General features: G+C 38.0%; 3 protein-coding genes and 1 long non-coding RNA gene across 4 annotated transcripts; 1 reads left to right on the plus strand and 3 right to left on the minus strand.

Annotated features, from left to right (window-relative positions):
- The first annotated feature begins 12,608 nt into the window (after window positions 1–12,608).
- LOC136261167 (protein unc-93 homolog A-like) lies at window positions 12,609–46,454 on the plus strand. Its single transcript, XM_066055139.1, has 4 exons — window positions 12,609–13,244; window positions 17,513–17,780; window positions 23,519–23,739; window positions 46,304–46,454. The coding sequence occupies exons 1-4, from the start codon at window positions 12,609–12,611 to the stop codon at window positions 46,397–46,399; spliced, it is 1,221 nt and encodes a 406-aa protein (XP_065911211.1). The 3' UTR covers window positions 46,400–46,454.
- LOC136261538 (uncharacterized) lies at window positions 14,399–14,884 on the minus strand. The gene is made up of 2 exons (XR_010703940.1): window positions 14,818–14,884; window positions 14,399–14,688 (listed from the first exon to the last, which is right to left on the minus strand). It is a non-coding gene; the product is annotated as an uncharacterized lncRNA (long non-coding RNA).
- An 862-nt stretch (window positions 46,455–47,316) lies between the features above and the next one.
- On the minus strand, window positions 47,317–53,546 carry LOC136260258 (uncharacterized). The gene is made up of 2 exons (XM_066053934.1): window positions 48,647–53,546; window positions 47,317–48,596 (listed from the first exon to the last, which is right to left on the minus strand). Exon 1 carries the CDS (start codon window positions 53,179–53,181, stop codon window positions 49,225–49,227), a length of 3,957 nt encoding a protein of 1,318 aa, XP_065910006.1. The 5' UTR covers window positions 53,182–53,546; the 3' UTR covers window positions 47,317–48,596; window positions 48,647–49,224.
- On the minus strand, window positions 48,172–49,219 carry LOC136261168 (uncharacterized). Its single transcript, XM_066055140.1, has 2 exons — window positions 49,173–49,219; window positions 48,172–49,042 (listed from the first exon to the last, which is right to left on the minus strand). Exons 1-2 carry the CDS (start codon window positions 49,217–49,219, stop codon window positions 48,172–48,174), a joined length of 918 nt encoding a protein of 305 aa, XP_065911212.1.
- Window positions 53,547–72,089: the final 18,543 nt, after the last annotated feature.

A 72,089-nucleotide genomic window follows, 5' to 3' on the forward strand; every position in this document is an offset into this window, starting at 1 on the left:
TTTTAAAAATTGTTAATTTAAAAATGAAGTAGGGATCTATGCAATAAAAGTAGTGAAACAAGAGATGAATGATGGTATTACAGCATAGCTCAGTGGGAAAGTCCCTACTTTGGCACATTAACTATAACAATTATTTTGCTCAATGCCAAAGTAGGGACTTTCCCACTGAGCTATGCTGTAATACCATCATTCATCTCTTGTTTCACTACTTTTATTGCATAGATCCCTACTTCATTTTAAAATTAAAATACTAGTTTTTTTGCTGCTAGCTACAATGTAACTTGTGACTGTTCTAATAGAATGATACATGACTGTTGTATTAGAGTGACTGTTGTATTAGAGTATATCTCAAGTCAACCAAGAGGTGTACAGCTAGCTAGACCAATAAGGGGTGAGGTCATCTTGTTTACTGTTAAGTAAACAGCTAGATTGTTAAGAAGCGTGTTCCCCGTACTCTATTGCTATTAGTCCACCTAGATCTTTAATTGATGGGCGTGGTCACGAACCTATCACGAACAGGATCCCAATAGTGAAGCTTGCAGATATCTAGTTCGTATAGTGCCGGGACTGAAGCGCTTCTGAAATCCAACTCTAAAATAATTCTGTGGCATCTATATATGTTGCTGAAAGAAAGTGTTGATATGGAAAATTAATGCCTCGATATGGTTTCGTTGGATGAAGAAGAAGAGAAGTAGCCTGATTGAAGATAAAAGCGAAGACAAGGCGCAGAGGGCCTACACTCGTCGGAACCTCAAAAGGCACATCCCACTGGTGAGTTTGTTATTGCAGCATAAAATAGTGGCCATGTGCTGCTTTGTTTGGCCTCTAGCCTTGCGACTGTGGTCAGTGAGGCAGTGAGACTAAAATTCGAGTTTTGGCTATTTAAAAAAATTCTATATCTGGCCACCTGTAAGTGTTTTGTCATATTTATTGCTGTTTTATCATACAGTACAATAGTACTGTATAGTAGGGATGATGAAGGTTTGGGCGTGGTCCACGAAGAAAAATCTACCCAAAATCATCTTCAGAAATCCTTCACGGACATTTCACGGTATTGGTCAGGTATAAATAAGCCTAAATGTGTCTTCAGAACGACCCAAAACGTAGGTGCTACGAAGTTTAAAAAAAATATTATTGTAGCGAATTTTCTACTGCCTCACTGCCTACCTCGAGCTCACTGATGCGTTCAGTCAAACGTAGCGGAAAACTGGCTACAGCTACAGCCTTGCTTCTTTGGCGGAAACGCTTCGAATTTTGTGGAGAAAAAACCTTTCACAATATTAAATACCTACAATGTGTGTGCTACTGTCTTACTGTTTTATCTTTGATCCTTCTTTATCGTGGCCATCTCTCATGGGTACGGCTTCCATCAAAGCACGCACACCACAGCACCCCAACATATTGGAATAAACGTGTAGCATAATTGTAGCAAGCACGTGATTTTAATGTTGGTATACACCTCGGGATATGCTGCTGCCTGTTCAACATCGCCACTACACTTGTAAGGATTAGAGTGTTTGCTTTGGCTCGAAGGTGGTTTCTTTTCCGAGTTTAAAAACCAGTTGTATATGGCGCCTCTCTACAGACTCTATGGGTAGCTTCCCCAGAGCACTTTTCAGGCGTACTACAACTGAAAAACACCATAGTAGGCCTCATAGGCTCGCGTATCTCATCGTCTAGAAAGTGGGCGTGACCCGTACTTACGCGAATTAAAAGTAAGAGCAGCCCTTAGGCTCTGTTGAGAGAATTAGTGGAAAATAATACTGTAGACACACTATAAAACAGTTGAAAAGATACTTCTGTGGGTAATGTGTTGTTTAAAGCGGTTTATTAAAAATCTGCATCCTTAGGAACGTTTAGCTGTGTATTTCGAGAATTGCAGAGGGGGGAAATTACTAAATACGGTTATTCAATAAAAATTTACAAAAAAGTACACAAACAAGTGCAAGAAAAAATTAGGAATTTTCTATAGGGACTGCAGCAATAAAAAGCACTGAAACAAGCCGCTGAGACCAAACACAACTGAATGATTGCATTTTAATCCCTACTTTAGCCAGCTATGATGTATGGTTAAAGTATAGATTAAAATGCAATCATTCAGTTGTGTTTTGTCTCAGCGGCTTGTTTCAGTGCTTTTTATTGCTGCAGTCCCTACTCATATGGAAAATTCCTATTTTTTTCTTGCACTTGTTATATTACTATTTAACTTGCATGCCGTTGGTACATTTGTAGCAAGTGTAATACATATATATATATATGTACCACTTTCACACCTCAGATCAAAGGAAAACCAGTGCATATATATCACATATCACACTGACTCAAAATGTTAACAAGATATACGCACTGCTACCAGTATGTATATCTTGTTAAGGCAGTGCATGATGTATGGTTAAAGTAGGGATTAAAATGCAATCATTCAGTTGTGTTTGGTCTCAGCGGCTTATTTCAGTGCTTTTTATTGTTGCAGTTCCTACTCATATGGAAAATTCCTAATTTTTTCTTGCACTTATTATATTACTATTTAACTTGCATGCAGTTGGTACCTTTGTAGCAAGTGTAATACATAATTATATATATATGTACCACTTTCACACCTCAGATCAAAGGAAAACCAGTGCATACATGTATATATCACATATCGCACTGACTCAAAATGTTAACAAGATATACGCACTGCTACCAGTATGTATATCTTGTTAAGGCAGTGCGTATATGTCGTTACACACTGCCTTAACAAGATACACGCACTGCCACCAGTGCATATATCTCGTTAACTTGAGACATTGCACACCTAATAGGAATGCACACTATATCCAGAAATAATCAGATTTCTTTGATGTTATACTGTTATCCTCTTCTCTTATATAAGGAATCAAGCGAGCTGTGATTGTGGGATTGAATTCTGCCAAACAACCTGTGATTGTGGGATTGAATTTTAATACATCAACAATAGTTTGTTTTTACTTTTGTAAATGTAGTAATTAAAGAAACATAATTAACACTAGTCTCTTAAAATTGCTATATTAGCAAAAATAAAATCAAACTACTGTTTGATGTGTTAAAATTGAATCCCACAATCACAGTTTGTTTGGCAAAATCCAATCCCACAATCACAGTTTGTTTGGCAAAATCCAATCCCACAATCACAGTTTACTTGGTTCCCTATATAAGAGAAGGGTATAGCAACTAAAGATTTTGCCAATTAGGTGGGTCTACATGCTAAAGTAGAACATATTAGTTATACCACGGGCACTCGTGCTTTGCCTGTATATACGCACTCGCACTTGGGCCTGTGGCCGTTGTGCTTGTGCGTATATATCAGGCAAAGCACTCGTGCCCGTGGTATAACTATTACAATATATATATATATAATTTTTTTACGTTTAAGAAACCTCGTTATTAATTCAAGCACACAGCGACAATATACAATTACATCATAATAGTTCTCTGAATATCTTTCAAAACTGTCCTCCATCTCACACAATCGCCCTGCAATAAAAGATCAGCCGGAACTAAGTCTCACAAAGGCACAACTGCGGCCCGCCAACTACGGCGGAAATGATCCAGAGTTCGAAATTACATATGTTCATGAAACAGAGATGGCTAGCTGGGTCAAAAGAATGTAATCTGTTAGATAGTCGGGTTGGTGATTTCTTAAATGTTGGACAAAAACTTTGTAAATTGCCTCGTCCCTCACCATCTAAAAGGTGACAGGTAAAGCCCAAGATGGAGGCATTGCGTCGGTCAGTCAAAGAGGGAAATAAGAAATCACACATATATATATAGTGCTTATATTGTTTAGTGTGCCAATGTACCCACTGAGTTATGCTGTAGTAGGCCTGAGCCTAATGTGCTCAAAATTTTACCTATTATTCTTTCCAGCACTTCTCAAAAAAATTTATTTTATTCTCATATCCAACCTATTATTCCAATAAAGTTCATTCTGCTTTACCTATAGATATGCATGCATCTGTAGTAATTTTAATTCATGAAATTAGCTACTGTACAGCTTTCTCTTTAGTTAGTAGGTAAATATAGGGATGCTCTTTGCATCCCTATATGCTGTAGTAGACCATCTCAAGAAAAATCATGCTATTTAACATTTTAGCTGTTATATAGCTATGGATGTAGCTACACATATTTTAAAGGTATATACATTTCTCAGTGTGTTCAGAGACATGAAGAAGATTCTCAAGATGCTTAATGAAAGGTAATGGGCAGTTCAATCCCTACAATAAGCAGAAGACATTTCAAGCATGAAACGCCAACTGTTCTTTTAGAGTATTTGAGCATACTATTAGAGTATATCGATCTTTTTAGCAATTTTCAACTTACACTGCTAAAACCATAATAGATATCATTCTTATAGCTAATGAGAGGAGTTATGCCTCGTTCCACTAATTATTCTAGTTGATGTCCAATTATTCTAACATTATGCTTGTAAACATCCTATAATTCCAGAATTATTCTCACAAAATTGGAGACTTATAATTCTTAAAATTATGCCGACACATTAGGCGCAGGCCTATACTGTAGTACCATCATTCACCTATTGTTTCACTACTTTTTATCTTGTGTTTACTGTTAAGTAAATAGCTAGATTGTGAGGGGTGAGGTCATCTTGTTTACTGTTAAGCTAGATTGTTAAGATGTATGGTCTCTGCACTCTATCTCTATAAGTGTACCTATATCTTTATTTGATTGATATGGTCGTGAACCTGTCAGAACGGGATCCTAATCGTGAAGTTGCAGATATCTAGCTAGTATACCTTTTTTTATTAAATGCTATCCCACTAGGGACCTGTGAGAAGGCTAAAGCCTGTGAATACAGGGAATAAGAAAGATATAACTGAAACGTTGAAGAATGCAGAAAAAAATCCCAGATCCAGTCCAAGCAACATGCAGTCTAGGCATGCGCCAGAGGAGCCACAATACGTACCTCTTATAGTAGAGCCGGTACTGAAGTGCTTCTGAAATCTAGCTCTGAAATAATTTTGTGGTGTCTAAAAAAGAAAGTGTTGATATGGAAAATTAATGCCTCGGTATGGTTTTGTTGGATTAAGAAGAAGACAAGCAACCTGATTGAAGATAAAAGAAACGACAAGGCACAGAGGGCCTACACTCGTCAGAACCACAAAAGGCACATCCCACTATTGAGTTTGTTATTGTGGCATAAAATGGTGGCCGTGTGCTGCTTCATTTGGCCTCTAGCCTTGTGACTGTGGTCAGGCAGTGAGGCAGTGAGACTAAAATTCAAGTTTTGGAGATTTTTTTATACTTCTATATCTGGCTACCTGAATGTGTTTTGTTGTATATTATATATTATATGGACTAGTACTATTTCATAAAGGTGGGTAAGATGTCTCTAGGATGATTTTTAAAAGCGGAATTTTGGTTGGCGCACAAAGTTTTGGGGCGATCCCTACTTAACGGTACTAATCCCCTCTTTTGTTACATATGTTACTGTAATTGTTATGCTATTCATTTTATAAATAATCAAATCACATAAGATATTGTAAAATAAGTATACTGCCAACATACGTATATATAATATTATGTCGTCATTGATCATACATTGATTATGTTTGTACCATCTACATGTAACACTTTGTTGTATACAGATGTTATTCTTATAGTCCAGCTTTCTGGAAACCATTGATTATAATTTGAGGGTTACTTAATCAGACATTTGGCTTAACTGCACTCATACAAGTATCTACTGGCTTTATTGATGGCATACTTCCCCAGCATACCAAAAATGAAGCTGTTTACTGCTTTATCCATAGACACATCTAAGGGTTGTAAGTGATCTGTGCATGACACTGGAATTAGTAATGTGTCAATACTGTATGATTATCCCTCAATATCTTTAGTACATTGCTGGTACACTGGGTCTTAAAGTGGTCAAATACTATAAGTGCTGGATGATCACCAGGAAACTTTAGTTCCTCTCTTCTTTGGGTAACAACATTTTGTAAATATAATCTTTAATTGTTTTCTTGTTAGCTCAATGGTTTTCAGTACATGTAATGCGCCAGTAAAATCAACTGATGGCAGACATCTTTTAGTTTTTCCTTTATAAATCACTTGAATAGGTAAGAAACGTCCTGTTTTGGTCAGAAAAAACAGCAGTTATCTGCCGCTTTTCATGTATTCCAGTTATTTGTACTCACTTTTGCCCTTCCTTTTTCATTGTACAGGATCCTACTGGTATATACAGTACTTAGTACCAGTATATTAATCACAAGAAAATCAGGAATTCCACCATTACTTCAGCATCATAAACTTACATGCATCTCAATCTTTTGGTGGCACCTTTGCGGAAGTACTCACTCACCATTCTTTTCATATAACCTATTCTGTAGAGGAGTGATTTTGCCCAATCTTAACTGATTTTAATGTGACTGTCATCACTTGCAAGTAAGTAATTATCATGGTGTAATACTATTCCTCAGCACAACCCATTACAACTGCTGTATTGGCCACAACTCCATGACAACGCATATCTCATATATACAATTGGACGCGTCCATCCAGTACATTGCCAAATAGCAATGTCTGTCCTCTCTTCTTACTTGGAAGCTCTACAATTTCAAAGTCCTCTTTTCCTTCACATTTCTGTTTTTGTACTTCTTGCTGGTACTGCTCTTTTCAATCAAATACACTGCTTAAAGGCAGTATTCTTTTAGGATCTATATTTGTGTAATGCCTAATCATGGCACTAATCCCATAAACAGCTACTCTCTTCACAATTTCTGCTTTCTCCTTTCCTGTGTACACCTGATATTCACCATGTGGCTTGCCAGTTTTCTGCTTCCACTGGCGTATCTCCATTATTATTTGAATTGGCAGCAGCAATTGCGGAATTGGACATTTCTTTAGCCAACAGACTGTTAGCATCAGGTAAATAAAAAGATACTGGTATCATCACTCCGTTTAGACACCTTAAAGTATTTAAGGAGCACCATGATAACAAAGATGCAGACAGTACGGTTGTGACCTAAATATATGTATGAATAAATAATTTTGGAAAAATAATTTTTTTGGAAATTATTTAGTTATTTGAAATATCTAAAAATTATACCCTCCAGAAATTTCCTGCAATACGGTGGGTTGTACCCTTAGCATTATTAGATATCCAACCTTAGGATCATGGTCCCTTGCCTTCTTACTGTAATATTATCTCTTCTGTTGCTTCTAGTAAGCTTATAAGTTCTTCTTGGCAAGTGATTGAGCATACTTCAGTTTTGTCTCTAACACAGCACTGTAATGAGTCTCTACCACAGGAAACCTTTTCACAGGAACATGAAAATTCAGTGCTGTTGGAAGATTATGCTCTCTGCCATACATTAAATAAAAAAGTGTTTCACCTGTTGATTGATGTGGTGTAGCTTTACAATGGGATCTTAGGAGGATATATGAGTGGACCTTGACTTGGTTGCTACGACTAAATCCACTCAAGTGTGAAGCCTTGAACATTACCAACAAGTGCTGTCCTTTTTTTAATTACTATATTGGATCTCATTTGATAAGCTGGGTTCAGAAAGTGAAGTATTTTGGTGTTTTTGTAACTTCAAAATTGAACTGGTCCGACCATTGCAAATATTGCGTGCATAAGGCTACGGTTTGTCTCAATCATCTTTGTCGTATTATGTTTGGTCCTTCATTTTCAGCTAAGAACATTGCATACAAGTGCCTTGTGAGACCTCATCTTGAATATGCCTGTCCTGTTTGGTCTCCCTTTACTTCTTCTAACATTAAATTGATTGAAACAGTGCAGCGCAGAGCAGCACGCTGGATCTGTAGCACCTGGAATTCACAATCACATCAGTGGTCCAAATCATTGGATGACTGTATCAGTGAATTGCAATGGCCATCCCTGCAGTCTAGACGGCAATTCTTGTCACTGTCAATTTTGTGTTGATATTTGGAAGGGGCGTACTGGAATAAACTTTAGTGATTACTTTGAGTTCAATACACTGTGTACAAGGTTGCACTCGCTGACTTTATAAGTATTTTCTTCTACTATCAATGCTTTCCGTTATTGTTTTTTTGTATCCGTGGGATTCTTGTGGAACACTATTTCTGAGGACATTTTGGCCCGAAGCCAGGTTAAACATTTCAGATCTAGATTGAAACAGTTTATTTTTATGATTGTTTAATTCTGTACTTGTATTGTGTATGTTGTTCTGTTTTTGTAATTGTATTTTTGCAACTGTAAGGATTGTATGTAAGGGTATCACCTTGTACAGGCACATGTCTTTTGTGTATCCCTTTAAACAATTTGATAATTATACAACCAAGTAGTAAGAATAATACGACATGCAGTTAAAATTACGTCATTAATAATGAATGAATAATAAATAATGTTTGAGAAAACTACGAGGCCTAGAGACATGAACTAAGCGGGGATAGATTCGCCTGTGAATGAAGGCACAACCGTATAATAAGTACGCCTGTTCGTGCTGACGACTTTACCGTACGTGTAATTCTATATAACACCTGGCACCACGCCCTTGTTTAATTACAGATTGCTCGAAGGAGAAGATTAGTAAACTTCCGCGGAGAGGCCAGGCGCCACTTTACTGGTAAGCAACAACATTACAAGTATGTTTAAATGTTTGTAACTGTATCTTTTGTGTGCAGGATATGCGCTCCAGGCGTCATGCAGTGAACTACCAGCTGATTACCAGTTGGGATACCAGCTGATGCGCTTATAAACAACCAGCTGGAACAGCAAGGTAATGAGTAATGTAATACTTGTAGTTGTATTATAGGTCTACATCTTCATCCTTCATCTGGCTTGCTAGCGGCTGGAATTATTTTCATTATACCGCCACCTTCATCTGGCTTGCTGGCGGCTGGAATTATTTTCCACTTGGCTTAACTACTAGTCTACTGTGAGTCTGTAATAGCTAAACAAGAAGCCGATGCAGTGCTGCATATACAACAATGTGTAACTATCTCCTGTATGTTGTGCATGGCTGTATGCATAATATTATAGACTGTGATTACTGTGCCAATGCCACACCGCTGATATACAGGTACATCACCAGTGGCCTCTAGTTACAACAGAGTCTGTTGTGCCATATTGGCTTGATTGGGATCAATTGCTAATTGTGCCTTCACCATATCCCTTATTCTGCATAGCCTCACTTCACTGCTGAGTCATCTTCAGAGACACGTCACACCTACAATATATAGTTACTTTCAATATAGCTAACTTAACTTGGTTTTTGTGTAGGTTGTGTTTTAGTATTGTGGTTTTCTGATGCCAGTTAAACTTCCTTGCCTGTGTACGTATGCATATGTATCATTTCCACAGGTACATGCACACTGTTCTGAGTGTTTCCTATGGCACTGTTTATACTTGCCCAATGGGTAGGTTGCAACGTTGGTGTATGTACTTGGTTGTATGTGACGCGGTCCTAGTAATAATAATAATAATAATAAGCAAACAAGACACAGCTCCTAGAATTTGTCCCAATTTCTGCCTTTTGTGGTCGCTACCTTTGTTTTAAAATCCTATTCTTGTTAAAATGTTCCACAAGGCAGTTTGCTTGTGGATGACCACCTTAAGTATGTAACTGAGTAATACTCATTAGATGAGCTGTTTCCTGCAGTAAAATTTCTTGTGCCCTATCATGGATAATTGTACTGGGAACTTCATAATGCCAACTAAATCCACAAGACACTGATCCACAGTTTCTGCTTTATGATCAGACAGAGCATACACTAGTTAAATTTTCCTGGAAAACTAAACATAACTCTTTCCACTTTCACTCAAATCAAGCTCCACAAAATCCATATCTTGGCATTCAAATGGGCCTCCCACAGGAGCACTTATGAGAAGCGACTTACCCATAAAACTACAACCCTGAACAGAAGCACGACTCACACTTTTTCAGTACATCCTGGAACTACTAGTCCACGCTTATCAGGGAACTCTCCTCCTCATAGTATAGAATAGCATCAATCAAAATAAAACTCTTTTTAGCTTGACATATCATGTGTCTGGAAGCTTGTACATCATCAGGTAAGGATCTGTTCTTCAAATACTCCATTAGATGTGCCAATTCTTGATCTTGCCTTTGTTCTTGCTGAGCAGGTTGTAACAACGACTCCTCTCCTTTAGAAATCTCTAGTATTGTTCCCTCATCGGTTGGTATTGGAGTTCTAGAACTGCAATCTGCAACATTTGCTGATCCTGGCTTATATTAAACCCAGTGGCGTAGCCAGACTTTTCGCCATGCCTGGGCAATGGGTGGGCAAGCCATTTCCTATGTAACACACGTACACATGCCCATCTTCATATGGACATCAATATAACATTTTTAAAATGCATTATGTATCATCCTACACTACTGTATGCAAGATGACTAATATCAACCTAATAGAAGCGAACGCCTAGCTAGCTATTGGCCTTCTAACACATTACATACATCTAGCTACATGTGTCTTAATACCAGACTACTAAGATTCTTGAATTAAAGCACGAGGCGCTCTATCACGTGATGACTATGTTCTGCCACTACAGTTGTTAGCCTAGAAAAGTGGAAACAAAAAGAAAAGAATTGCTGACTGAACAAGTACTCCATACCGTTTGAACTGAGCAGTATCCACACGGATAGATAGGTGCTAATTTCACAAATACCTCTAGACTGCTTTGCCTCCCGAGTTTTGACCACACCAATAGCTACCGTGATTACTTAATCCAAATGTAAACCATCCTGCCCACTATAGTGAAACCAATCCTTTGTCCTTCACTCCTTGCCACAATGCTGTTCGGTATTTTGTAATCATGTGATCTTGCTTCTATTTATTGCCTCCTCTATTTGTGCACAATCAAGTTACTCGGAGGGAAAATCCCTTGGATAACCCCATCTCTGTTTAGCCAAAAAGAAGGAAACCATCGGCGAAAATGGCACGGTGAGTGTTGTATAAGTTGTGCTATACTTATTCTTGTACAGTGACTAGTTAAGTAACTTTAGCAAAATCTCGAGCTATCCAGCCCACGTCTTTATAATTACTCTAGAAGCTGATGGTGGGACAAAGAAGTCTGATGCCCGGGCAATGCCCTGGCTTGCCCGGGTTTGGCTACGCCACTGATTAAACCTGCTTCTTGTAAACACTGTAAAACTTTCCCAACATGACTGACTAACTTACTTACTACTTACTTACTTACTTACTTACTTACTTACTTACTCACTTACGTGTACTTACATATACTTACTTACTAATGCCTTCAGACAAGAGTTACACTGGCCTTCTGTCAATGTCATAAGTGACCCAATCTGGTTTCAATGCTGGTGTATATATATATATATATAAATTGATGTTGTGCTACTTCTAAAACCATGCGCCATGCAGCTAGCTAGCTAACTCACATCTGTGATTAATTAACTATATATTTGCTATGTTATTATTTTAGCTAATAGGTTTTTGGTTTTGCAATAATGCATCAATTAATTAAGTTATTGTAATTTCGGATTTTGTAATTCACATAATTCTTCAATTACGTTGTTATGCATTGCTAAGGAAGTGCTTGTTAAACAGACCGTTTTTAATAACATGTTATGCACAGAAGTATCTTCTAAACTGTTAAACTATCATGTTTTTTCTGGCGAATTCTCTTGACAAAGTCTCAAAGCTGCTCTTCATTTTCATTTGCGTATGTAGGATAACCCCCTTTCCAACTCCAAGGGATAGACTATTCCTGATACTCTACGAGGTGTGCATCATTGTTTTTCAATTGTTAAATGCCTGTAGAACCCGAAGGGAAGGTAATTTACAAAGCCTGAGAAGAGTCATCACACCTGTATTTCAGACTGCTGGAAAGAAACCACCTCAGAGCAAAGTTTACCTGTTTGGAAGTATAGTACAGACTTTATTTTCGCTTTTACATTTTACGTGCAAGCTGCTTTTACCATTAGCGATTTTGCTCATGTGGGTGCATACAGACAAACATAGATAGACGCATAGGTAGATAGGTACACACACACGTACACACGTACACACACACACACACTTTTACAAAAACAATTTTAGTAAACCAGGTGCACGCCCACAGCCAGCCATTGGCCAGCTGTGGACGCCCACCAACACCAAAGATCGCTTCTCAGCAATTGAATATAATAATACACCTTCTGTAACTTGATGAGTTGTTGAAATGAAAAAAAATGAAGCTTTCCTGGGAGAATACTACATTAAACATTCTTCACACTATATACCTGCACATTATGTACTTGTAAGCTATAATTCTAGTCTACATATCATTGTGTGCTTTCTTTACAGAAATGGAAGGAGATTATAATGTATTATCAACTGACGAAGCTGTTAAGAGTATGGATCATTTTGAAATAAACAAAGTTATGGATGAATATAGGAATCCAGTCACTCACAACAACAAATTCCGTTATTACTACAAGAACTTTGTTTTATTTGGTTTCTCAGTAACTTTCTCATTTGCAGCAGTGTATTCTTCCTCTAATCTGCTTACTACACTTGCTGGGAAGACTCTTGGTTTTGTGTCACTGGCTGTGTTTTCATTTGTTGGATTTACAACTACATGTATTGTACCAGCATTGGTTCGTTCATTTGGAATGATGAGGATCCTAGTTGTTGCCAACTTCTCTTATGTTCTTTTTGTTGCTGGTCAGTTCTACATGTCGTATTTCATACTTATTCCAGCTGCAGTTTTCTATGGTTTAGCAGCTTCAATGTATTGGATTAGCGGCATCACTTATTTGAATAAATTAGCTATCAACTATGCCAACGAGTACAATGTAAGTCCTGAGAAGATGATGAGTTTTGCCAATGGTATTGTAATGACTAGCTATGCTGGTGGCATACTATTAGGAAATGTAATGTCTTCATCAATACTACTACCATCTGGCTTGGATGAACAGTCTGTGGCTGTTGGGAATGAAAGTTGTAACTTAGAGCAAAGTACTGACTACATCGACCCTTACAATAAATATTTGATGATATTACGTGGGGTACTGCTACTCTGTGCTTTGATTGCATTTACTATTGTTACATTCTTTTTGGATCACATAAAAGGAGAGAATACAAAAGAACACCAATTAAACTCTGTCTGTATGAAAGTTTTGTTAGAGCTTCAAAACAGTGGCATGGAACTACTAAATATTGTTAGGAAGAGAGGATATATTTTGTTCTGCTTTCCACTTACCATAAGTAGTTCGATGGTTGAAGCTTTTACCATTGGAAGCTTTCCTAAGGTATGTATATATGTACATATGCATTCTGTCTAGTAAGTGCATTACCTATGCATGTAGTATGAACACAAGTACTATTACCCCACTAAAACAAGCTGGATTGGAGTAGTATGTAATGTCTAATTACTGTAAAACAGTAAGAAATGAATATCTCTGCTGCGCTATGGGAATCAGTAGGGATATTTGTTTCTTATTGTTTTACAGTAATTGGACATTACGTACTATTCCAATCCAGCTTGTCTCAGTACTTTCTATTGGGATACTATTGTCCCTACTCTAGTTTAAAATTCCCAATTTGTGACCGGATAATCGATCTGCAACAACCCGACATAATGATGCATTTTTCAAATTCTACATGTATAAACTACTTAGCCAAGTGTATGGTCTAGTAATGTTTCAGTCTCTTATGTCAATAAATTTTGGAGTCACAGCCCTATGAAAAACAACAGAAAGATTGAACTGTACAGCAAGTGTAGGGAAAATAAATTACAGGTGTTTATTACACCAGTTGTAACTTACAAATACTATATTGTACAGAGCTGAAACTTGCACCATCATGTGTGTCATGAATAGGAGAATCCATTGGTGGGTGCGTTTTTCTTTGTATCATGTTGGCCTCTATTTGAACTCATCTTGAGTAAGCAAATAAGATGATATCCAGTTTTTACTGATAGACTATTTTTTCACAAAGTTTAAGGGTGCTCGCGGCTATTTGAAGCCATACAACATGCAATTTTTGTATTGTTGCTTATATTCACATAATGTATAAAATGAATCCATATGCTACTTACGTTGGAAGTGCTTCTCTTTCTCTTCAACACAAACCAAACAGAATTCTTCTAGCCTATACCATTTTATAACTATGCGTAGTTCTTTATGAAGCGCTTAAATCGAAACTAGTCCTCCATTTTTCACAGTAGCGCACTGGAAATCACGTTGAACAAACTTCAGCTTATAACTCACAACTCTATGTTTAGTATTAGTACACAGTGTACATAGAACTTAAGTTAGTACTAAAAGTGTGCTACACCATTCAAAACCTCATGTTCTCGGTGCCGTAACTCATGAAGCCATAACGCTATGGACAAAATCTAAACATAGACCTCTGGAGAATTTATCAGCGAATCTTCCTACAAAATTTGAAGCCTTCACGGCTATCACTCAAAAACTAGTTTTATTTTTAGTAAACATGTGCAAAGATTGCGTGCGCCCAACATTATTGATACAATAACCACACAAATTCCTATTGACCGCAATCACCAACTTTTCAAAATAACATGTCATAAACGCTATTGTAAACACAAAAGCTCTGTTTTCTCTTCTTCACACACAGGAACAGCTTCTTGCTCCGCCTGGAGTCTCCAAGTCGCTCTTGGATAGGTTGCGCTAGGCACGCCATCATCAGCAGCTTGTAACGCCTTGTGATTCCAGCTGGTAACATTGTTCCCTACATAAACAGCTTACAATTACAATACTAACTACCAGCATACCCTGTCACTCGAGAAAACAAGGCACAAACGCATGTTGCCTACAAGTGAAAAGTGCGTTCACACTTGTTGCCTTAAATAACACTTACTTTTAGATTAATTCATGTTAGTGTAACTGTTGATCCATCAGACAATCATTTGCTAACACTTCAGTGATGTTCTCTGGCGCAAAACATGTCCGCTTAACACGGATACTACAAGTATGCGTAGTAATGCCAATTATGATGCAATAGCCGCATGTGGTTTCTGGGCTGGCACTTAAACGGCTTCAAATATCAGTGAGCACCCTTAAAGTTTAGAGTTTTATTCATTTTGGACACTTCAGCTTGATTACTTGTTTCGTGGACGAAAATCTCAAGAATATAGAGTTGGTAGGTCGGCTTACTAACACAGATATAAACAAAAAGGGGGTTCAAAAATAACAAAATACATGTAGGGGTGTGGTCTTGATGAGCATCAGGTCATTTGCAGCTGCAGTCAGTGTGCATGCTTTGAGCTAGAAGATATCTGTAGGTAATAACTAGTTGTGAGGTTTGTGCTTAAAATTCATTCATATGTCAACTTGATTGGTTGTTTCACAGGCCTGACCGGCCCACTTTTTCATAAATTGAAAAATTAAAATAAATTTTCATAGTGAAAAATCAAGCTAATGGTCTAATACACAAGTACTTTACCCATTGTAATCAGTGCTTTATACTGTAAAATTTAAACTTCTGCCATTCACATTTTGTTTGTGAACATTTTTTTGTAAATTCATAATCACTAATACCATTTTCAGATCTACATGCTTACATATCACAATCATGCAACAAAGTAAATGAACAGTTAGTATTAGTCACAGCAAAAAAAATGCAAAATGGATACATTTTTGCTGTGACTACTACTAACTGTTTATTTAATTTGTTGTATGATCATGATATGTATGCGATAGATCTGAAAATGGTATTAGTGATTATGAATTTACAAAAAATGTTCACAAACAAGCACCAGAAAAAATGTGAATGGCAGAAGCTTAACCCTCATCACCACAACCGCCATATGGCAGTTTCGATATATAACTGCCCGTAGCATCACATTCTAAATGCTCTGTAACTTCAGTCAAGCGTTTTAGTAGCCCCTGTGCTTATCCTGTAGCAGGCATGCCCTTAAGCGAACGGGAACAGGGATAACCAGTCTCTCGCGCACTATCACACGGTTAGATGATGCAATCGTGTACTTTCGGAATGTCGATAACAAGTGTACTTTCGGAATGTCGATAACAAGACAGTTCTTTGAAGTGATAATGGTACTACTAATGAAGAGAAACAGTAAGGAGAGGGATTACATAGGTTGGAGTGGTGTGTTGCTACTTTTGTTGCACCTCGAAACAATGATCTCGTGCCTGTATGCACATGCGCACTTGCTCAAATGCTGAAAAACCAGACTTAGAGATAATCGCTTCAACTGTAAACAGGTTAACGATGTTTATTGTATTATTATAAACAGTGCTAGCCTGTAAAGTTGTGAAAGTTTCACTTGGATCGATTTTTGCACTGTAAAGTTATATAATGACTTTGTGGTTACTCTTGTGCAAACAGCAACTCGATAATCGAATTCTTTGTTCTATAGCAAGTAATTTGATATATAGTTTTATGGGTGTGTAAGTTACAGCAGTTTAGAAGCAGTAGATTGGAGCCTCTACAAATTTGGCGGTGAGGGAGTTAAATTTTACAGTGGGTAAAATACTTGTGTATTAGGCCATGTCAACTTGATTGGTTGTTTCACACGCCTGACTGGCCCACTTTTTCATAAATTGAAAAATTAAAATAAATTTTTTCATAACTGAAAAATCAAGCAAATGAATCTTGAACACAAGCCTCACAACTAACTCTAGAAATGCAAACAGTCAACAAAATATTAACTTTACCGGTTAGCTAGCATTTAACACCACTGCAAACAAATTGCTAAAGTATAGTCACTAACACGTACTATGCCATGAGTTAGGTTGCCACATCCTAGTTGATGTGTACACTGATGGCAGGTGACATCTCCTCTGCAACAGATAACAACTTACTGAACTTCCAAAAAGCATGTATATTCTAAAATATTGGTGCAACAATATTGTGCAGCATGTGCGCCTGTAGATGGAAATCCTATCGTGCATGACTAAAGAAAATATGTACAATAAAACAACAACAAAAAGTGTGAGCATGTGAATCCTTGGGAAAAAATAGGACCACAAATGGAACCAATATGGGCATGACAAGGAAAGGAAAAATACAAAAATAAAATATATAAATATATAAATACTTAACCTAATTAGTGTTCTACTCTTTTCCAGAAAAAATTTTTCTAGAAGCCAATACACTGGCAGAGGCAGCATTGTCTAGACATTTCTTGATGGAAGACTTTGATGTACTCAACTCAGGATGAAAAAGCTTCCACAGAAGTAATTCGAATTCACAATAAGAAACCTTTGGCATATTGATAAACATACAATGCATACACTATTGTCTTACCTTTTGAAAGAGGGCTGTAGCTGTAGTTAGTTTAATATGCTATACTTAACTGAATGCATCAGTTAGGCAGGTGAGATGGGCAGGCAGGCAGGCAGGCGGGCGGGCGGGCGGGCGGGCGGGAAGGCAGGCAGGCAGGCAGAAATCAAGTTTTAGGGTTATATTTTATCATGGGTCATGCCCAAACCTTGCTCATCCCTACTACACAGTTCTACTGTACTGTATGATAGATATGTTAGATTCAAAGCATGATCTTTGAACTAATAAATTGTTTTTATTCTTACTTTAGGAGTATGCCTCTGCTTGCTTTGGTGTTCATATGGTTGGATATACCACAATGGTTTATGCTCTGTTTACTGCCATATCTTCCTTCCTCACTGGTAAAATCTACCTGGCATATTTTCCCAGGTATGTGGTGGCTATCTTCACCACACTGATCACGTTGTCATTGGCAATATTCTTGGTCATTTGGGAGAGACAACCCAGCTATGTGTTTGTGTTTACATTTATTGCTGTTTGGGGTATTGTTGCTGGCCAGTGGATTACCTTAGCACCAAGTAAGTTGATTAAACAATATTTGATAGATGCATGCTCAGTGTACTTTATGTTTGCATTTTACATTGTTATGTATATGGGAATTCCCATCTACATATCTAATTTATGTGGAATATGTGTTTTCTGCATGGGTCTAAAAATCATCAACATTTCATGCATGAGAGATTTTGTACTTGTACATTACAATGATTTTTAGAGCTAAAACTGTCTAAGTTTACCTTTTCATACTTGAATGATGAATATGCTATACAGTAGTTACTGGAAGCAAATGAAAAGTGGCTTAGAAAAACAATTACTGTTATGCTAATGACAAACTTTGAAATATATTTTCACAAGAAGTATTTAGGGTATGTGTATGTATTCTTTGCACTGATATATATATATATATATATATATATACAGTCAATTTATCAATTGGTATATATTATGATGTGCAAATGACTTGCACATGCAGAAGATAATAATTATCTTGATCTATGGTAGTGTATTGCTGTGCTAAATGTGACCAGATCTGCAAGAATCCCACGTGTTAGCACATTTTTTGAATCCAATTATGTTTTCTTTATCCAGCTAGTCTAAGAAAGGGTCTACCAAGTTTTGGCTCTAGAACTTTATAAGCTACAGCGCTACACTTGGTAACAACAGAATGATCAGTTTGTACAGTGACAGTATAGAAAATAAATTGCAGGTGTTGAATTGAACAGGTGTAATTACAGGTGTTGAATTACAGGTGTTCCTACAGGACTGCATTCATAACTTATGAATGCAGTCCTGTAGCAAGGTTCAATTTATATCGTCAGGTTCTCCATGAACAGATGAATCGATAGCTGGGCAAGGTTTTTTTTGCAGGTCCTTACTGCAACTGGGGAAAAGGTGAAAATGTGAGGGAAGAACTTCAGGTCCAATGTGAGGCAGACTAATGCTCATATCTTCCATCTCCTTGTGAACACTGACACAAAACAAAGATTTTCAAACCCCTCTTGCTTTGGGGAACATGATGCTTCCAATTTTTTGCTGTTAGCGTCTTCCTTCATCAAAGAGCTCAAAAATTTTACAGATTTTTTTTTTCTTTTTTCCATAAATATTTCACCCCTTGCATTTATTGTGTTCTGTAAAATTAGGCTTGCACTAACATATAGCATTTTTGTAGATCCAGATTCTAACTACCATATTTCCTTAAATTATTTATGCTGAAATAAATAAGATGCTAGCAAACTTCTCTCCATGCATAGATCTATAGCTATATAGCTACTTTCTTCATTTCAAAGCAGTTTCTCTTTCACACTCAGCACATTTTCTGCCCCTTTAGTGTAAACGTATGCACACCATGATACAAATTATTATCACTATTTTTCAACATACAATTTTACAACTTTAAATTTTCACACTGACAGTTACAGCTAACTTTAATGTAGAATGACCAAATGGTGGTTTTAGACAGGGAATAATATTATTTATCCATATGTGATCATACACTCTTATGGTGGTAATATAGTGAGGGACATCATAAACGTCTGCAAAATATCAACTCTATTTTTTTAAATTCATACCTTTACTCTAGAGAGCTAAAATTTGAAATCTGAGCCCTTTAATAAGTGTAAATTCTATCCATGTGATTTATCTAGATATAGTAACTGTATTTTTGAAGTGGAACTTTAAATTTGTGCATTTTTAGGGTTTTCAGTAAAATAGACATTTTGGACACACACTTCACTCAATTAGCCTATGCTTCTAAATTCAGCTAATTTGTTGTGTGGTGATAAGATCCTATTGAGCATATTTTTGATACCATGAGCTACGTATTTGCCATTGATCGCATTATTCATCATTTTTACATTGGGTGTTTAAAATAGACATTTTTGCTAAATAGAACAAGCAATTGTTTTGGTACATGGATAGGGAATTGAATACTCTAAAACTTGTATTGAACAGAATTTTACTATCTCGTCTACTTCAGAAGTTATTATGAAACAAGTGCCATGCTAGAGATTGAGTGGCAAGTCTGGTGTATGAAATTGGTTGCATTGTTGTGTACTATGGTTTCATTGGTCTTAAAACAGTTTTAAACATCTAAATAATATTTTATAAACACCCTGAAGCCAATGAAAACAGCATATTGAAGTATTTGTGTACTGGGTGTAAGTCGACATACGGACATTTATGATGTCCCACACTATATTCAAGGAATTATGGTAACTTTGTCATGTGTGCATGGCATGTGTATAATGTACTGTTACATTATGTATTTTAAGCTGGAAGCATTATCATTGTTCAGGTTTATGTAAATGCTGTGTACAAATTTTGTGAGGGATGCAATTATTTTAGATTTCATGGTGCCTATATCTTCCTTTAAGGTGGAGGTGAACTGATTACGTTCAGCCACTAAAACAAATTTGTTGCAACCAACATGCTTAATGAGCTATTTTAAGGTGGCACAAACCTTTGCTAGTGTAAAACTTAATCTACGCATAAAAAGCTGTTTTGATATCCTGTGATGCTTTAGTACAACATACAAAGTTTTGTGAATTAACATGCCTTCTATATAATTTTTAAAATAACTTGGCCAATGAACAACCTAGTGCTAAGCTACTTTGGTACACCTGTGGACTGCAGCATTGGCTAACAACCCCATCAAAGCCGATTCACAATATTTTGAAGCGTACTAGTACTATTGTAAAGTAATGCTTACCAATACCTATACCAAATTTTGATGGACTGTGGTACATACAGTAATTTTGAAGTCATTTAACGAGAAAGGAGACCATGTGGCATAACAGTAGTTACAAGATGGCAGCTGGTATAATTTACCAGTGAATTAACCCAAGTTGTGACAAGCTAATATATTTAAAGTATGTACTGTAGTTGTATATATCAACAACAGTAGCTTGACGGTCTGGTAGAGCTTGTTCTGTTAGTCCACTGAGATGCTTCATTATATTATCTATGGTTTTCTGCGTTTGTTCACGCATAACCACAAACATGCTGTTCAGTTAGCTTTGTGCCTTTAATCAGTTTAGCACCACCTTAAACATTTATTTCTATTAGTATGCTACATATTACTTTTGCATGTTATGATATGAGTGATCCTCAAATGCTGTTTGGTCTGAAAAATTATGTCTCTCAGAGTTTGTACTTACAGCATAGTGATTATCAGACATTACAAAGATAATTATAACTTTTACCTCACGCAGGGTAATTATTATATTATTTTAAGTACACTACTAATAATATCCAGAAGTGTACTAGCCCATATAATCTCTGTATATATGTGTGCTCAATATCCTTACCAATTATACACGTACATCAGTGGTGAATTTAGAGAAGGTTCTTTAAGTCTTTAAGTTCTTTTATTTTGTTGCTAATTCTATTAATAGACACCAAGTTTATAATTTTGTCTTTTAATACCAATTAAAAATTCTAATTCCTACCTTGTTTGAAACTTCTAAATCCACCACATCACATGTATATGCATGCATGTACGTAGCATTGGATGCTTGTTTATTTAGGACTGTCATAAGGTGACACTTTTCATCAACTCAGTATACATGGCATAGGAACAGCTATGCTGAGGCTTTGATCAGAAAATGCTGTAAAATGTGTAAACAGTTGTGGTTGTCAGCGGCAGAACGTATGACCATGCACAGCAGATGTTTGGTCTTCCAAACCTTTATCAATGCAATTGTTTAGTGAAAATAGTTTTGAAGTATGCAGGGTTAAAACAGTGAGAAAAGGTCAATTGTTTCAGTGCTGCACTAGTGTGCTAACCTGGTTTGGATAACCAAATATCTGCTGTGCATAAAATGTAGAATCTGTGCTAGACTGACCTGCAGGAATGGTCAGATATCAAGACATACATGCACTTACTGTACCAGCAGTGTATGGTTTGTGCGTATATGTATATGCACACTTAGTTATTGTTGTGCTAAGTGTGTGTTGTGACAAAATTTCACACGCATACAGCATTGCTTCTGTGAAGTTTACATCGTTTGAAGATGACAATAATCTTTGCCACTACTGTAGTAAATGAAAAGCTTTTGTTTTTTATGGGGTGTTAATAATCATATTTAAAATATTTGTGTGTTTCATTTCTAGGTGCTTAAAACTTTTTGCTTTCCTTTTTTATATCACAATTTTTACAGCAATCTATAAGAAATGTATTGTTAGATATCACATCACAAAGAGAGATGAATTCATCATGAAGAAGCTTGTTTGCTTTGTTTCAAAAACCAAGCGTGGAAAGTGTTTGTGCTATAAAACTCTAAACATTAGCTACGATATGTATGCAGTTGTGCTTTCCAATTGTTAATTAATGTACAGAAAGTTTTTAACTGTGCACTTCGACACATAGCTTTCATTATTTCATAGCTAACCACGAAGTAGTTCACTAGTTAATGAACTATTTTGCATTTTGAGAAGATTATGTAATTGTACGTATATGTATGCTGTTTACTTAATAGATCCTTGGTAATTATTTTAAAAAATTTTATGGACCCGTTTATTTAGAAACATCTCCATGTGCTTGTACTGCTAGCTGACATGAGAGAGTAGTTTAAGGCTATTTGCATAGGGCACTTGTACCACACACTAAGTAAAGTGTTGAAGTGGATTAATTAGAATATGTTATGAGCTCATGATTTAAAAAAAAAAACATGTTTATGAGTTGTGTCAATCATGTGGTTGGTGAAAATTTTTTAATGCTCAAATAAATACTTGGTGGTTACCAAAACTGATCTAGAGTTAGCCAAGGATCTATGAAGTATCATGAAGCTGTGCATCAGTAGAATATGTGTATTATAACTGTGTGTAGCTGTGTTTTTGAAAACAGCCAATGTGCACATACAGATGTGTTGTATAATATGCTTTTAAAATTAAATTTCCAACTCCCTGTGGTTCTAATTGTCAATGCTGCAGCACATGTGAACTCTTAGCAAACTTTTATTAAGTGATTTTATCCTGGGGGTCGTTCCAATAGTAGTTGTATTACCCCGTAGTTATGCCTAAGGAAACAGAGTGCTAATGTGAACCTTTCAAATTAATTTTGTACATGGTTTTAAAACTTAAATGTTTGGTTGCATACTTTATAGGCTCTCAATGCCGTGGAGCTATATCTACTAATATGCAAATCCTTCAATTCAGTAGTATGTACAAAGTGTTATGTTTTCAAAAATACATAATTATGGGTAGTGTGTATTTTAGAATTGTTTGTATATAATTATGTAGTCACTGTATATGTAATGTGTGACTGGGCACGACAAAATCTAGCTTCCACCCATGAATACATAGGCTATGCAGTTGCTGCAATACCTTCTATCCTTTTTGCTGTGTTCCTAATATTACTTATCAGGCACTGTTTAACATTAGCTTATTATTAAAATTTTTAAGTTAGGGAAGAATGATACTAGCTAGAATATAATACCACCATAAGGTACTTTTGTCTGCTGAGCTCAGCAGTTGCATTTATAGCTGGACGTTTACATTCCAATCCTTTTGCTGTGATTTATTAAACATATGTGTGGTAGCTAGGTTATGTAAAATCTTGTCACACAAACTATATGTACAAGTATGTACTTTCATCCATGGATAGTATACACACATAAGTGCATACTCAAGCACACATATGTAATGATTTACAAATATGAATACATAAAATATATTCATACATGCGTGGTATAGCTATGCTTAAGCTGTCATTATAGTAATTTTGCGTTCACAATGTTCAAGGTTTTTATCTTTCATTTAGGCTACATTGGACACATGCTACCTGATAATTTGGAAATTGCCTATATGCTCCACTCCATTTTATTTCTGATGGGATATTTTATCAATTTTGTATCAGGAATTATTCTAGATGTGCAAGGAATGCAATATCTGATTATAGTGTTTTTGGTTGTTTGCCTCCCTTTATACCTACTGGCTGAATGGATGCACAAGTCTTTCAAAGATGACAACATAGAATTAGAGGTACTGTTTATCGATTGTGTAATACTGCTACCAGAAGTCAATGCTGATTACTGTTTATTAAAGTAACATTGCAGTTGTAGTTTCTGGTTCACTGTTTGACCAAAAATTGCCATACTAGTGTGTCTTAGTCCACATAGATAATTTTTAGGCAGGAGCCCAGAAAAGGATTAGTGTATACATTTAGTAAGTAAAGAGAGAAGACTAATAATATTATAGTGTGGATTTTATAGTAAGATGTTAATTTTAGTGTTTGAAGTTATTCGCTAAATTTTAATTCACAAGGATTTTGGCACCATGGCAATAATGTTATCATGTGATTTTGCTAAGGTCACATGCTGTTGAAAGCTTCATCTCTAAGCACTCTGGAAAAATATGTTTCCCCAGTCAAAGCTGTGTCTGGTAATGTGAAAAGTGTGGTTAAGAAAATAGCTGGGTGTGCATGATTTGAACAAATATTCTATGCTCAAACCAAAAATGACAGCAAGCTTGCTAGCAAGAGTCCTGCTCTCTTTTAAAGCTCTCTCCAGCCCATACAGGTCATTTAAATGATGGATATAACTTGGGATACAAAAGACAGCAGACTAAAATGGTGCAATGGTTGATTGTACAATGCCATGCATGTAAATTCACTTTGTTCTTCCTTGCTGCAGGTGTTGCCATGTTTCAATTTTAAAGCAACATTCTAATTGTAGTGATGGCCTTCTATCACTAAATTTTCAACTACTGTTATCTTATTTTTTGTGAAATTCAGACACTATAATAACCCACTATACAGTATTACATCCAAGTATCCCATCTATTCCTCGTAGTGCACAACAAACTGGTTAATTAGTGCAAGTATCGTAATCTCATCTATTTTTTATAGGCTAGGTCACTGATTGCTAGGTTTTAGTATTTTGTTTCCAGAAAATGATACAGCTACATACTTTGCCTGTCAATAATTTTTATATGTGTGTCATGCAATTTACCTCAACATGTTAGGCTCCTGATGTGTAGTGTAAAGCATAAGACACCAATCATCGACACAATTTTTTGCTCAAGGGTGATTGCGTATGTTGTAAGAGCTATGAACTTCCAGTCCTCATCTGTTTGTGCCATAGAAGTTCAAGTTGTCCTGCAAATAAGTCAAGTTCATACCTTGAATATTTTATCAGTTATAAGCATTTGAAGCAGGCATTGTCGATTGCCATTTATTGTCAGCACATACATAATGTTTGCCACTCCATACATTCTCCATGTCCTTCTTTTGAAGGCATTCATGGCTAATGTCCTGTTGATGTATTTTTATTGGCCCATTACTGCTGTGTCCAGTGGTTACAATTACACCATTCAGGTTTAATTGTGTCTAGATTGTAGTAGGAACGGTGAACATCAAAGAGTAGGAGTATTGGTCAACTTGAGCTAACATGACAGAAAAATTTCTTCAATAGCCATTCCTTGAAGAGTCCCATGTACATGTACATGTTCATCCATCCACTGTCACTCAACAAACCCATACGTTGTTCCTGACACCTCATTCTCAGTCCACTGTAAATTAAGATTTTCATATCAAAGACGATAAAGGAGGAATTGTTTGCCCTAAAGCATTAACACACCTAACCACAGTTTCTTGTGCTTTATTCCCTGATGAACACTATCTTACATTGTTTTGACCTTTTTGTTAAAGCATACAGGGACCGATGATCAAGTGGTATTCCAGATTCATCCACATACAGATTTGACTGCATCAAATCATTCTCTTCTATAGAATGCCCTTTTGTTGACTGAAATAGTTTTCCAGTGCTTCTGTATCTTTCATTCCATCTAGCAGTACAATCACCTTTTCAGAGATGAAGCTGAGGTTGTCACTCCAAAAATCTCCTAAACCAGCCATCAATTGAAATTAATTTTCTTTATAGGCCTGAGCCTAATATGCTCAAAATTTTACCTATTATTCTTTCCAGAATTTCCCAAAATATTCTCCTATTATTCTTTTTTTATTCTTTCATTTAGCCTATTATTCCATGATAATGCTCACTTTAGTTTCTGTAGCTATAGTCACTTAATTCTCAAAATGCTAATATAAGTAGTTTTGTCAGAATTAATTAATTAATTAATAGCTAGCCATAAATGAAACATTCCACCTTACACATAATGGTTATAGCCATTACAAAAGACGCAAAATAGTTAGCTATCAGGAGTATATATAACAAAACAGTTTTCAATTATCAGTGTATTAAAGCTGTAGCTATAATTACATGCTTAATTTAGTGGATAATGATATCAATATGATTGTTGAAAGACTTAGTGAAGATACACTGGTATAAGATGTACAAGTTTCAGAATTGCAGATAATCATGCAGTTAAATCCCTGATGCTGTCTGTAGATTGTTAACAAGAAACGATCTGACTGCTCTATTAGAGTATTTGAACATTCTATTAGAGTATATCGATCTTTTTCAACCCCTTTCAGCCAGCACTCGTATAATAATGCCAGCTATCTATCATTCTTAGTAGTTTAGTACTTTCTTCTAGCTAATCAAGAATAGGCACGCCTCTTAATTCCACTGATTATTCCCGTGGACATCCGATAATTCTAAAATTATGCCTGTAACCATCCTATTATTCCGGAATTATTTTCACGAAATTGCTGACCTATTATTCTCACAATTATGCCGGCATATTAGGCGCAGGCCTATTTCTTTACTGGGTTTTCCATTGCTAATATCAGGAACTACCCTGATTCTTCTTTTGTGGTGATGGGTCATGCTCAGTTTTCAGGGGTGGATCCAGATTTATGGAAAAGGGGGTTAAGGCACTACATTGTCTGGTTTGGTAAGGTGAGACCAAAAAAAAAAAGGTCACAGCCAGCTGACAATAACTGCCCACCTTACCAACTACATGTTTATCAATGATAAAGCACATAAAAATCCTTTCATAGCTTGCTACACACTGCTAATATTGTGACTGCTTTACTTTGGTCTAGAGCCCCCCATTGACCCCCCCCCCCCCCCCCCCCTGTATCTAACCCTGGTTATGTAAACACTCTCCCCATAATTCTATCTTACAGTGTTGTTCTGGGTATTTTGTTTTTCTCATCTGCCCTTCCACACTGCATCCATTTCTAACAGCACCCATAGCTTGTTTCATATGCTCATTGGACCATTTGAGCCATTTTGGGAATTCTAAACTTGGTAGAGCTGAGTTGCTTCCATGTGGCATACAGTAACCCCAGTGTTGTAGTATTTACATTGCATATGCAGCTAAATATTCATAAACTAATTGACAACACTTTACATTGACCATTTATAACTTCAAACAACCGATATGGATGATTTACAGCAACAAAACAGCACACAAAATATACAAAAAAGCAAACATGAGACAATTTACTTTGTATTTGTCCGTAAAACACCAGATTTTATTACTGCAATTAATTGTAACAGAGATTGACAATAATACATCCATGCATGCCGATAATTGGTACTTACCCTAGTAATTCACTAGTGGACAAATATGTGTAAGGAGTGATAAAAATTTTTATAAGCTAGCAGGGATAAAAAGTACTAAAACAAATGAATTGTGTATAGCCAGGAGATAGAAAGTTCAGTAGGAGGAAAGTATAGTGAGTTATCTAATGCAGTTCTGATTAAAAAAATTGTCAAACTTTTGTTTATGTTATCAAAATCTTTTATCTGACAATAGGCCAGTTTCACGTAAGCAAAAGTATTTTGATTAAATTTTAATTGCATATTGCGCAACCGCTGGATGCTGTGGATGCTCGTAAAAATATACTAGCGCTATAGGAAAAAATGAGATGCGCGAAAATCAAAACTCCATAATTAGAGAACTATACGGTAGAGTCTATTTTTTAGAAAGGATTCAAATTCTCCATTGTTTTCTGTGTCAATTGCTCTTTATCCGAGAGGAATCGAACAAAGCACTCGTGAGTTTCGAAGCGATGAATTCTACCGATATTGCTAGTACATCTGATTATGAAACAGTGCAGCTTACTGCTCAAGATGTACCTGGTGCCCAGCTTGATGAGCCGTTTGACAAGCATACAATGGCTAAACTTCGTCACTGGCTGTTGTGTCGTGGAATTAAAGCCCCTACTGCTTGGAAGAAGAGCCGCCTTGTAGCAAGGTAAGTAATAAACCATGCCCTGATCAGTATTTCGTGACAGCCTAAGCCCTTACCAGGTTTTAAGCATTAGCTGCGTCTTAACTGAGGCTCTATAATGAAACAGAACAGAAACATACAGTATACAGCCGACTTAAAATACTGTATGTTATGCTACTTGTGTAGAGTACAGCAAGCCACGAGAGAGGACACACCAATTGTTGATATTGATGGATCTTGTGCCTACAAGAAATACAGGATTTTAATCAGAGATGGGAAACATGTTGCAGCACCGTCTTGTCCTTCACCCCCATTGTCTGGGTGGAGAGCTGTCAACAAGGACAGCTATCAACGTATTGGCCCTATGATTCCTACTGTTACTTCAGGTAGGCATGTTTCTTTTAAAAGAACTTGACTAGTAGTGTATTTTGAATGGCACTACTGTGTAGCTGTTGTTGTATTCGATAGTTATTTACATATTTTGTCAGAGAATGTATAACTACGGAGCTTCTATGTGTTTAAGGTTTGTTGTACGATCACCTGGCTGAAAATGTGGGAAGAAGTGGTGAGGAAGGGGCTTTCAGAGCACTGTCACGTGGATATACTCACTGGGCAAGTGGTCGCTTAGAACAGATGGAGGTTAACATTCAACACCCAGAAGTTTGTCATGTTCGGTGCTACATGAGGGCTTCCATGAAGGCTGACATTTACAAAGTTTACATCCTACTCGGACGATGTGGAGATTTTGCTACAGTCTTGACGGCAACATGTGAATGTGCTGCAGGGTACGTGTTAAATGTTGTGTGTAAATGCCTTTGGTGTGTGCCTTAGGTCTGTTAACTACAATTACGTATTTTTCTAAATGTATGTTGTGTGTAGATACATTTGGTGTGTGTGCCTTTGATATTGTTAGGTTTGTTAACTACTATTACGTATTTCTTTGTACCTAGGAAGTCTGCAAGTTGTGTACATGTATCTGCAGTACTGCATGCCCTTAACGGGTTGAAACAACCTGTTCCGGTACAGCCAGAGCTCCCACATGATGATACAACTGAAGACTATCCTCATTCTGTACCCTGTACATCACTTCCTTGTAAATGGGTGGTACCTAAAAACAGAAAAGACAGCACACAAGAAATAGCAAGTGCAGTTTTCACTAAACCTGATCGTGACAGACCAATCAAAAGACCAATAAAACTACTTGAGGATTTTGATCCCAGACCAGTTGAGTATCGCAGTAAAGCTGAAAGTCTTGTTTCAGAGCTATTAAAAAAGGTGAAACGTGACAATTTGGGTGTTTCTGTTTTATTTGATCCAGACTACAATGAGGAGACGTTACAGCCATCTAGCTATAGCCTCCCTAATATGGATGCCTTAAAAGACACTGTGAAAGCACTGAAGGAGAGCCTTCAAGTCAGTTGTGATGAGGCCAGAAAGATAGAAGCAAATACAAGAGAACAACGTTTAAGTTGTTCCTGGTTTGAAGTTCGACGATATCGTTTGACAGCATCGAGGTTTGGTGTAGTGATTTCACGGAGGACAGACACACCACCACAGAAACTGGTTTTGAATATCTTACAGCCAACTGATTTTACATCAGAAGCTATGCGATATGGTATAGCCTATGAGAAGGTAGCTCTTGAAGCTTATATTAAAAAGCAACACGAAATTGGACACACTGATTTGGTGGTATCTCAAAGTGGTTTTCTTATAAACCCAACTTGTTCGTACTTGGGTGCTTCTCCTGATGGAGCTGTGTACGACCCATCAAATGCAGATAAACCATTTGGGTTTGTTGAAATCAAGTGTCCATTCTCAGTGCGACACCTGACTCCCGCTGAAGCAACACACACTCCTGGATTTTGTTGTGTGACTGATGAGTCCAGCAATATTGTTTTAAAGCAAAGGCATTCGTATTATGCTCAGATTCAGGGTCAAATGGCAATAGGGGAAAGACCCTGGTGTGATTTCGTCATCTACACTCAAACAGATATTCTCATTTAACGCATTAGTTTTAATGAAGAGTACTGGCTAGAGAATTTACCCAAGCTGTTGTCATTCTATGATAACTGTATAGCACCAGAAATAGTTAGTCCATGTCACACTGTAGGATTACCAGTAAGAAAATTGTAAGACAAAAATTGTGTGTGTGTATTCAGTTTTGCGTTGATTCTTCATCAGTCAGAATCCATGTCTGAGTCACTGCTTAAACAGTCAAAGTAGTCGTCCACATCTGCTTCAGTATTGATAGTTGGAAAGTCAAGAAGCACAGGTTGAAAATTTGTCAAAAAGGCACAAACGTACACAATCTGATTAGTTAGGCGTGCCAGAGAGATAGGTATCGTACCTTTTAAGATCGTATAAGTCTTAATTCTGCTTATGGCTCTTTCAACATGAATGCGGAGTGAAGCAATTTTTCGACCTGCTTGTACGTCACTTGCACTTAACTGTTTCTGTTCACCTAGAAATGGTGGAATATTTAGTTCTATATTAAGTTTGGCTAATAAATCTTTGATGGTAAATCCCCTATCAGCCATAATTGAGATACCAGGTTTATCTTCAAGCTGTTCCAGAAAACCGCTCAACTTCGTAAGTTCCACATCAGATATTGATCCAACGAAAACTGGAGATATAAAACAAATAGCCCCATTTGGTGTGCAACCCACTAGAAACTTCACCGTATTATGGTGCTTGTATTGAGACCACGTGGATGACTGCATTTGTAAATCTGATGGAGTCTCAATAAATACTTCGCTATCATCAATAATAGCAAATGTTGTAGGATACTTCTCTTTAAATCCAGATGGAAGCGTTGCCCAAACTTGCTGTACACTGGGAAACCAACTGATCTCTTTGAAGTGTTGGTAGAGGAAACATATCCATGTCGTAATGTAGCGAGATGCTTGTGGCATGGACAACCCAAATCTCACAGATAAATCTTTCAACTTTAAGTTTAACCTCAGTTTAACTAAAGTCAAAAATAGCTGGTTTTTAGAATCCAACAGTCTCCTCCATTTTCTTTTATGGTCTCGTTCCTTTTCTCCCCAGTAGATTAGGTGCTGAGCAGCAGGTCCAAGAAATTCATAAAAGGCTTCAAAAATTCTAAAAGATGTGAATCCAGTGTAGAAGCACACAAGTCTATCATCACACTGGATATCTTCCAGTCTAAAGGGCTTCTTGCTATGTTCAGTCTCGTTTAATTGGATTTTAAGCCTTTTATTTTCTGCTTCCAGCGTTTCAATCCGAGCAAGTAGAGCTGTGTAAATAACAGGATCAGTGTCAGAAGAACTGTTATCAGCAGGAGTATCTATGGGAGTAGTTGGCAACTCATTTACCACAACATCATCCAGCAGTTGCTCTCCAGTTGTCGCTACCAAGCAAGGGGGTGGTGTGGTTTGAGGTTCTTCAGCAGTATTTGCAGGAACTCCAGTAGAACTTGAAGTGGAACAATTTGTCAATGACAGTGTTTCTCTTCGTTTACTCCGTTTATTCCGTGGCCCTTCCTTCATGGGCGACGCAAACCTCTTTCCTAGATAACAAAGACAATACATGATATTGTGTGTTATACACACCTGCTATGATCCTGATAAATTTATTTTAATGTACATAATGTGTATAATATACTGCAATAATTATTTAACATCTTAGGAGTAGCTACGTACATGAAATTGAAGAACAGTCATTATATAATACATTCACTATCTTCTATAACAAACCAAGAGTTATATCTGGAGTTTCGAATGAGTTTCCTCCAGGAAAATGTCTGCAACAAACACGAGTGCTTTTAATGATATCCTCTTCCTTGATTTTAAAAACAGACAACCACGTTGCTCTACGTTTGGGGTCATCGGGGATTCTATGAAATCTGGCACCTGGATCAGCATTTTGACTGTTCCCACAGACGGTGCACCTTTGACCAGGCATTATTCGACTTTCAACTTCGGGCCTTTGTAACTCAGAGCAACTTCACTCGATTTCGCTCGGACAAAGACCACAAGACAACGCTAACAATGAAGAATACAAATCCGTTCGAAAAATTAATCCTAACCGTATACTTCCTTGTATACGAAGATTTGATTTCCACGTACCGTAGTTTTCTCAATGGTCACAGTATATTTTTACGAGCAGCCGCAGCATCCACGCATGGCGCATTACGCAATTAAAACTAATTGCATTTTTTAGTGCTTACGTGAAACTGGCCTATTGGGAGGTTTGCACAAATTGTACAAGCTTATATACACATACAAGTTTCGTATACTCTTAGTCTAAGGGAGGTTGAGAAACACTCAAGCTGTGAGGGATACACAGAATGGGAAAAGAGAATGACAAAAAAAATAGAGAGAAAGAAAAGCAAAAAATATAGTCTCTAACAAAATTAATGACGTCAGTCATAAGACTTAACTAAGAAATATTTTAGTGTTTGGTATGTTATGCATCAAGTTGATGCAACATGTTCATGCTTGGTTAATTTACTTGGTAAGATTTCCTGATTAACTTTGAGGTTAATTGAATTCATACAGCTGATGCAATAGTTAACATATGTACCACTTTTGTGGTATGTGTTGAGTTTTGAAACCACACAATGATTTTAGTGTAGGATTGTGGTTGGTGGAGCAGGGAAAATCCTTGTTTAGATAGAAATTGCAGTTTGGTCTACTTGCTTGCTTGCACAAATTTGATCAGTTGTTAATAATGTTATGTACCACTCTGTGTGGGCAGTTCAAAGGCACCGCCAGTGCCATAATTTGTATATTGCACTGCTGCAGACCGCAGCGGGTGCATTATAACTTATAATGCACTGGTTGTGGTTTTGTAGACCACAACAAGTGCATTATAAGTTATAATGCACTGACCGCAGTGCAATATACAGATATTGCACTGGCTGCGGTTTTGTGCAGCATAGCACAAGTGCCGGTGGCGAAGACCACTACGACACCTCACGTAATAGGTGGAAAGACACTTCACAGATCACTCGAATTCTTTTATAGCCTGACATGTAAAGGTCGATTGTGGGCCATAACGTCACCAATACGTATAATGTTTAATGGCGATCGAAAAGCCAATACGGGTGGCCACAACTCTAGTCTACATATATATAAACGTACTTATATACCTTACTAGTTTGGTGCCATCTTAGCCCAGATTAAACTGTAGTCCACTTCGACAATGACTCAATAAAACAAATATATTCTAAATAATGCTAACCTTTACGTTCGATTGTGGTAACCAGTTTTGTCATGCCACCAGATTCGAGTTTAGCCAGTGTGAATAGTAAGAATTAGACTAGTATCGTTTAGTAGTTAGGTTTTGTTTACTTAAACCATCTATTTAGCTACTTTTTTTCGCTCGAGAAAATCACTATGGCGATTAGTCTGGCGCTTAGTCTATATGGCGATTGAGTGATCACACTGGCATGCTGAGCACTACATGATGAGAGTCGAACAGCGAATGCAGGTTAGTGATATAACCCATAGCGTACTAGCTTTCAATATCTCAGGTGGCTGAAGTACTGCAGGGGGAACGTCATCGCAACGTCCGGCTTGGTTACCCACAATCGATGTTAGAAACCTGACCTTTATAAGTGTTACAGCTGTCTTGTGAGACTCTCCCCACCTAATAGGTGAGTGGTACATAACAGTTATACAACGTGCACTCGTGCTCTGCCTGTATAAACGCACTTGCCTTCGGGCCTAACGGCCCTCAGGCTTGTGCGTTTATATCAGGCAGAGCACTCGTGGCCGTTGTATAACTATATAATATACTTCATGAATAACACAATATAGGAGTTTCTCCTCAACACTTTGTAAAAGTTTCAGCCTTCTGTGTCAGTCTGGAAAAAATGACATACAGTATGTATTGTGAGACAGTTCTGGGGAAAATGGTATTGTTCACCTGAGATAGTGATTTGATTTTCTTGCACAGTACTTGAATACACTATCTAATCGTGCTATCAAAATCAATCAGAGTTGTGTGGATTGCTCTTTACAGGCCATTAAGTGAGCTATAGAAACAATTTTTGAGTCTGGAGATGGCTGGATTAGGCTGTATAGATCTGTGGAGTTGGATAATGACTTGTAATTTAAAATTCCTCTCAGTTTGGTTAGTTTTGTGTCTTGTTTTGTACTGAACTCATAACTTTACTTAATTCATCCCCAATGTCACCCTTTCTCATTTTAAATACAATCCTTTTCCAACTCTGCCCCTCTCCTTCTCACCACCCTGACTGTTGACTTTCCTAATTTTGTTCAACAAAAAAGTTAGAAGGAAATTTGGCTGCTACTACAGTGGATACCTTGGAAAATGAAGAGTTGTACATAAAACACAAAAAATTTTATGCGACCATTGGTTAGCTGACTTTGAAATGAACAACAAGACCAGTTTAATCCATCTATATTTTTTGCCTATTTATTTTGATACATCTAGCACAGTGTGGTATTGTTTTGTGGCTCCACTTTATCATGTTGCTATCATTAACTCTGTTAGCTATATCTATTAGTATCATCCAGTTAAGGATTATAGTGAACAACCTTAACTACATGATACTAAGACACCTCAATGTGATTGCTGTAGACTTATGTTGTTTGCATAACAAAAAACCACAAAGTAATTTCAACACAACAAAGATGAAACAACTGATACAATCCACTGTTACAAATCACTGTCAAGATTTGGCACAATCCCCTTTTCATGTGCATCCACATGCATTACATTCAAACAACCAACTGTCAGCTAGATACTAGCTTATTAGGTTTTCAATTGATAAAATGTTTGGCTTGTTAATATACATCCACACAAAAGCAGCCAAGCTGTGAAAAAATGGTGTGGCCTTAAAAAGCCTGGGTGAAAAAAGTTGTGAAATCAAAGGTGGCGGCCAAGAAATGGCTGCAATGATGTTAATGCTAATAAATTTTAACAATGCACATAGCCATTATTAAAATTGTTTAGCATTAACATCATTGCAGCCATTTCTTGGCCGCTGCTTTTGATTTCACAACTTTTTTCACCCAGGCTTTTTAAGGCTGCACCATTTTTTTTCACAGCTTGGCTGTTTTTGTGTGGATTTCACTTCTTTTTGTACTTTATAAGGCCCCAAAACCAGCCTATGGCTGAGTTTGAGGTTTGTTTTTACTAACATTTCTTCTTTTCTATGCAGATACAATGATGATTATTGAAGACAGACTTATAAATGTATTTCATTGCATGATTTAATTCAATATTTGATAATATTATTGTAATACAGTGGAACCCCTCTTAATGGACACCCCGACAGCCTCTTTATAATGGACAATTAAGTACGCATACAGAGCTTCTTTAATAAAATCGTTTTAAAGCTCTGTGTTAATTCTAAGGAGTGATTTATAGTTAAAGCCTTGCTGTGCATTACTAGTCAGACCTAGCCAGATGGAGTCCATGCCAAATCAAAGCAAATAATCTTAATCAGAATCACGTACATATTTAATCTCCAACTTTGCCATTGTTTTGATGAGTGATAGTTTATGCTATAAGTGCTCACTATGGCTTGTTGGAACCGCTCAAGAATAAGCTAAAAGGATCTAGCTGCGGATCCGGGATAATCCAAACATGTCATGAGATATGAACGAATCTATTAAAATCATCAAAATGCCCATTGGAAATGTATTGCAGATGATTGTGTTCTTTATTGTGAAAATCACAAGCAGAGTATTCGTGTAGCCAGCTGTGATCAGCTTGGTAGTGCCGTTTTGCATTCAGGCTACAAGGTGTTGGTTTTAAATGCCGTCGGTTTCGTCGGTAACTTTGTCCTCCTGGAGTATTAACTATGTATGAGTGAGGCCCATCTTGGCTGATGGCAATAACTGTTGCTGGTTCCCATTTCCCTTTTGCTCTCATCATCACTCTGTCTCCCACCGCTAATGGTCTTAGAGTTGCCATGTGGCGGTCATATATAGTAATACTTTTGCCGTGTTTTCCTTTGTCTGAGTTCCTTATGTACAGCCTGTGGGTTGATGAGTTTTGGTTGCAATAGTTTGGTTGTGGTTGGAAGCAGGGTCTTTGTCCTTCGGCCCATGAGCCTTTGTGCGGGTGATCCTAATGTGTCTGAGATGGGGGTATTTTGATATTCAAGTAGAGCTAAGTATGGGTCCTGATTGTCTAGAATGGCTTTCTTAATCAGGTTTTTTGCTGTTTGGACTGCTTTCTCTGCCATGCCATTGGACTGTGGGTAATGTGGACTTGCTGTTTGGTGCTCAAATCCATATTCTCGTGAAAACTGTTTGAACATTGTACTAGAAAATTGAGAACCATTGTCTGTTATCAGTTTGTCTGGAACTCCATGTCTGGAGAACTGCGATTTGCAATGTGTAACAATTTGCTTGCTAGCGGTGCCATTTTGGAGCAAGTTGATTCAATAAAGCTTGAGTAATAATCAACCATGACTAGATACTTCTGGTTGTTAATTTCAAACAGGTCTGCACCAACTTGAGACCATGGCCTGGTTGGGATTCATGTGCTATCATTGGTTCCTTTGTATTGCTTCGTTGGTGAGTGCTGCAGATATGGCAGTTTGCAACGGTGTCTTGAATTTGGGCAATCATCCCAGGCCAAAACATTACATCTCTGGCTCTTCTTTTGCATTTTTCCACTCCTAAGTGTGAGCTGTGAATATTGCGTAGCATTTCTTGCTGCATGCTGTTGGGAATTATAACCTTTTCACCTTTGAATATGATGTCATTGCAGACTGATAATTCGTCATGATAGTTCCAGTAAGGTAAGCATTTTTCTGGTACCTCTAGCTTTGTCTCTGGCCAACCTGTGGCGATCACTGATGCTAGTTTTTGTAGATGTGGGTCTTTTTTGGTTTCTTCTTTCAGTTGGTGTAACTTTGTATTGGAAATTGGCAGAGTTTGTAAAATGTTGATGTCAAATTCCTCTTCTATTGATTCTTCACACTCTGGTAGATATGCTCTTGATAGTGTATCAGCTAAAACAAGTTCTTTGCCTGGCCGGTAGGTGACATTGAGTGAGTATTTTTGTGCGGTCATTATCATTTTCTGCAGTCTTAGTGGCGCTTGGTGGAGAGGATTCTTTAGAATTGCTTCAAGAGGTTTGTGGTCACTTTCTACCTCAACATTAGGCATGCCATAAATGTAGTCGTGGAATTTTGTACATCCGAATACTACAGTGAGCATTTCTTTCTCAATCTGAGCGTATCGTTGTTGAGTGTCTGTAAGGGCTCTTGAAGCATATGCTATAGGATGGTTGTTTTGGAGAAGGACGGTACCCAGACCCTTGGAACTGGCACCGACTGAGAGTTTGACTGGCTGGCTGGGATTGAAGTAAGCAAGGACAGGAGCACTGCTGGCTAAATGTTTTAATGTTGAAAAACTTGCAGATGTTCTTGGTGCCACTGCCATTCTGCATCCTTTCTAGCAATGCTCTGAGAGGTGCTGCAGTCTGGGAGAGGTTGGGAATGAATTTGGCAAGATACGTGAGCATGCCGAGGAAATGTTGTAGAGCCTCTCTACTCATTGAAGGTGTCATTTCACTAATTGCGTGTGTTTTCTTGGGATCTGATTTCAATCCGTCTTTAGTCAGGACATGTCCCAGGTAAGCGATTTCTTATTTCTTAAATTGGCACTTAGTTTTGTTCAATTTCAGGTTTTGTAGGCGAGCTCTGTCAAGGACTTTAATTAGTCTAGAATCATGTTCGGCCTCATTTGTTCCCCATACCAAAATGTCATCAACTACAACTTCTACACCTTCAATGTCTTCAAACATTTCTGTCATCACTTTTTGATAGATGTCTTGCGCAGATGATAAGCCAAACAGAAGGTGTTTGAACATGTAGTGACCAAACGGGCTGTTGAATATAATGTGCAGAGTTTGGTGCTTTCTTGGTCGAGGCTGATTTGTCAGTATCCTGAGCTGGCGTCCAGAACTGAGAAGTAAGTTGCCTCTGGCATCCGTGTTGTTACTTCTTCAATGGTTTGAATGGGATAGTGCTCCCGTTGAATAGCTTCATTCAGATTACGGGGGTCAATGCAGATATGTATAGAGCCATTAGGTTTGGTGATTGTCACCATGCTGTTCACCCAGCTAATAGGCCCAGTGACCTTTTCTATTACATCAAGGCTTTCCATGCGTGCAAGCTCTGCCTGGATCTTTGGACGGAGAGTAATGGGTACACGATGGGGTGGATGGATTACGGGTGTTTTGGTTGGATCAGTTCTTATGTGGTAGCGTACATCTGTAATACAGCCCAGGCCCTCAAACACATCATAGTATTGTTCAAACAGGGTTACATGATCTTTGGAAACTGTGTCTATGCATTGTACAAGGTTCATTTCAATGCATGTAACAAGTCCTAGAATGTTTGTAACGCCGTGGTCTATGACTTCAAATTCAATAAGGTAATGGACGTCTTTCTGTTGGCACGGTATTTTGGCTCTACCACAGGTGCGTAACTTATGACCGCCAAATACTACCAGGCTGGCTGAAGATGGTTGCAGTGGATCTTTGCACATTTGGTGGTATTGCCACTGAGGTATCACATTGCATTGAGCGCCAGTGTCAATCTTGAAGGTGGTCCTCTGGTGGTTCATTAGGATAGTGACTGACCAGTCCTTTACTTTGTGAGTTTGTCCAAGTGTCCCAATGAACAAGTCATCATTGTCTGGTGCCTCTTTTTGGATACTGTAGTGGAATAGTGGTTGCGATTGGGTTGCTCTTGTGTGACACACTTTGGCAAAGTGGTTTCTTCGCCCACATTTTCGACATTCAGCTCCAAGTGCAGGACAGACTTGTTGCTTGGTGTGCCAATTGCCACAACGGTCACAGTACAGCTTCTGAACTTGTTTGTTCTGTGAGCGTATTCCATGGATGGCTGGTAGGTCATTGGTTTGATCATTGGTGAATGACTTCATTTGGGACGATGTTGTTTCATTTGCCCTGCATATGTCAATAGCCTTCTGTAGTGTTAGATCGGGTTCTCTGAGGAGCCTACTGACTGCGTGTTTTGTCACAGTGTATGCCACACACTATTCTGTCTCTTATTAAGCTGTCCTTCAGGTCTTTGAACTCACATGTTTGAGCTTTGGTCTTTAGGTCTGTGACATACTGGTCAATGGTTTCGCCGTGCGTTGGTTGCGAGTATTGAACACGTGTCTTTCCCACGTGGTATTTTCCGTGGCACACAATATGCTTCGAACTTCTCCAGGATTTTCGCTACTTTACTTTTGTCATCTGCATCTTCCCATGAGAACGTGTTGTAGACTTCTAGTGCGTCCGGCCCAACCACGTGTAACAGTGTCGCTGCTTGGATTCCTTTGCCTTTCGAGCTGAGGTCACTTGCCAGTGAAAAAGTTCGAAACGTTGTCTCCACTTTCTCCACACATCAGAAACGTTGCTGCTGTCTAAGTCTAATGGATCTGGAGGAGTGAGCTTATCCATTCTGAGACCATGTGATAGTTGCTACACGAAAGACTTCAAATACAATAATATATGACACATGTTACATATGTGCATGCATGTATCCTAATATATGTTACAGTGTACTGAGCTTCATTTGGTACCATCCTGTTCGCCAAGAGTTGCTCTTTCTCATGGTACTTGCGAATCTGAAATTCGTCTTTTGAGTGAAAAGATATGTGAGTACAAAGTGTCAGTACAGTAGAAACTATGCAACTTATAGTGAACAAATCGGTGCAGCTGGGCCAAATCTCCGCAAACTTTTTGATATGCAGGATTGGAAGCCCTGATACAGGATTGGAAGCCCTGATAGTAATCTGCATGGATACACATATAACACTACACCATAATTATAATATAATAGCAATGCTTAATTATGTTAATGGCCTTTAACACAGCTCCGAAAATCAGTAAGCTTTTTAATGTCAGCCAGCAAGGAATTCCACAGATGAGTGGCTTTCTATTGAAAAGTTTTGCGTAACGGCCAAATGACATCAGATACTGTAGGATTAGCAAAATGTACTGTAGTTCTAGTGTGATAATTTATCTGGCTACCAAACAGAATTGAAAGGAAAAGTGAAATTTCCCTGGTGGAATGGTATGATGATGGAACACAGTACAAACAATAAGTTAAGGAACAAGAAACTTTAACCACTGTAAATGAGTGTAATGAGTATAATATTCCAAAATGTGACAGTATATTTGTGTGAGCAACACCAAACACTAACCTGGTTTTGAAACGAACAACCTGATTTGCCATAACCGCTGTTGAAGATGAGTCACATGGAATTGAATCAAAGGAGGCCCCATACCAGTATAGAAGAGATGACACAACTGAATTCATTAAAGTGATTGTGGTGGCTATACTTTCATTCCTTTTCAGTTAGCTACTTCCTCAGTATAGTAGCTTATATGCACCATTTTCAGTAGAGTGCACACATCATGTCTAAACTTATTACTTTCTTTAGGCTATACCTATTTGATCTTATGTTGCGCGGGAAAAATTATTTTAAATTTGGGTAGGTAGGTCGGTTTGAAAATGAAAATGATAAAAATTTTAAACACAAGCATACAAAATGCAAATAATGAATGTAGCTATAATAGTACGTACTCAGTTAAAAATCTAGGTTTCATATTCTTCTAGTAGCATCACATTTAAACATAAATCTCCAAAAGAGCTCTCCCATCGTATTCTACAATTTTAGAGCATTGGACGATCTTCAATGATCCCTTTTGGACTATATCACGAGGGTGTTGTCTTTAATTAAGAACACGTGATCAGCACACGTGATTTTCAAAATTATTTCATTTGAAGAAAAATGCAGTCGGTCGGGCCCGCACAACTTAAGATCAAATAGGTATGGCCTTACAGTTCAGTCCCACACAGAAACTGAGTGGTTTAATGTCGGGTTTATAGAGTAAACTTCTGGAATTCCGCCTAACTTTTCATCCAGCCATTCAGTTAAAATAGTGCCCTTCTCCGAGCTCGGTTTGCCTTGTGTGTTTTGGGCCACCAACGTATAATGCGCTGCGCAATTTATAAACTGTGCAAATTCACAAATTGTGCCTAACAACTACAGTACAATACATAGGCGGCGGAAAGGGGGGGGCTTATCCCCCCTCAGAATGATATCACACCGAAATTATCCTTCTTGGAGTGGGGCTGAAAACCGCGATAAAGATCGAGATACTCTAATAGAGCAGTCATAGTATTAGAGCAGTGTGTAGCGAGCTATGTAAGGATTTTTATGTAGTTTATCAGCTATAAATGCATAGCTGGTGAGGTGGGCAGCTATTGTCAAATGGTTGTGACCCTTTTTTTTTTTTTTTTTTTTTTTCTTTCTTTTTTGGTTTCACCTTACCAAACCAGAGACAATGTAGTACCTCACTTGCTTAAGTCTGGGTCAGCCTAGCCCCCCTCATATCAACTACTTCCTCCGCCCCTGGTACAACACCTCGCTAATTGCGAACACAAGTAAGAAAGGTTCATTGCCAGTTACAACAATCAATCGAACTACATCATTTAATGCAGAAAGCACTGTTTCTGTATTGCCTATTCTACAAAGCGCCAAAGTTACGAGAAGCCATATCAATGCATAGCTATACAAGTACTGCTGTTATTATTATTAACACTTTACAGTGACCAGCACTGAAGGTCTGTTAATCACAATGTTCTTACCCAGGTCTTCTGAAAATAGTAGCTAGTGCACTTTAAGAATAAACTGCATAAACTGCACTGCAGGATAAACTACATAATCTGTATAGCCAACCATCTTGATAACTAATCAAATACGGAGTAAACTGGACAAGTCTTTATGGGAGCATGTATAAAATTTTTGTGGTGCCTAATTGTCTGGATAGTGTAGTAGAGGCCACACACCATAGGTAACCCATGCTCAATAATATCACTTCTGTTGCTATTAAACTGATCATACTGTATCTGGTTCACATGGTACCATAACCCATCTTGCTCCACCACTTGGTCTAGTCTCGTGCATTAAAACTGATTATTTTAAAATTTTAGAAAACCCCTTAAATAAGGACACTTCCATATAAAGGACATATTTCATTTCCCCAATGGTGTCCATCTTAGAGGGGTTCCACTGTACTCTAATAGAGTGCACATTTTTTTGAGGACTTCTAATAGAATATACATAGAATGTTCTAGAACAATCTAGTACTTCTATTGGTAGATCTATGAAAATTACAAACATTTGATTATAAGCAGATTTCAACTAGAAATTTCATTTATAAAGCAGAAATTAAGTGAGGTGATCAGCCAAGGCAGCAGTGGTTCAGTGGTTAAGAATGCAGGTGTTAGGTATGGAGGTCCCTGGTTCGAACTCCGGTAAAGTTTTTTTCCGACATTTTTTGTACACTTTTTTAACCCCGTGGTGACTGCTCTATTAGAGTATCTCGATCCTGTGATTTTACACTTGTTTGGTTTTTGCTTTATAACTTTGTCGCTGTAACTCTATTGATATTCAAACTATCAAAAGGCACTGCTACGATGATCAGCCTATCTACACACCAATTTTCAAGTTATTCCTTTACTCAGATTACCCTGTAGCCATGACAGAAGTTTGATCTTTTTTTACGTGAATAAATGCTCATAACTCCTTGGATATTCCTCAGATTCACAGAAAACTTGGTATGTTAATCCACCGTTACACGCTCTTCATTTGTGCCAAAGATTGAGGCAATCAAGCTACGCGTTTGCATTTTATAGCAATTTTTGCAAAGTGTGCGAAAAGAAATCGAAGCCCCTGTAGTGGTCTACGGCATAAGAAGGAAAAAATGAAGAAATTAAAATGAAACTTTGAACGCCCATATCTCGCAAATGGCTGTTGCGAATTTAATCAAATTTGCTGTGTGGCGTACGTACCCTACCTGGCGGACAGTTATAATGCAAAAATGGTGTGCTTTGGAGAAGGGGCCATGGAGCTATGCACATGTGAAAAAGCTGTTTTCTTTCTTCCTGTCAATTTACATGAAGGAACTAACGAAACAGTACCTCTCTGCAGGCATGTATATTTTAGCATAGGCGCTAGTTGTGGTATATTGAAATCGTATTCAACACATGTTTTATTACAATGATGTGCCATATGGCAGTTGCAGTTGGCAATGGGTCAAACATTTTTCAACACAAATCTATTGCATCTGATATTCTAGGAACTCATTAGAATTTGATTATTTGCTCAGCCTTGTATAGTTGTACTTGTACTGTTGCTTTACTATAACTTACAGTACTCTGAATACCAGGTCAGCACTACAGGTTTATTCATATCATATGATCCATCCCTTAACACACTTGACTGCTCTATTAAAGTATATCATCACTGCAGATGCTAGCATTGAACATGGAAGTACTTAATAGCTGTGTCCCACTGCTTACCATATGTGCATAACACCATTTGTCTGTAAATATATTTATGGATTGAAGTTAGCTTGTGTGTTGTTGTCAGGAAACTGCCTCCAGTGTTGTGTTTAAGCACTGCTGTGTGTTTTATAGCAGGTGCAGTGCTCCTAGGGATATATAGTGCCATTAATGTGTATGGTTTATACTGCAATACTACAGAGTTCAGGGGAAGATTACTAGAACTAACAAAAAGGAAGTATGGACCTATGTTCCTGCTGTGTGAAGAGACCATTTCAAATTTTGTGCTATATTATAAGACGGTTTCAAAATATTACTTGAAGCAAGTTTATAAGTAAATGCAAAGCGATACGTTTTGGTAGCTAGTTGATTCTTAACAGTGTTCGTGTTCCTATGTATTATCGTCAATATTGCACTACAGAATGCACAAACCTTACACTAAGCACAGAAAAGTAGCTCTACTGCTATAATACCTAACAACAGTAGAATGTGCACTTGATTGCACAAGTTACATTATGTAATCGATGCGAATTTCACAATGGCATGTTTGACACAGCATTCTGTGAGAGTTTCTATCTTGCAAGAGCTTGTATTGAGAGGTTTTTACAATATATATATACTGTACCAAAAACAGCCTACTGTATGAACTCTCTACTGGGTGACTTGAAATGTAGCTGAACTCTCTACAGCAAGACTTGTTACGTAGCTGAACTTTCTTTCCACTGGGTGACGTATAATGTAGCTGAACTCTCTACAAGGAGACTTGTAATGTAGCTGAACTCTCTACTGGGTGACTTGTAATGTAAATGAACTCTGTGCTGGGTGACTTATAATGTAGTTGAGCTCTCTACAGGGAGACTTGTAATGTAGCTGAACTTTCTACAGAGGGAGTTGTATGTAGCTGAACTCTGTACAGGGTAACCTGTTTGTGTTGAACTCTCTACAGGGTGACCTGCTTGAGGCTGATCTCTTTACAGGGTGATTTGTCTGTAGCTGAACTCTGTATGTTGCTTAATATCGGTTATCGGAATAATCAGCTAATTTGGTTATTGGTACAACACATGCTGGACACTGTAGGATTGAAGAGTATTCCAGCCTAAACACCCTAACAAAAATGTAACAGAATTATATCTCTCATAATCATTAAGCACCCATCTTGTAGCTCTGCATTGAGCTTTTTCTAGTTGCTGGATGTCTCTTACATGGCGTGGGTCCCAGCATATTCCATAGAAGGATATACTTACCATTGTAAATTAATATGCTGTTGCCATGTTTCTGCTCAACCATATAATAAGTTCAGGTCCTGCTGTATCACATTATAACTCAAAAGTTTTAAAGCCAGATTGGTCTATTCCACTGAAACGCCTTCCTAAGATGATTAATCTGCTTACGTTTCAATTTTTAGCTCATCCCTTTTACAATAAATTTACAAAACTAGATTGCACTCCTGATGCATATGGTTGGCATTTTTATTATAACTTAATGGTCTTTATCTTGATTCTTTTCAAACTTTACTTTATGACGCTCCTGCTGCCCTCTAAATTTGAAGTAAATTGACTGAAGCACATGTGAGTTATGGCAATTTTATACACGTGGTGCGAAAAGAAATAAAGAACTTTGAAGCACATATCTCAGTAATGGCTAGGTGGGTTTAGCTCAAATTAGGTGCCCCACCCTGAGGAAGTTTCCACAGCAAAATTGGATAATTTCTGTTTAAGAACTATCAAGCCACAGATGCACCAAAATGACATTTTCTTGGTTCCTGTAAAATACACACTTGTCTGTCGTGCGCAGTACTGGTTGTGCACCCGCTCTGGCTGTACTTGACTGCACGACACGCAATGTGTGTTTTGATTGTCTACACGTGAAACACCCCAGCAAGGATTAGTAGTACCATCATGACTACGCTAGTACAAGGCTGTTATGTTCGAAATTATGTCAGCATAATTGGTGCAAACCTAACTAAGAGATCTTGAAACGCACTTAGTACATGCATGTATGGCTGGTTACTGAATGCTTTTACCTAGATAGTTTACTGACATGTACAAACTAGTTTGCTTATATAGCCAGAGATGTGACAACAAATCGTACTATTGCTGACTACTTTATTAGAGTATTTCAATCAGGTAACTCTTACGGTATGTAGCCTATTTCTGATCTTTTTGTTGTACTCTAACAAAGCACACATTTTTTCTGAGCATTAGAATGCACATATGATAGATTATAACAGGACCTATATCTCATTAAATCACAGCTAGGAATGTGTATATCATGTAAACTCATTGTTAGATTTCTTGGATGTCCTCTGCTATCTCTCTCTGCTATAATATTATATAGTCACACTTTTTGAGATCAGTTGTGGGATTAAGTTTTTGGCACTATTGCAAAAGTATTTAAAGAAAGTCCTTTAGCTGAAATGGAGCTATTGTTATATAGAAAGTCAACAGGCTTGTTTTGTTTTGATAAGAGATAAGACAATACTAGACACCTGATTCGATGTTACATAACGCACAATTACTAGACTGAGCTTGTAGGGTATTCGCGTGACTATAATTGAAGAGGTCAGCGGCAAAAAGGGACAAGTGCCATTTGAAAATTTAGGCAACCATGTGGTGGGCATTAAACAGAATTTTGGGACATAATTGAATTATTGTAATATTTGCTAAAAAATATTTTGAGACTGCCATGAACTTGTTGTTTACTTAGTGACAACATTATTCACATGGCTAAAACAAGCCATTCAAAGTTATAAGAAATAAAAAATCTAAATTGGCACATGTCCCCTTTTCCCACTGACCCCTTCAATTTATTCATAGAGATAATTTAGTCATTATTATCATAGTGAGTATTTAACTACACTAAAAAAGAAATCCTAGCTGTGTTTGTTTGCTCACTGTATAAACTCACAATTGAGCTTTTATATGCTTGTATCATTATGCTTATGTTTAACTCCACCATTGGCAAGCTACAGCAAACTAAATACTTAAAACCGGCGTTTCTCGATCATTAAAAATTGGCGATAAGTCCGGTTTTCCCAGACTGGGTCACATATACACACTCATGCCAGTATAATACTATTACATACATACGCACAGTTATTGAACTATTAATTGTAATTACATGTCTGTCTTATTTTATTAGAGAGCTGATACAACTGTGAAACAAACTGAGAATGATTTCATCCTCCTCTACATATACAATAATGAAAGATGTGTATATTATGAAACAACTATATAGACGTATCTTACTTCTCACTGAAGTATAGAAACAATGAAATCTGTACGCACTTATAGTAGCTCCATAATGGATGCATAGTAGTAATGTATTATACTTTGTATTGTCTTATTGCAACTAGTCTAAAAGTAATTTTAAAAATTAAAACATGGGAATAGAGATCGCTGAAAAAAGTAAAGAAACAAGAGTCAAACAAGCCAGCATGTTAAACACAGAAATCTCTATTTGGACTCAATGGATATTGTAGAAACTAAGGTAAAAACAGTAGTTTCTCCATAAATCAGGGGCAGATAAGTACTGAGAATGCTTCTGTATGTATAAATGTTTATTTGAGTCCAAATAGAGATCTCTGTGTGTTTAGCATGCTGGCTTGTTTGACTCTTATTTCTTTACTTTTTTCAGCGAGATCTATTCCCATGTTTTAATTTTTAAAATTACTTTTACATTAGTTTGTTTACTTTTTATAAATCCATTTATGAATAGCTAACATGATAATAAGATGCAGGGCCGCCCACAGGGGGGGGGGGGGGGGGGGGCAATTGGGGCATTTTTCCCCGGGCCCCAGCCTGAAAGGGGCCCCAGGAGGCCCCATGAATACCTGTTTAAAAGATCGATATACTCTAATAGAGCAGTCAGATCTAAATACTCTAATAGAGCAGTCACAGTATTCTTCAGAGGAGCAGTGTAGCAATCTTATAGATAAGGAGATATGGTTGGTGATGGGTAGTTATTGTCATTGCCAGCAGGTTGTGACCTTTTTTTTTTTTTTTTTTGGTCTTCACCTTACAACTTGGGTCAAGGGCCCCACTTTAACTCTTTGCCCTGGGCCCCTTATGTCGATATCGGGACGTTTAGAAGAAGACCAGGTTCCTTGTTGTACACGATTAATCGGGAAAGGAAGGATACCACAACACGCACACTCGATCTAATAACACACTACATACTCCAATTATAGCACAGCATTACATCATACTAAATATAGCGTTACTTATAATAGCTAAAGTACAGTAACAGTTAACTATCTATGACATCCTCCGGGGCCCCTGAAAGAATGTTAGCCCACTGTGTTAATCTTTCTCGAGCCTTACTAGCTGAGCTCCTTGTAGGACGCGTTTCAATAACTTCTTCGGGGATATCCACTTGACTATTACTCGTTGAACTTGTCTTCTCGACCTCACAATCCGGTTTGTTGTCCTTACTACAGACAGTGTCCTTGCCTTGAGCAGATACTTCAAGTGGGACCAGCCTGACAATAGGTCTATTTGTTTGACCTGTACTGGTCCTAATGTTTGCGGCTCTCACCAAACCATCACCTCCATATGTCAATTCCTCGACAACAGCCAATCTCCATTTGACGCGAGGCCCATCATCGTGCACAAGCACAACATCCCCCACAGCAATTTTGCATTCATTGCTTCCAGACGTGCGATGAAATTCCCGGAGGGAAGTTAAATATTCATTCCTCCACCTCGTTGTAAAGTGTTGTAACAGCAAGCCTTGAGTCTTTGCATCTTTGGAGAGACGATCGTGTTCGTTGTAACTTGGATCACTAACCTCATCCATAGTTCTCTGTTCATGTGGTAAGCTTGTGATTCTCCTTCCAGATAACAAGTGGGAGGGTGTTAATGGTTCAGGATCCTTTGGGTCATCAGACACGTATGTCAAAGGCCGATCATTCATCAGGGCCTCCACTTCTACCACAATTGTTTGCAGAACCTCTAGAGAAATGTGGGCTCTTCCAAGCACTTTCTTGATTGCGGATTTTGTGAGGCCTATCAGGCGCTCCCAAAATCCCCCAAACCATGGGGCCTTTCCTTTTTCGGGATGAATTTCCAGGTCACTCCTTCATGGCTTAGCACTGTTCTTATTTCCTGAGACAAATATAGGGCCTTTAACTCTTCAGCTGCTGCCTGGAAGGTGGTGGCATTATCGGATATCATCAGATGAGGTGTTGACCTGCGTCCAGTAAAACGACGAAAGGCCAGGATAAATGTCTCTGTCGACAAATCAGCAACTACCTCCAGATGTACTGCCCTACTGGTAGCACATGTGAATAAGCATACATATACCTTGATTTCCTCGCCTCGGTTGTACACATAGAGAGCTCCGGTGAAGTCCACCCCAGTCACTGAGAACGGCTGTACATTCTGCAATCTTGCCTTTGGTAAAGGAGCTGGGTCTGGGGCTGTGTATGGTTTGCCTGAATATTTTCTGCATATTACGCATCGACGGAGAAGTGATCTCACGTACTGTCTGGCTCTTGGTATCCAATAGGACTGGCGCAGGGCTGTTACTGTAGTTCCAACTCCCGAGTGGTAGAGTTTAACATGTGCAGCATACACTACTAAAGCTGTAAACGGATGTTTTGGAGGTAATAGATATGGAAATTTGGCTAGTTGTGTCAACGGAGCGTTATGGATTCTCCCACCGCATCGAAGTAGGGCATTACTGTCGATGAACAATCGTAGTTGACGTACTAGTGTAGACTGTTTGTTACTGGAGTTAGGGGAATTAAGGTTGGATATCTCAGTTGCATAAATCTGATACTGGCTGTTCTTTATCCACTGTATTCTGGCAAGGTCAATTTCTGTAGCTGTAAGTTGCTCACACTGGCAGTCATTGTGTTTCCTGATGGCTGTAATGAACCTGTAAACATAGGCTGAGACTCTTAGCAATTTTCCCAAGCTGCTGTAATTGTTGGGATCGATGATGTTGTGAAGACTGATGGTTGGGGATGATGACAATGGTTGTGGAGCTGCAGGTATAAATTCCTCACAGGTGATGGCTGCCACATGTAAGTGGAAGGTTGAGGAAGGGGTCCATTGTGGCTAATTGCTGTCATTAGTTAACCATGGTGGGCCTTTGTTCCAGAGTAAAGAAGATGAAAGTTGACTGGTACTGGACCCTCTAGTGATCATGTCAGCAGGGTTATCAGCTGTCGGACAGTAGTGCCAAGTGGCGTCATACTTCTGTGTAATTAGTTGGATTTCACTAACACGGTGTTGTACAAATGGCTTCAGCTTTTTATGTCCCTGTATCCAGTACAGCACTATTTGACTGTCAGTCCAAAAATGTGACTTGAATTTGTGTCGTGTGAAGGAAGTTTGAAGATAATCACTAAGTCGTGTTGCTGTGAGTGCTCCTAGTAGTTCAAGTTGTGGTACTGTAAGAGGTTTCAAAGGAGCCACTCTTCCTCTTGCCATCACAAAGGTGGTTTCATCCTTCTGACGAAAAAAGGCGATGGTGCCATAGGCCTTGATGTTAGCATCACAAAACAGATGTAGTTCAGCATTGGTCATTTTAGATTCACAGCTGTAGTACTGGCGTGGAATTGCTAGCTCACTAACAGAGACTAAATCTGTAAAAATTGAGGACCATTCTTGACATAGGATATCACTCAATGGTTCATCCCAGTCCACACTCTCCTTCCAGAGCCTTTGAATGAGCATTTTAGCTCTAATTGTAACAGGAGTAGCAAGCCCTATGGGATCAAAAACTTTGCAGGACTGCTGTAAGACTTCACGCTTGGTGACTAAGTTATTGATGTTGGCAAGTTTGCTAGGAGTAAGGTGTAGTTGATCATCATGAGTTGACCACTGAATGCCAAGGATGTTAACAGTTGTATTAGGGTCTGCGGTAGCATCCTGTGCAGCAAGAGTGTTCAATACAGAACTGTTGGATGCCCAACTGCGTAAGTTGAATTTTGCCTCTTTCATGATTTGTCGAGCTTGTTGGTAGTACTGTGTAGCAGTCTCTGCTGATGAACAACCTGAAATGATGTTATCAACATAAAGGTTTTGAGTGATGTCATCTGCTACAGTTGTTTGATACTGTTGCAAATGATGACGTAGAACTGCATTCAGGATGAATGGGGAGGAGGTTGCCCCAAATAATACTGCTTGAAAGCGGTATGTTATGAGTTCACTGTTGGGATTACTTGTGTCGGAGAGCCACAAGAATCTTGTGTAATCTCGATCATTATGATGTAGTTTGATTTGGAGAAAGGCCTTCTCGATGTCTGTAGCAAATCCGTAATTGTGTAGACGAAATCGGAGGATGATTGAGCACAGATCATTTAGTAGCGTAGGACCTGGTTCAAGACAATCATTGAGACTTGCGGAGGATCTAGACTCACTGCAGCTGCAATCAAACACAGTACGAATAGGCGTAGTCACCGAATCCTTTCGCACAGCATGGTGTGGAATGTAGTGGACGCCAGTGGATGTATTAGATGCCTGTACTCTTTCAATGAATCCACGTTTTAACTGGTCAGAAATGATAGCATCATACGTTGATAGCATATGTGGTGTTTGGGCTAGTCGTCGCACTAATGAGGTGGTTCTCTTCTGAGATATGTTGAAATTAGTTGGTAGCGGAGGATGTTGTTCTTTCCATGGGAGCCTTGCCATGTATGAGCCGTCAGCACACCGGGAAATAGCGGTTGAAGAATAATTCTGAAAAAATTGTTCGTTGGGATCAAGTGGGGTTGATTGAGAAATACCAATAGATTCAACAGACCACATGTGTTGCAGTTCCTCCTCTTCTTGTCTGCTATTGGTTATCATACACATTAGATTGGTGATGTTCCTTGGTTGCTGTGGGTTTGTAATTGAAAGTGGACCTGACAAGAGGTATCCAAGTTTAGAACTGATTGCAGTAGGCCCATTGCCACGAACAGTGTGGTCACCCACGAAGTCCCAATAGTGGTTAGCACCAATTAACAATGAAATTTCAAAGCTGTCAGATCTGGTTACTGGATGTGCTAACTGAAGTCCCTTGAGGTGAGGTAGATCAGTCAAACAGGATGTTTCTACTGTGTTCTCCAAGGGTGTGGCTATGGAGGGAACAATTAAAACAGTTATGGAGATAGGTGTACCTGATTTAGTGATCACTTGAAGACTTGCGACATTCAGTTTCTTTACTTGTGGGTTAGGAGATCCAAATGTAGAGAGTTGTATTAATTCTGTCTGATGAGGCTGCAATCGTAGCTTGTCGATTAATATTTGTGTTGCGAAGGAACGTTGGGAGCCTTCATCGAATAGAATGTTTGCGTCCACTTGAGTGCCTTCATGGGCGACTGTAGCAACTGCTGTCTTCAGCAAACAGATAGGCTCCTTTGTCAACTGTATAGATTGTAGAGTTGCAGTTGTTGATATTGTCAAGGATGCTACTGGCGGTGTATTTTGAGCTGGATTGGAGTTGTTAGCCGACGGATTCATAGTTGGTGGATTACTAGTAGGATTGGTGGTGGCCGGACTTTGAAGAGTTCCACGTGGTGCTGTCTGGTTGGATGCTCTACTAGCTGAATCATCCGTGTTATTGGTGCAGAGGCTGGTATGATGTTTCCTTCTGCATAGCCGGCAACGTGTCTTTGAAGTGCACCTAGACACCCTGTGATGGCCCAGACAATTGAAACATAGGTTATTTTGTTTGATGAAATCTACTCTTGCTTGTTGCGTCTTAATTGTATCACAGTTGCTGGAATTGTGTGTAGTGTTCTTGCAGTAGCTGCAACTAGGGCGTTGACTGTGGTTAGTTGATGTGCCCTTAACATTTGCATGAAAGGCAGCTGTTGGAAGAGTTGAGGCACCTTCAGAACTCTTCGATCTTCGGGGTATGACACTATGGAGACTGGTTTCAAATATTCTGATTTCCTTAAGTAGGGCTGCTTGAAGTTCCTCTATAGTCCAATCACTGTTTTCACGAGCTCTAGCTATGTTTCTGATGGTGTTGACTGGTAGCTTTCTTAGCAGGAAGGGGACAAGCATTGCACTGTAAGAGTCAGTTTTCTTTCCTAGGGAAGCCAAGCTACGGATGTGGCTTTCAATCAGGTCATGAAACCGTCTTAAGCCCTCTAAGGTGTCTGTTGGAGTTGAAAGGTCAATTAACGCCTGGATGTGTGAACTAACCAGTAGGTGATTTTGACCAAAACGTTTCTGTAAAACTTCAACAGAGTGCTGGTAGCTAGAAGAGGTAAGCGGAAGTCCAGCAATAACTTGGGCAGCATCACCACGTAATTGGGCACGTAGGTAAGTTAGCTTCTGTGCACCAGTTAGCTGTGAATTATTGTGAATTGCTGCTTCATAACTATCCCAAAAGGGCTGCCAGTCTAATGGATCACCTCCAAACAAAGAGATTGTAAGCTTTGGTAGGCGTATAGCTATTCCACCTTCACTGTTAGTAGCACCCTTGCCAGGAGCAATAGACCTGTCTTGTCGGGTAGCACCAGTGTCAGAGGCAATAGACTTGTCTTGTAGGGTGTGCAATGTTACCGCTGCTTCCTTATCAGTGGAACTACTGTCGCGGACAGGGGCAGGTAGTGAAGCACCAGTCTCCAGGGTCATGGACAAGTTACTTTCTGTGTCGCCAGTGGCTTCTGAGTTTGTAGCTAGTGTTGGTTGTGAATCCAGTAGTTTTGATCTAGGCTGCTCTGAGTGAGTAGGCTGCTGAATGCTGTTCTGCAAATATGTTTTGATGAATGACTTAATGTTTCCAACTGTCTCTGTTATTTTACACTGAACCTCTTCGGTTTCAAGAACTTCCGTCTCTAATTCATCCTCGTTTTCAATGAGTGAGAGGATCTTGGCGTCTAAATCAGTGAGTAACTTTTCCTTACGATTAAATTGATGAATTAACGACTCCAGAGCTGTAGAGGTTTTAATCCTTGTCTCTTCGGTAAGGTCGGTAGTGACCGTGTTCAGCAGTTCATCAGAATTAGCGAACAATCTCGTGAGGTGTGAGCGGTAGCCTTTTCGTGAACCGCGGTGCCGTTGAATGTCCTCCATCCTGACCTAAGGTAAATGAGAGCAACAACAAGTGTTCGCAACAAGGTATCGCTTGCCTTCAGTGGTACCGTTAGGTTTGCCACGGTACCACGACGTCTAGGTGAGTGGTTAAAAAATGTCGAAGGACAAGCGAAATCCTGGAATAAGGCAACAGATCCTGGGATACAGCACCAGATGTCGATATCGGGACGTTTAGAAGAAGACCAGGTTCCTTGTTGTACACGATTAATCGGGAAAGGAAGGATACCACAACACGCACACTCGATCTAATAACACACTACATACTCCAATTATAGCACAGCATTACATCATACTAAATATAGCGTTACTTATAATAGCTAAAGTACAGTAACAGTTAACTATCTATGACACCTTAATTTCTCTGGGCGGCCCTGATAAGATGTGCTGGTGGTGCTTGATATTACACAGTACTAAACATGTATATCAAAGTCAGTCATGTACAGTAGCTGTTAAGTAGTCAGTTAATATTATCAGAGTCAGTGTATTGTTTCTTTACTATTGAATGTACTTTGTACTATATGACATACTGTGATCACATAACTGCACAATAGGCAGTGTACAGCATGCTGTGGTCAGCAATAGTATGGCTTCAGATTTATCATATACGCATGCATACTTGTGCAGTTATGTGATCACAGTATATCTAGTACGCAGTGGTACACAACAACATGGTTGCTCTGGTATGAACTTAATATACTGTGGTTATATTACCAGAGCAACAATGTTGTTGATATAGGGTTTCCAAATGGATGTGTTAACATGAATAGATTGGATACTTATTAACACAATTAACACGTTGGTTACCCTTGCAGAGACTAAGTCAGAAGCAATGGCAAAGTGAACCTACAAGAAGCAAATTTGCTTGAGAATGGGTGTTATCATTGTAATATGCATTTAAAAATAGGTCATGGACGGGAAGAAAGACATAGGAAGGAAAGTTATATAGGTTTTATCCCCAAAAAGTACTCACATTTTGCTCTAACCCTGTGGGAAAATAACAATAAATAATAATAAGAAGATGAACAAAATGGCTCAAAGTGGCAAATTTCAGTTCTTTAAAAAAGTACTTTTATCAAGTCCTTTTGACTTCATCTTTGCTAGTGGACCTAAACTTCCAAATTAACTTCTAAGGATTCTTTTGTGGTTGGAAAAGGCTTCTAAGGTGGTGTTTAGTTGAGTGTTCTATTAGGATTTTGGAAAAAAACATAGGCGATCTCTATTATGAACCACTACTGTGGTTCATGATAAACTAGCCAATGAATCTGTCAAGAGATTTAAAGTGTACTAATATAACTATCAGTATGTATAGGTTCAAAGTATGTATGTGAAAACATGGGAAGTCTTACATAAAGGATGCATGTTTCTATCTACATTAACAAATGTTTTCCATCTGTGTAGCTATATGTGACTGGGCCTGCGAAAACAGGGCATGTGGGCACAAACTACACCCCATCACTCTACAGGTCATATCTCAGTACTGGAATAGTATTCTTGTATTCTGTAACTTGCATCATGATGCCAAGTAAATGCTTACTAAGAGCTGAAAATTGCAATGCCATAGCATAATGGTACAAAACGTTATGGGTGATTAAAGTGTGAAAAAGTAGGCAAAAATCATGTGCCCACATGCCCTATTATCGCAGTCCCGGTCACATATGGTGAAAATTTCAACATATACATTTTCACTTTTTTTATGGAATTCACTGGTCTTTATCACTGAAAATATATAGCAAGCTACGTATTAGCAGCTTCCTAAGTGCTGGAAGATGTAAAGCCAAGCCTAGACATAATATGTTTCACTCAAAGCCCTATAGAAATGACCATGCATACTCTGTTGTTTCTTGATATAGAGAAAATACAATCTATAATGCTCATAATTGTATAACGTTTCTTTTCTAGCTAATAGTAGCTAAATGAGTTGTATTTCTGAATGGATGATATCAACTTTAACCTTGTGAACAACTTTTAAAAAATATTACTATAATGGAGACATTATCAATAATTTACATCGGCCTTTTTATAATATACATGTACACTAATAAAACATCATGTTGATAGGTATTATACTGCTCTATTATAGTACTGACCATGTTATAGAGTATGCCAACTTTTTGATCTGTGACAGGTTTTCACAATCAAACTAGGATCTCTAGTTATTCTGCCTATTATGTTAGAAATGTGCTTAATCATAGTCGAATCAAGGGGGGGGGGGGGGGGGGGGGTTCAAAGGGTTCTATGGAACCCCCTTTTTGGAAGAGCCTCTTACTCGAGATACTCTAATAGAGCAGTCAAGATCGAGATACTCTAACAGAGCAGTCACAGTATTGTTCAGAGGAGCAGTGTAGCAAGCTACATATGTAGTTATAAATAAGGAGATATTTTGTTGATGGAAATACCAGGTCCTCCTCAAGTGGCAAAATGATAAACAATAATAATGCTGGTAGACATTTTTTCTTCAATAGAATCCCTCGATTGTGGAATTCCCTACCCCCTATTGATTTATCTTTATCTATTAAAACTAACAAGACAATAATACACAAGTTTTTATGGTTGCATTTTTATCAAACTTTAGACATGACGACCCTTGTACATTTCATTTTTTATGCCCATGTATATTTCAACACACCCAACCCCCCTTTAATGTAACTCTTTAAGCACAAGTAATGTAATTTTTATAAGTAGTGTAGTACGGTAAGTAAATTTTTTTTAATGGCCAGTAGCCCTGAGCTAGCGGACCATCAGTACTGTACCCTAAAGATTTCACTGATCGTACATCTGTTATTCTATACCTGTATGCAGTACTGTAAAGTTATAATCAGATCAAATCAAAAAAATATTGTTGGTGAGGGTGAGGGGGAGCTATTGTCAGCAGGTAATGACCTTTTTTTTCCGGTCTTCGACTTACAGCTTGGCTGAAGACTGAAGAGTTACAATTCCACAGTGGAACCCCCCTTTTGAAAAGTCTGGATCCACCCCTGAAAGTACAATGCAGGTGGATCTTACATGGGCTATATATATCGCAGTGTACAGAGTCTATGCATAGTTGGAGTTAATTGAGAAGGGTCACTTGCAGTTTGGCTAGCTATGCATACTGTATGTATAATCATAGTTTTATGCATACAGTTATAGGTGTATTTGAATATGTGCAGTGCTACGTATATAATATGAAAAGGGATTAACATCTATATATATATGCACAGTATACAGCTATAATTATGATGACACACAAGGAATTGCGGTGAAATGTTTCCAAAGTTTCTGCTGCATGCACACTAAAATCTAATGGGGTCTTAGGCATGCTCCCTCAGGAATTATGTATTCTGAGATTGAATCTGGTAAAAAATTTTCACCAAAAAATTATAAAGCTGATATTTTGAATGTATGGAATTGATTAGTATAGCTCTCCTTTTGCTGTTGGCACAACATCAGGAGCAAGTTAAAGAGTCAAGAGGTAAAACTATGTGAAGTTTGAAGAAGCATGGTATAGAAATGGATGCCATTTTGGGGGTTTGAGGACAGAAAATTTTTGGGTATGATTTTGAGATATGATTTTGGACCATTTTTACTGTATTAGTAAAGGTAAACTAAAAAAATACAAAATGTGAATGATTGTTCTATTAGGGTAGTTTACTGCCCTATTAGCAAATCAATTTAATTGCCTGAATATATACTTGATCCAGTTTCTGGGGACTTCAGAAACCTCACCCCTGACACAGCTCACATCTCTGGTTGTGTAGCTACTTCTTTGGCCATGCACTTTCCTATAGAATGTAAATTGTCTGTGGATCAAGTCACTGCCTGTCCTGGGACTTCAACAAAGCTTAAAATTAAAGTCAGACTCCTGTTGTGCAAGCTTTTACCCTTCATGCACATGAGTCCTCATTTTCAAGTGTGAAAAATCAAAATTCCTGTTTTGTAATACTACTGACACATTCATTGGAATAGCTGATGATGCATGAATCCAAGTGCTAAATTTGACCTATGATCTTCATAAGCTGGACTCCATACTTTAGTCCTAATAACAGCTCACTCACCAAGTACACCAACTCTTTACCACCCAATGTGTGCGCAAAAAGGAAAGGCAAGCCACTTCCCACTAGGGTTGGACGGTACTGGTAATTTCTACTTGCAATTATTGCAACAAGGTGACTGTGTGATAATTGCAATTATTGCCATGTCTGGTAAGAGAAACAAATTATGTTATCAATCAGAAGATTATTTAGTGCATTGTTATGGGCCTACAATATCCAAATAAGATATATACTGACATGTAATTGTAGCACAAGTTGCTGTCAGACCCTTCAGGTCCAATTCTCTAGTGTCTGTATCAGTCCTGTAGTCACCACAAAGTGTTAATAAGTAATAATAATAATAATAATAATTAGGGCTTCTTTAGCATAGTCATTATGGTTTTTCACTTAGCAATTATGCAGAAAATGCAATAATATAGCACAAACGGTATTGCGGTATTTTCAAAATAGTTGCGGTACTCAGTATTGCACATGCATTCAGACGATAATATTGAAATATTGTCCAACCCTACTTTCCACCCCTCTACACTCAGTGTTCCTATAGGAAGGATATTTTAGCTGAATATTGTCAAGTGCAATTGAACATAGGCAGATCTAGGTGATACTGTTTTGTGGGGCACAGGAAATCTGGGTGGGAAGAAATTGTAGTGCTCATGCATTCCACAAGGAGGGAAGAATAGGACTCCATGGTACACAAGCTATTCTTTCTCATAGCTTTGGTTGGTATGGCAGCTTGATGAATGAAAAACAGTTACATTCTAAGACTCTATAATTAGATACCGAGAAAAGGTTTAAAATTAGACTCCATATGTGACCAGGCCTGCGAAAACAGGGCAACTATTTACCATCACACAACAGATCATATCTTAGTATTGGATATTAGAGTATTTGAATTCTGTGACTTGTATGATATAGCTATTACAATGTGTAAATAGGGCTGAAAATGTCATGGACATAGTACAAAGGCATTAAAAGTTATAAGCCACGAAAGTTTTATAAAGAATGTAAATTTTATGTACCCTCATGCCCTGTTTCTGCAGGCCCAGTCACATAATTATTGTTTGAATCTGAGAGCATTTTTGATAGTTATTAAACTAATCTGAGAATAAAAATAATAAGGCTAGTGTGACATACGGTGGTAGATCATTGATAAAAGCTGCAAACAGAAGCGGCTTGAGTATGCTTTCCTGAGGAACTCCCGAGAGAACGGGCATCATACTCGATTGAGTGTCATTAATACGCACACGCTGTTTCCTCGATCCAAGATAGGCCTTGAACCAGTTCCAGAGGTTACCCCTGATTCCAAGAGACCACAGTTTTGATAGTAGCTTGTTGTGTGAAACTGAGTCGAAAGCCTTCTTGAAATCAAGGTAAATTACATCAACACTTTTGTTTGCAGTTAAGGCTTCCTGGACTGTATTTGCTACTGACAAAAGTTTTTGTATAGCAGATCTATTTGGTAAGAACCCAAACTGAAATACTGTGGATTGCTGTAACAAAATGGCAAGGTTTTGTTATACACTAGCCTCTCTAGGACTTTGGACACGATGCACAGCAAAGAAATAGGTCTGTAATTTTTTACTGCTGAATGATCACCAGATTTGAAAATAAGTGTGATAGTATGAGTCTGCCATTCAGTGGGAAGAGTACTACTAGCTATGCAATTAGTAAATAGGTGATAGAGAGGATAGTATAAGGCTGGTGCACTTATTTTCCATACCTTAGGACTAATATGATCAATTCTTTGGGCCTTGTTTGGGTCGAGGGCAGTGAGAGCGTCATACACGTCAATTTTGTGCAGTGTGTAAGGAGCAAACATTCTGGCAGACCGGCTGGGCTGTGCGCCACAAGGAGGCTATATTCCGTGAACATCAATAAAGTACATGGATTCATTAACAATACAGTGGACTAATTCCAGCAGTGAGTTGAATTATAAGGCTTGCCAAGTCTTCGACTGCTAGCCTTGAATCAATACTTGAGACCACAAGATCAACCAGATCTCCTAAGCCTCTCATGCATGTACCATGCTCATAGCCACCAGGCCTTGATTTGGACCAACAGGGGCGGATCTAGACTTTTTAAAAGGGGGGTTCCACTCTGGAATTGCAACTTCAGCTTAGCTGTAAGTCGAAGACCAAAAATTCATCACCAGCTGACAATAGCTGCCCCTCACCATAGATACTTTCACCAACTATATTTCCTTATTTATAACTCTACACATAACCTGCTACACTGCTCCCCTTAAGAATACTGTGACTGCTCTATTAAAATATCCCAATCTTGACTGCTCTATTAGAGTATCTCAGAGGCTCTTTCAAAAGGGGGGTTCCATGGAACCCTTTGAACCCCCTGGATCCGCCCCTGACATTGCTAACAATTATTAGTGAAAACATTTTCAAAACATGTATCCATCATTAACGTTAAACAATGGATAAGTTTTTGTTTATTGTACAGACATAAAGAATAACATACATACAGTCAAGTTGACACTTTCACATGACTTCGTTTGCAGTGTTTGATTTGTAAATAGTATTTCTTAAAGTTTCCTTTATCCTGTTGAAATCTTGATATTTCAGGACATACAGTAAATTAATGAAGTTGATTAGTGCAACAAACGTGGTCGAGATCAAATCAAATATCACTGATGGAGTCATATTCTGATGCAACTGTTGTCTGTATTCATCAGCAGAACACAAAGTGAAGTTTGTTACATTCTCCACAGCAGTATTGATGCTGCGCAAGTTGACAACTATCCAGATCAGCAGTAAGATCATCGTGACACTGTAGTATGAGAAAAGAATTATCAGCTTAACTTCTGGAGTTGAATACTTGATGATGTCTTTGATAGGGATTCGCTATCTTACTCCATCACATTTCTTTTTTGGCAACTGAATATTCTCTATACCAGAACATACATACAGATTATATAATAGATGCATGTGTGCACTAAACAGGCCTGATGAAAGACTAAATCAAGCTAAGTGGCTGCAAGCCCAATATCAGACAAATCCCAGGTGACAAGTGTGATGCCTAATATGTAGCACTACCATGCAGACTTGATCAACAGCTTCTGCTAAAAGTTTTACACCGGTACACATATACATGTACTTCACAATATCCTAGTAGTAAATGATTTATTGTGAGCTAAAGCACTAATTAACTATGCTAATTAATTATGAATCTAGATTTGAGATGTGATGGTATTAGCTACATACGGTACTTACACAAAATGTATATGCATGCAGCTGAACTACATAGTAGTGCTACAATATGTGCAACACATACTACTATACAATTGTTGTTGTTAATAATGTTACCTTATGTAACAGCATTGTTATAGCAAGATCCTGGAAAAGCAAACACAGTATAATGGTGGACCCAATGGATACTGGTAGTATCAATGTATAAAACAATACAGCAGGATTTTTGCTGTAGCACAGTGGTGGAAACCCAGAATACCCATAGCTTGAGATACTGAATAATACAATACTTCGTAAACTTCCACATATCACTATGATAAGTACTTCAGTTATGTGAGCAATTCTTGTAAACCACACAGATTTCAGTAGAATCTGTGCCCTGAATGGTCTAATCAAAGTGTGTAGAAGATGTGAAAGATGGAATATTACAAAACCAATGACAAAAAATGCTCCACAGTGTACAACCAGTCCTAGATATCAATCTTATTAGTTACTTATAACATACAAACGTGCATACCTACATGGTTGGTTTGGAATAAGTCACAATTAGGTTAGGATGGGAGCAAAGTAGGTCATCCGGCCCAAACATGTATGGTATCAGCAGAAACAATGCTATATGCAAATGGAGCAAAAATCATACAGTTACTGCAACTATTAGTGTCATAATATAATAGTATGTGTGCATTGAGGTGAAACATTTAATAACTCATTGATGCAATCACACACGTTCTTGAATTTTGGCTCATTTGTAGTACTGCTTGACCACGCTAAAAATATTTCACAATCTTTGCTTAATGCCTGACACAATATTTATGGACAATCAAAATTTTCACCTTACATTTCCTATAGAGTAGTGGTGACAGTAAAGGAGTCAACATCAGACAAGTGCAGTATGGCTCCATTACAAGTTCGGGAGAGAGCCATAATCGATAGTGCATTTTATGCCCTAATCATCTGGTTGGTTGAAATGTTATTATTCACTTGAGAAAAAATTCACTTTTCTTTTTTAGTTGGCTTTTCAAGATTATAAGCTCAACTTGAATATACTACAATTTGTCACTTTTTTATAATGTGAAGATGTATTGCTAACGTTTCTTTATATGATATCAAGACACACGATAGTGTGTCGTGCGGCCCAAGAAGCCGGCGCGCCACACCGTGAGTATATTGACAGGAAGAAAGAAAACGTCATTTTCACACATTTGTATCTCGGTGATAGCTTATCCGATTGAAACCAAATTTGCTGCAGAGTTTCCCGCCAGCTAGGGGAGTCTACATTCCAAATTTGAAGGAAATCACGCAAGCCGTTTCCGAGATATGAGCGGCCAAAGTTTCGTTTTTTTTCTTCGTTTTTTTTTTCTTCTTCTTCTTCGTCTTTTCGCACACTTGCAAAAATTGCTATAAAACGCAAACGCGTGCTCCGATCGCCTTGAAATTTGGCACACAGAAAGGGAGTCCAAAGGCGCATCCTAGCATCAAATGTGGTGCAAATCCGATGAATAGTTCAGGCGTTATGACCGATTATTCGCGTAAAACAAGATCGATTTGTTGTCACGCCTACAGGGTAAACCGCTTTATGGAATGAGCTGAAAATTGTTATGAAGATGGAGTAACCATCGTAGGAGTGCCTTTTGGTGGTTTGAAAGGAATCGAGATTAAGACCACGGAGATATGACACAAAACCCAACCTGTGTCACAATTACGCGATCGATTTTTAGTAATAAAAAAGTATTAGTTTTTACGCCTACTAGGCAAACCGCTAAGAGCAATGAGCTGAAAATCGGTGTATAGCTGGAATAATCTTCATAGAAACTCCTTGCAGTAGTATAGAAGAATTGGATTACAAACCACTGAGTTATGATTCGAAAGCCAACTCTGTGTTGCAAATGCGAGATCGAGATACTCTAATAGAACAGTCACCCTAATAGAGCATTCAGCTAATTTATTTACTCCATTATAGAATTCTATTACATTACAAGTTATTCTGTAGGGACTTCAGCTGCAAACAGTTAATCTTATAGACAGTTCAGCAAGAAGCAAGTCACCCTGTGGAGAATTAAGCTACAATTATATCACTGTAGAGATTCAGAACATTACAAGTCACACTGAAGAGAGTTCAGCTATAAACAAGTCATGCACCCTGTAGAGAGTTCACCTACAATTAAATCACTCTCTAGAGAATTCAGCTACACACAAATCACTGTGCAGAGAGTTCAGCTAGAAACAAATTATCCTGTAGAGAGATCAGCTACAAACAAAACACTTTGCAGAGAGTTCAGCTACAAACAAATCAATCTTTAGAGTGATCAGCAACAAACAAATCAACTTGTAGAGAGTTCAGCTATAAACAAGTCATGCACCCTGTACCGAGTTCACCTACAATTAAATCACTCTCTAGAGAATTCAGCTACACACAAATCACTGTGCAGAGAGTTCAGCTACAAACAAATTATCCTGTAGAGAGATCAGCTGCAAACAAAACACTTTGCAGAGAATTCAGCTACAAACAAATCAATCTTTAGAGTGATCAGCAACAAACAAATCAACTTGTAGAGAGATCAGCTAGAAACAAATCAACCTGCAGAGAGATCAACTACAAACAAATCAGCTTGTAGAGAGATCAGTTACACACAAATCAACCTGTAGAGAGATAAGCTAGAAACAAATCACCCTGTAGAGAGTTCAGCTAAAACAAATCAACCTGCAGAGAAATCAGCTACAAACATATCACCTTATAGATAGTTCAGCTACAAACAAATTACCCTGTAGAGAGATCGACTACAAACAAATCAACTTGCAGAGAGATCAGCTACACACAAATCAACTTGTAGAGAGATCAGCTAGAAACAAATCACCCTGTAGAGAGTTCAGCGACAAACAAATCAATGTGCAGAGAGATCAACTACAAACAAATCACCCTGTAGAGAGATCATCTAGGAACTAGACACAATGTAAGGAGTTCAGCTACAAGCAATACACCCTGTTGAGATTTCAGCTACAAACAAATCAACCTGTAGAGCGATCAGCTAGAAACAAATCACCCTGAAGAGAGGTCAGCTACAAAAAATCACCCTGTAGAGAGATCAACTAGAAACAAATCACCCTGTAGAGACTTCAGCTACAAACAAATCAACCTGCAGAGAGATCAGCTACAAACAAATCACCCTGTAGAGAGTTCAGCTAAAACAAATCAACCTGCAGAGAGATCAGCTACAAACAAATCACCTTATAGACAGTTCAGCTACAAACAGATTACTCTGTAGAGAGATCGACTACAAACAAATCAACTTGCAGAGAGATCAGCTACACACAAATCAACTTGTAGAGAGATCAGCTAGAAACAAATCACCCTGTAGAGACTTCAGCTACAAATAAATCAACCTGCAGAGAGATCAGCTACAAACAAATCACCCTGTAGAGAGATCAGCTAGAGACTAGACACAATGTAAGGAATTCAGCTACAAGCAAATCACCCTTTAGAGAGTTCAGCTACAAACAAATCAACCTGCAGAGAGATCAAATCACCTTATAGAGAGTTCAGCTACAAACAAATTGCCCTGTAGAGAGATCAGTTACAAACAAATCAACCTGCAGAGAGATCAGCTACACACAAATCAACTTGTAGAGAGATCAGCTACAAGCAAATCACACTGTGGAGATCAGCTAGAAACTAGACACAATGTAAGGAGTTCAGCTACAAGCAAATCACCCTGTAGAGATTTCAGCTGCAAACAAATCACCCTATAGAGAGATCAGCTAGAAACTAGACACCATGTAAAGAGTTCAGCTATAGAAGAGGTCACCTTATAGAGAGTTCAGCTACAAAGAAACCATCATGTAGAGAGTTCATGAGCAGCTGCAAACAAATTACTCTGTATAGAGTTCAGCTAGAAAAAGTCACCTTGTAGAGATTTCAGCTACAAAGAAACTGCCATGTAGAGAGTTCAGCCTCTAACAAATTACCGTGTAGAGAATTCAACAACAAACAAATCGCCCTGTAGAGGGATCAGCTAGAAGAAGTTACCTTGTAGAGAGTTCAGCTACAAAAGAAACCATCATGTAGAGAGTTCAGCTACAAAGAAAGCACCATGTAGAGAGTTTAGCTGCAAACAAATCACCTGTAGAGAGTTCAGCTAGAAGAGGTCACCTTGTAGAGAGTTCAGCTACAAAGAAATCACCACCTAAAGAGTTCAGCTACAAAGAAATCACCCTGTAGAGAGTTCAGCTAGAAGAAGTCACCTTGTAGAGAGTTCAGCTACAAAAAAACCATCATGTAGAGAGTTCAGCTGCAAACAAATCACTCTGTATAGAGTTCAGCCAGAAAAAGTCACCTTGTAGAGAGTTCAGCTACAAAGAAACCGCCATGTAGAGAGTTTAGCCTCAAACAAATTACCGTGTAGAGAATTCAACAACAAACAAATCACCCTGTAGAGGGATCAGCTAGAAGAAGTTACCTTGTAGAGAGTTCAGCTACTAAGAAACCATCATGTAGAGAGTTCAGCTACAAAGAAATCACCCTGTAGAGAGTTCAGCTAGAAGAAGTCACCTTGTAGAGAGTTCAGCTACAAAGAAACCATCATGTAGAGAGTTCAGTTACAAAGAAACCACCATGGATGTAGAGAGTTTAGCTGCAAACAAATCACCTGTAGAGAGTTCAGCTAGAAGAAGTCACTTTGTAGAGAGTTCAGCTACAAAGAAACCATCATGTAGATAGTTCAGCTACAAAGAAAGCACCATGTAGAGAGTTTAGCTGCAAACAAATCACCTGTAGAGAGTTCAGCTAGAAACAAATCACCCTGTAGAGAGATCAGCTAGAAGAGGTCACCTTGTAGAGAGTTCAGCTACAAAGAAACCATCATGTGGAGAGTTCAGCTACAAACAAATCACCCTGTAGGGAGTTCAGCTAGAAGAAGTCACCTTGTAGAGAGTTCAGCTACAAAGAAACCATCATGTAGAGAGTTCAGCTACAAAGAAACCACCATGGATGTAGAAAGTTTAGCTGCAAACAAATCACCTGTAGAGAGTTCAGCTAGAAACAAATCACCCTGTAGAGAAATCAGCTAGAAGAATTTATCTTGTAGAGAGTTCAGCTACAAAGAAACCATCCTGTATATAGTTCAGCTATATTTTAAGTCACCCAGTAGAGAGATCAGCTGCTAAAAAATATCCTGTGGGGAATAATATGCATGTAATAAATATATGTATATAATTTATATAATTACTAATAAAATCAAAAGTAATCGAAGTATTAAAAATCTTCTACAAGTTCTTTTCTTCTTCCTGTGGTAAATAAAAAAACACATGGGTTAAAAAAGCCCCAAAGCCAGCCATAGGCTGGATTTGCAGTATACAAATACAAAAAGAAGTGATATCTAATCAAAAACAGCCAAGCTGTAAAAAAAGGTGCGGCCCCCAAAGAGGCCATGGTGAAAAAAGATGTGAAATCCAAGGTGGCGGCCAAGAAATGGCTGTGATGGTAGGTTAATGGTAAAAATTTTAATAACGACAATTCAGGTGAATTTTGTGCCACTTGGTCTTGGCATCAAATTCACCTGAATTGTCGCTATTAAAATTTTTACCATTAACCTACCATTACAGCCATTTCTTGGCCGCCACCTTGGATTTCACATCTTTTTTCACCATGGCCTTTTTGTGGGCCGCACCTTTTTTTACAGCTTGGCTGTTTTTGATTAGATATAATCTCCAGCAAGAACATGCAGTGTATCTGGAATGTGCGCTCATGCAGTACTGATGTATTACAGTAGTCTTATAAATACATTGCACAAAGCTACAAGTATAGTATGAATATGTGCGGGTGTGTTTGTATCATAATAGCTACATGTGCAGCACCACAAATAACTTACCAATGATCTGAAACACTGTATACTACATATATCAGTGGAAAATGAAACCTACGTGTGTCTAAACATGTAAGGTATGTTAGTAACACACATCACACCATTATATAAGTACATCAATTCAGGGTATAACTGCTATGCAGTGAAGGATATGCTAAAAGCTCATCTTCATCAAAATAATTGAGAGTGGATGCTTTTAGGTGCTTTTGTACAATACAAATTGCATACAGTTTACACTTACATTGTGCTTTTATGGAAGTAGCAAGCAACCAAGGTGATCACTCCTCCAATGATACATATGCAACAACATATCATAGCCAATATTTTATAAGCAGTAGTTGCTGCATTACTAAATAAGGAAATCTCAGCACATAAAGGTTGACATAGGGAGCCACAGAACACTCCAAAGTTATCAGAACAGCCTAACAGGGGAGCTCTTGATAATGAAATACCTTTACTGTCATTAAAACTAGCACAATCTAATAGTGAGGTGTCAAGAAATCCCTCCATGATTCTCCATTCTGTAGTACATTTATTATCCTTAACATCAATACAGTGCGTAGCTAAAGATGGTAGAGTGTCACTGTTATTGTATGATGTGATGATATCACAAAATAAGGGTAATATGCTAGCACTGCATTGAACATTTCTTGTGATAGAAGACTAACTATCCACATATTGTAAGAAGTAATGCTGTTCTGTTGGAACCCGCCCACTGAATTTACAATGTAATCTTTCATTGCAGATTTCAATGAGTGGTTTGTCGGATAAAGACTGAAAAACTGCTAGAGTTTTAATCTGTGAAAATAATGATATAACATGTATACTCCACTACATAACCATATTTACTGCGTAGCTATATACACCTATATGTTATACATTATACAGCTATACTCTGTAAATAATTTAACCCAGTTTCTGTAGGCAATCCAATAATGATGGAGTTAATATAACCCAAAGTCGACAGTGAAAACATTCATTGTTTCATTATTGACATAGGGCTACCACTGGGTTGCCTGAGTTGTACCCAGAATTTTGTGACTTTCATGTTTTTGTGTAGAGGACATACAATTTGCACATACAGAAGAAAGTACAACAGGAACAAGTTGTGCATGTAATATATGTACATGTACATGTACGGATGTTTGAGAATTACAAAATTACAAACTTAATGTTTAAGATGCAGTTTTTTTTTGTTTGTTAAGGGGCTTATTACTACTTCACATGCAAAATGAAGGTGATCACTAATGCCTGCTTGATTTACATTCTATTTTATGTGAGTATATTTGCAACAAAAGCATGGAAGTAAGATCTATATGAATCACTAAGCTTCCTAGAAAATACGTAGTTTTCTTCTAGCTCTGATGCAGTTTTCTAAAGCTGTAGTAGTACCTTATGATGTTATATATCTGTAGCTGAAAATAGCTTCCATATATAGATAACAAAAAGACTTAGCTACTGCAAGAATATTTAGAGAGTTTTGGTGTACAAGAAGAAACAATTATGATAGCATTAAATAACTGTGTTTGTAGCTAATAGCACCACAAATTGTACATGTTTTGGAGATTCTTACTGAGATTTGTACCAAGTTGAACAGTTTAAAGTTCAATGTCTTACTATTGATCATTTGGGTAATAGTGTCTACGTTTGCCTTAAAGCTTCATATTTTTATGGAAGCCATAGAGCATAGTTGCCTGCCCTCTTAAGGAATACAGTTTACAAGAATTACCAAATGGTTGACATATTCACACATAACTTACGGAGCAACTTTCTAAGTCAACACTGTAATGTTGAAGGTGATTCAGTATAATAAAGTATAGTTGGAATTTGCAGCACTGCTCCTATCATGCACATTAGAAACACACGTAAAATTGGTTTTTGAATGGTCTGCAATGAACTGCAGCTAGAAGTCTTTGTCTTCTCCTTTGAAGATTTCTCTACTAGACCAGAAGAACTATTGTTCTTAACACTCTTACAATCATCTTCACACTTTTCATTACCATTTGATGATCTCTCCATTGTACCAAACTACTGTATATGAAACTTTACTGAATACAATGTAGATTATTCATAAACAACATCTGTTATATACACAGACACAGTATGTGAAAGTGAAAAATAAGTGTCATTGACAAAGAACAAGGCCATATGACAACAACTGCATTCATGGAATTGTTTATTGTTTATGTGATACTTATCCAAATACAATGAACCTATCTTGACTTGTATGAGAATAATATCAAGAGACTCTTACAATTCTTTTCACTGTTTGTGCATACAGTACGTATGTATACATGTATCTAGAGAACAAATCTATAGAGTCTATCAACATATGAGAAAGGTTGAAGCCTGTAATATACGAAGTCAAAATATTGACATTAAAACTGTGTTGAATGCAGATAAAGGTATATATATTCACTGCATAGTAAAGTTACATTTTCCCTAGTTTGAAAATGGTATGTAAAGTACGTGGGTCCCCATCATAGTGTACGTATGTTGTTACACAAATCAAATTGCTAGGTTATAGCTGCTGCTTCTGCTGCTTCTGCACATCACTACATACAGCAGTTCATAACTGCTGCAGTATTATGAGTATATGCACTGTGCAACAGAAAGTAGGCATATATTCACACATATATTATGTAGATCAGAAATTGATAATCTACATATCAAATTTTTGATAATCCAGTCTCCTTACACACAGACGTATGTAATCCAGGTATGAACTAGGTATACTGTACATAGTTGTGTATATCTGCTTACAACAACAGAAGTAGTCATATCTTGTATGACAGTACAACATTATTTAAGCAGAAAATATCACATCATCACGGTGTGCATAAATTATCAAAACATCGCACAGCTGTGATGTTTCATTTTCATACCTGATACATGTATACAATATCTCAAACTACTGTGTGCACTGTTTATGTGAATGTCTATCAAAGTGTACTTCTTCATACTGTGACTAGGTATCATACAGTACAATGGAGATGTCCAAACTCAGCAATGAGCAGAGTGGAAATCACCAGGAAAAGGAAGTATCTTCAGTGGAAGTTAGTTCCTCTGGACTATCAAAAAAGCAAACAGATACGTTTTGCCAAGCTTCATCTAAAAAAATTCGAAGATCAACTTTGTTTGCGTTGTTGATATTTATAGTTGTTGTGATACTGCAGATTCCAACTATACTTTATTACACTAAAATACCATCAACAGAATTGTCCCTACTTGACAGTGTTAATCTGGAGACTTGTTCTGTAAGTTGTTGAATATTTGTAAATACAAGCTGCATTTTAATGACATGTGCAGTAGCAGCCACTCAGTAAATTTCTAGCTGTGCACACCTGTTATTTCTGCAATAATACCATGATATTGTATTATGCTATGAGAAAATTTGTAGCTGTAGCCTGTAGGTACTACAAATGTGCTATACGTACGTATACCATTGTACGTGTTACATGTATGATTTGTATCTTTTAAAGTAAATCATATACAACTAATGATCATCTGATGTGTATTAGTCCACTTGATTGTTAAATGTACTACACATACGCTATAATGTTTGGTGAGGATTCTTTGCCTAGACTGTACTGCAATAACTGCATCAGGTATAGATGGAAGCTAATGATTAAATGTAAACTTGTGTTAAGAGTAAAAGTTTGTCACTATGGCTTCTCAATCTAATGTTGTACAAAGAATTCTTTGTATGTATGTTTAGTATGTAAATGACGGCACAAAATAATTTGAAGTAATATAATCAGTGTTTTATATAGCTGTATAGTAAGGTTGAATAATTGTCACAGTGATAAATTCCTAATTGAAGATATAACTACGTATGACCATGAAATATAATGACACAAACCAAAACAAGGTTGTCTTATATACAAATTTAAAATTCTGTAAGAACTTTTTAATCTACATGAGGAGGGTACACACTACTCATTTTCACCCCAAACTGATAGATAATATTAAGTTTACTACTGAGAATGTTCATGAGGAACTTGTCAATTTGCAACAGGATAAGGCTTGTGGTCCAGATAGTATCCCAGCCTACCTGCTTAAAGTTGGTGCTGACTTTATTTGTTCACCTTTGTCTAGAATTTTCCAACTGTCTCTAGACTCAGGATCATTACCTAGAGACTGGATTACTGCTAACATAGTCCCTGTTTATAAAAAAGGCGACAAACACCTTTCTTCTAACTATCGTCCTATAAGTCTCACTTCTATTGTTGTGAAAGTGATGGAAAGAATCATTCATCGTCAACTAACCTATGCTCTGGAGTCTCACAAACTTATTAGTGAATCCCAACACGGTTTTCGCAACAAACATTCCACCGTTACCCTCCTTGTCTCCGCTTTTGATGACTGGTCAGCTTGCCTTGAACGACGTAACTCTGTTCACTGCCTCCTCCTTGACCTTGCTAAGGCCTTTGACTCTGTTCCACATCAGCGACTGTTGCTTCGACTTGAGAGTCTGGGAATTCATGGAAATCTGTTGTCATGGCTAAATTCATTCTTGACTAAACGATATCAGAGGGTTGTGGTGAACGGTAGCTTTTCTGAATGGCTGCCTGTCAGATCTGGGGTGCCCCAAGGATGTTTTAGGCCCACTTTTGTTCCTACTGTATGTTGATGAGCTGTGTAAGGTTTCCCAACACAGTATCATCAAGCTCTTTGCTGATGATATTGCACTTTACAAGGAAATTGTGTCTTCTAATGATTGCAAACTTCTCCAAGATGACTTAACTGCAATTTTTGAATGGTGCAAGAAATGGCTATTGAAGCTGAATCCCTTGAAATGTGATAGTATTTGTATTTCTTATAAACGTGTTCCTCCCTTGTGTGCTTATTTTCTGGATGGTCAGCAGATTTCACTGAAGTCAGTAGTGAGATACCTGGGTATATTCATTAACTCTCAACTCAAATGGGGTGATCACATGAAACATCTAGTAGCCAAAGCATCACGGTCTCTGAATTACTTGCGCCATACTCTGTTTTCATGTTCTGCATCAGTCAAAGCAACTGCATACCGGGCTGTAGTGAGACCTATTCTGGAGTATGCTTCCCCAGTTTGGTGCTTACATACTAAGAAGGATGTGACTAATTTAGAAGCGATCCAACGTCGTGCTGCCCGTTGGGTGTGCGGTAGTAGATGGGATACTATTAACCATAACTGGTCTAGGTCTTCAGACTCTTGCCTACAGGAACTTCATTGGCCAACTCTTCATACCAGAAGATCTTACTTTTCGACCAGTCTGACTCATGATATTTTACATAATAGAGTTGCTATCCCATTTTCTAAGTATTTTCAATTTTCTACCACCGTCACTAGATCTCATCCAATGTCGTTATTTATTCCATCCTCCACTATTAACTCCCGGCGTTTTTCCTTTTTCATCAACTCTCCCTTCCTATGGAACACCATTCCCCATCGTATTCTAAAATTGACTAATCCAGTTGCGTTCCGGACTGCACTTCGTCGTTTTCTTTTTGCATAATCTTGTAACTGTTTTGTTTTTTAATCCGTGTATTCTAATGTTATTGTTTTGTGTTTTGTTTTTGTGTTACTGTTATGTGTTTGTTTTTTGTACTTGTATGTTCTTTATGGGGAGCACGTTTGTAGGCTGTGCCTTTTGTGTACCCATGTCTTTGACAAAAATTGATAATCTAATCTAATCTAATCTAGTATATGAATGCATACTGTCAAGCTGTGAGGACTTCAAACAGTTGCCAAATCAAAGGTGCTCAGTGGCCAAGAAATGGCTGCAATAATGTTAAAAATGCACACTTTACTGCTT

The sequence above is a fragment of the Dysidea avara genome, chromosome 7 (genome assembly GCF_963678975.1).
Source record: "Dysidea avara chromosome 7, odDysAvar1.4, whole genome shotgun sequence".
Classification (NCBI taxonomy): Eukaryota; Metazoa; Porifera; class Demospongiae; order Dictyoceratida; family Dysideidae; genus Dysidea; species Dysidea avara.

What these genes read in the sequence shown, in the direction of transcription:
- LOC136261167 (XM_066055139.1), top strand. Translation starts at nt 12,609, where the DNA reads ATGAGGATCCTAGTTGTTGCCAACTTCTCTTATGTTCTTTTTGTTGCT. An exon ending in CCATTGGAAGCTTTCCTAAG is followed by an intron (nt 13,245 to 17,512) that starts GTATGTATATAT and finishes TTCTTACTTTAG; the next exon opens with GAGTATGCCTCTGCTTGCTT. An exon ending in GTGGATTACCTTAGCACCAA is followed by an intron (nt 17,781 to 23,518) that starts GTAAGTTGATTA and finishes TCTTTCATTTAG; the next exon opens with GCTACATTGGACACATGCTA.
- LOC136261168 (XM_066055140.1), bottom strand. Translation starts at nt 49,219, where the DNA reads ATGGACCCCTTCCTCAACCTTCCACTTACATGTGGCAGCCATCACCT. An exon ending in ACATGTGGCAGCCATCACCT is followed by an intron (nt 49,043 to 49,172) that starts GTGAGGAATTTA and finishes CTATGTTTACAG; the next exon opens with GTTCATTACAGCCATCAGGA.
- LOC136260258 (XM_066053934.1), bottom strand. Translation starts at nt 53,181, where the DNA reads ATGGAGGACATTCAACGGCACCGCGGTTCACGAAAAGGCTACCGCTCA.